This window comes from Oryctolagus cuniculus, chromosome 18, assembly GCF_964237555.1.
Source record: "Oryctolagus cuniculus chromosome 18, mOryCun1.1, whole genome shotgun sequence".
Classification (NCBI taxonomy): Eukaryota; Metazoa; Chordata; class Mammalia; order Lagomorpha; family Leporidae; genus Oryctolagus; species Oryctolagus cuniculus.
In genome coordinates, this window is record NC_091449.1 from 13,411,575 (window position 1) to 13,467,494 (window position 55,920).

The 55,920-nt window shown below is 57.4% G+C and overlaps 1 protein-coding gene across 2 annotated transcripts; it reads right to left on the reverse strand.

The window, feature by feature from the left end:
- Positions 1 to 2,303: 2,303 nt before the first annotated feature.
- On the reverse strand, positions 2,304 to 42,896 carry LOC100328948 (cytochrome P-450). 2 transcript variants are annotated; one of them, XM_070061848.1, is made up of 9 exons: positions 15,076 to 15,319; positions 10,750 to 10,912; positions 10,501 to 10,650; positions 9,156 to 9,316; positions 8,636 to 8,812; positions 7,883 to 8,024; positions 6,490 to 6,677; positions 6,176 to 6,317; positions 2,304 to 3,580 (listed from the first exon to the last, which is right to left on the reverse strand). In XM_070061848.1, exons 1-9 carry the CDS (start codon positions 15,244 to 15,246, stop codon positions 3,399 to 3,401), a joined length of 1,476 nt encoding a protein of 491 aa, XP_069917949.1. In that variant the 5' UTR covers positions 15,247 to 15,319; the 3' UTR covers positions 2,304 to 3,398.
- Positions 42,897 to 55,920: the final 13,024 nt, after the last annotated feature.

Consider the following 55,920-nt stretch of genomic DNA (forward strand, 5'->3'; position numbering starts at 1 on the left):
CAACACAGGAGTCTGCGAGTTATCTTGTTTGTTTGAAAGGGGGTAAGGAGCTAGTGTGCATCTCTCCCCTGGGCTGGCTCTTTCTCCAGATGCCCACAGCAGGAGCAGGAGTGCACCCAGCTCTCCCTCGTGGGCGGTGGAACCGCATCCCTCCAGCCCTCAGCACTGCCTCCCAGGTCTGTGTTGGCCGGAAACCGCAGTCAGGAGCTGGAGCTGGGACTGTTACCCAGTGCACTGATGTGGCAGGCAGGTGTCTTGACAGGCACCTGTAGCTAGGCTAAGCCCCGCCCCCGCCCCGCCCCTGGATTGGGACACGCCCACACGCGACCGTGCAGAGCCAAGTCCTGTCTGCCTCTAGGAAGTGGGGAGTGCTGTGCCTGTTAAGCCAGAGAAGTGGAATCCCTTGGTATCCGCAGTGCGCATTCCTTTTCTAAATTTCACCATCTTTTCAATATCCTTTGTCGTTGTCTGCCTCCTCTGTCTTTTTCCTGTGGATGGGCCCCCACCCCACCACATGGGCACTCCTGGCTCCTGGCTTATGTCTGGCTCTGACCCTGCCCATTGTGGGCATTGGAGACTGGAACCCGGCATACGCGTGGAGAAGGAGCAGTTCAGGCATTCTTCCGCCAGATGGCGCTGCCGCCCCGCTTCCCCAGCGCTGGCATTCCCCATGCTGAATACTGCCCCTAGCTTGGGCCGGCTGTGCGCCTCAGGTTATCCGTTCCTACAATGGGCGAAGGCGCAGCAGCCACTTCTGAGCCTTCAGGAAGATTCTGAGACGGCGATGGGTGGGGCCAGACCTGGGTTTATTTATTTATCTGAGGGACAGAGCTCCTGTGCACTGCTTTACTCTCCAGATAACTGCAGCATCCAGGGACCAAAGCTGGAGGCCAAGAACAGCCCAGGTCTCCCATTGGCTGGCAGGACCCGACCACGTGAGCCATCACCGCCAGCTCCAGTCTGCATCAGCAGGGCACTGGAGCACAGCAGGAGCTGAGTGTTGGACCAAGGGACTCTGGTGCGGGATGCAGGTATCTTAACCACCAGGCTTGATGTCCACCTTGCTCTGTGTTTTAGTGTATCTCTCGGTGTGTTATTTATTTATTTATTTTTGATAGGCAGAGTTAGAGAGAGAGAGAGAGAGAGAGAGAGAGAGAGAGAAAGGTCTTCCTTCCGTTGGTTCACCACCCAAAATGCTGCTATGGGTGGCAGGCTGTGCCGATCTGAAGCCAGGAGCCAGGTGCTTCCTCCTGGTCTCCCATGCGGGTGCAGGGCCCAAGCACTTGGGCCATCCTACACTGCCTTCCAAGGCCACAGCAGAGAGCTGGACTGGGAGAGGAGCAACCGGGACAGAATCCGGTGGCCTGACCGGGACTAGAACCTGGGGTGCCGGCGCCACAGGCGGAGGATTAGCCTAGTGAGCCATGGCACCGGCCATCTCTCTCTTGTTTTAAAAGATGTATTTACTTATTTGAAAGGGAGAGTTACAGAGAGAGGTAGAGAGAGAAAGAGAGAGAGAGATCGATCTTCCATCCGCTGGTTCACTCTCACAGGGCTACAATGGCCGGAGCTGAGCCAGGAGCTTCTTCCTGGTCTTCCACAGAGGTGCAAATGCCCAAGGACTTGGCCAACTTCTACTGCTTTCACAGGCCATAGCAGAGAGCTGGATCAGAAGTGGAACAGCCAGGACTTGAACCGTCACCCATATGGGATGCTGACGCTGCAGGCGGAGTCTTAGCCCACAATGCCTCAGCGCCAGCCCAGAGTGTATGTCTTTCTTGGTGTTGCTGGGTCTCTTCGCTGTCTTCCCTGTCTTATTCTCTCCCCTCTGCCGCCCTCTGCATCCATCCTGTCGGTGCCTCTTCTGGTCTCCACTTCTCTCTGGTTTTCAGCATCTCTGCCTCTCTGCCTTCTCTTTCTGTCTGTCTCTACTCCCAGCTGTGTCCCTGCCTCTGGGTTTTTGCAGGTTCCTGGTTGGAAAATCTCTGCTGTCCCCCTTGTCCTGGCCGTCGCTACCGGTGCCCAGGGGGAGGGGGCAGGGTCCACTCTTCCTGGCTCACCCTGGGCACAGCCTGGAGAAAGGATCTTCCCGCTGGTCCAGGGGTATTGCCTGCTTGGTATTGGCCATGCGCTGGTGTGGCGGTGTCGTCACAGGCAGGGCCCTGGACTGCCTAGCTTGTCCCATTGGAAAGGGTAGAATGTGTGCAGGCTGTGTGGATGTGGCTCCGCCCCAAGGAGGGCGCTCAGCCAGTTTTGTCACAGGTGGCATTGCAGTACGAGAGGTAAGACTAGGGCTGTCACGGGTCCTTTAGGGTCAGGAATTTATTCTGGTATCAGAAGAAAGCGAGATATGGAGATGGTACCACAGTCTGATGGAGGAGGCCTGGTTTCCATCTTGTGGTGGTCTAGGAGGTGGCTCATTTGGCCATGCATCCATCCATTCATGCATCCATCCATTCATGCATCCATGCATCCCTGAGCAGTCCTTCTGCACAGCTGTCACATGCCACACACTGCCCCAGCTGTGGGAAGTGGGTCCATGAACAGCACAGCAGAGTGGGCGCTGATGGAGGGGACAGGGTCTCACCAGAAGGCCTTCCCCAGGGACCTGACGGTAAACAGGTCACACGCAAAACAGCAGGGGTCACCCCCGGCCCGAGGAGGGCAGGCTGTGTGTGTGTCTGCTTGAGTCTCAGGGACCATCTCAGGGAGCCCAGGGCCTTCCACAAATGGAAGATATAGCTGAGGTCACCAAGAGTTGGGGGGGGCATCCCTGGGCCTCAAGATGCCATGTGAGGTGCAAGGAACCTGGCACAGCCGACCTCAGAGGTGTGACCCCCGTTTATTTGGGACATCAACAGCTTGGTAGGTTTGGGGTTTCCCCTGGGGCAATGGCACGGTTTGCTACTAGATCCTTGGTTGTGAGGACCTTGTGGAGGAGAGAAAATCACAAAACCATCCCTTTAAATTGACGGCTTCGTGCGTGCTGTGTGGGCTGCATCTTAACCTAACTACGTGACTGCAAAGAGTGGGCTGTGGCGACATCGTGGCTCTCTCTCCTCCACTCAGGGGCACAGTGATCTCAGACTGCTGGCACCTTGCCTGGCCTCTGTCCCTCAACTGCAAACTGGGTATAATCCTTGACCTAGCAGCTGGGGCCGGTGCCGCACGCAGGGAGGAGAGGAAGAGAACAGTTTCCTGAGTCTTTGGAAAAGCCGCAGCCCATTGGAAGGAGATGGGACCACAAAGAGGACTCCTCACACCGTGGAGACCAAGGAGAGGGTCCTGGCTGGCCCCAGGTCTGAGAGGCAGGAAGATGCGGGAGGAGTCTGGGGCCATTCTCTACAGAGGCGGGGACACCTAATGACTGGGGCAGGGGGAGTGTCCCTGTGGCCCCTTCAGCGGGCCAGGAAGCGGATCTGGTAGCTCGGGGGCACGTTGCCCACGCCACTCTCCCGGGGAGTGAGGTCGATGTCCTCGGGAGGCACGGGGCTGGCGATGGAGAAGTTCTGCAGGATGGTGGTGAAGAAGAGGAACAGCTCGGTCCGCGCGATGCCTTCGCCCAGACAAATGCGCTTCCCTGTGGACACAGAGTGGCCCACATCACTCACCTGTGTCCATAGCAACAGACCTGCATGGGCTCCACCTTTAACCTGCAACTCAGGGAGGGCTCCCAACCCCCTGAAACCGGGGGCCAGCCTTCGGACGTGTGTGGCACGTTATCTCCGAGACTGGAGTTACTGTCGGATTCCCAAATGGTTCAGCAGCCTACAGGGTGAAGGAGCCACTTCCGGCTGGATGTGTGTGTGTGTGTGTGTGTGTGTGTGTATTACCTAGTCAGGATTTCTCATGGTGGAGAATGGTACCTCTCTCACAGGGCTACTGTGAGCTCAAAAGAAGTTATCATGGTAAGAACTCTTGGCAAATCACCCAGCTCCTGTGAGGAATCCTGCAGGTGTGTCTATTTTTGTTTGTCCCTGGGAGCATGCGTGGCGGGGGAGGCAGGCAGGCGTCTTTGGCACCACGTGTCTGCCTTGTGTTCAGCTCTCAGCCTAAGATGCACAGCCTTCAGGAACTTAAAAAAATACAACCCCTAGGCCAGTGCCATGCCTCACTAGGCTAATCCTCTGCCTGCGGTGCCGGCACCCTGGGTTCTAGTCCCAGTTGGGGTGTCGGATTCTATCCTGGTTGCTCCTCTTCCAGTCCAGCTCTCTGCTGTGGCCAGGAGTGCAGTGGAGGATGGCTCAGGTCCTTGGGCCTTGCACCCGCTTGGGTGACCAGGATGAAGCACCTGGCTCCTGGCTTCGGATTGGTGCAGTGCACCGGCCGCAATGCGCTGGCCGTAGCGGCCTTTTAGGGGATGAACCAACGGAAAAAGGAAGACCTTGAAGACCTTTCTCTCTGTCTCTCTCTGACACTGCCTGACTCTGCCTGTCAAAAAAAAAAAAAAAAAAAAAAAAAAAAAACACAACCCCCAGATTGACTGAAATTGTGAATAGGCTTGCCACAGTGAAGAGGGTCCGGGGGTGTAGGACACCCAGGAGGTTGTAGACCCCAGGCTGGGCGAGCACCTGGGACTTCAAGCACAGACACAGAGCCTCACCCCTCACTTTTGGGTCTCTCAAAGGACCAGTGTGTATGTGGGTCTCCTGGCATCCCCTCCACCCTCTCTAGTGGTTGGAAGATTGAGTCCGGGTGGTCGGACAGGTGACCGTGCAAGGGTCTGTGTCATTTCGGCCCAGCCAGAAAGCAGCAGAAAGGAGTCATCAGTGCTTAGGGCAGTCTCTGGCCTGCTTCTCCTTCCAGAACAGGTTTTGTGGCCCAGATTTTGCAGGCCAGCCCAAGTGTGTATCTCTCCCCCAACCCCCCCTCGGCCAGCAGCTGCCCATTGGGGCACCATTTGGCATCTCTGACTCTCACGCCTGTGGGAGTCTGCCTCTTTGTCTATGCCCATCTCATCTTTACCTTTCTGTCTTTTGGATATGGATCTGATTCTCTCTCTCTCAATCTCCATTTTCATCTCTGTCCGAAGCACACTATTTCTTGTTCATTTGTTTCTCCCTCTCTACTCCTATCACTCCCTTTTTTCTACCTCTCCCTCTCCTTCCTCCTTCCTCCTTAGCCTTCTCTCTCCCTGCCACTGTGTCCTGTTCACCGCTCACTCTCAGCCATCGGCCCCATCTCTTTCCTTGTCTCTGTCTATCTCTGTTCATCCTCCTCTCCACCCCTGTCTGTACTCCTCTCCGCCCCCACCCCACCTCTCTCTGGACCTGGGATAGGACTGTGAAGGGAGGAACTGACCTCCACTCCACCTCTCACACCTTCCTGACCCTGCTGACCCAGAAGTGGCCATCTGCTGGGCATCGCCCAAGCACTGCCCGGCTGTGTCTAAGGTGCCTGCTGTGAGCTGTTCTTTGGGTCCCAATAGGGCAGTGAGCTCTGAGTAGGGCTCTGCAGGCTTTCTCTGTGAAGAAAGTCATCTCACTCAGTGTGGTGAGGTTAAAGTCCTCGCCCCAGGTCCTCCTTGCCCAGAGTTTGCCTTGGGGACCTAATCTCTTTTCTGCAGCCCCCTAGAGGGGTTGTTGTGATGACAGATGGTGTTTAAATCATGTTTAAGGAGTTGATGATGCTAACCAACCTGATTTGATCATTGCTAATTGACTACATGTATCAGGTTACCACAGGGTATCCCAAAAGATCTACAATTTAAATAATTTTAGGGGCCAGTGCTGTGGTGTGGCAGGTAAAGCCTTATGGGTGCTGGTTCTAGTACTATCTGCTCCACTTATGATCCAGCTCCCTGCTGATGTGCCTGGGAAAGCAGTGGAGGACGGCCAGTGCCTGGGGCCCTGCACCCGTATAGGAGACCTGGAAGAAGCTCCATGCATTGGTCTGGCACAGCCTTGGCCATTTGTGGAGTGAACCAGAGGATGGATGATCTCTCTCCTCTCTCTCTCTCTCTCTCTGCATCTCTGTCCCTCTGTCTCTCCCTCTCTAATTCTCTCAAATAAATAAATACATATTGAAGAATAATAATTTTTTAAAAGAGGGAGGACAAGTGGGCTGGGCTCCTGCAGGCAGCTGGGATCCCACAGGGAACATACCCAGAAGGGGCTGGGCAGGGCCCTGGATTCTGGGGTCTGGGGTCTGGGGGCGGGCCACAGGTTGAGCTTACCCAGGGAGAAGGGCATAAAGCCTTCATTCCTCTTCAGGGCCCCGTCAGCATCCAGAAAGTGGCCGGGGTTGAAGGTGTTCGGCGTTTCAAAGTAGTGCGGGTCGTGGAGAGCCGAGCTCAGGACGGGGAACACTTCTGTGTTCTGAGGGAGGTCCAAAGGTTAGAGAGGGGGCCGGCCCCTGGCCCCATGCAGGTTCCTGCACCCCCCCAACCCCCCAAAAAAACAGACACAACGGGAACCAACGAGAGGCTGCATTTTGGAGTTAGGAAGACAAGGAAGGCCACAGGAAGTGGCAGGTGAGCGCTGGCCTCACCTTGGGGATGACATAGCCTCGGAACTGTGTGTCTTTTGTGACCGTGTGGGGCGCACCGAGGGGGATGAGGTCCCCGAGCCGCTGGATCTCGTGGATGACCGCGTCCGTGTAGGGCATTTTGGCTCGGTCATCGAGGGCCGGAGGGCGGTGGGAGCCGATCACCTGCTCGATCTCCTTCTGGACTCTCTCTGCAAGGAAAAGCGGGGCCAGGGAACCCCAAGCAGGAGGCATCTCAGCAGAGACCCTGCTTTCCAGGGCGCCGTGGGCCAGGAGACACGTGCGTCAAAGCTGAGGCCACTGGTGCCCCTCAGAGTCCCAGCCTGGAGCAAAGGGAGGAGGGAGGAACAAGAATTCTCAGCCTGGAAATCTGATGAGTGATGTGGGTTCTCTCCCACATGCACAGGTGCACACACAAGTTCACACGCACAGGTGCACACATAGACATGCACACAGAAGTGTACAGGTGCACAGAGATGCACACACGTGCACATATACATGCAAGGTGACATACAAATGCACACACAAGTTCACACACAGGTACAACAGAGATATGCACACACACATAAACACACCCCACAGTTCCTCAGGAATTTCAGATTTAGAACTCCTGTCAGAACTCCTCTCTAAGGTGAGGAGAAAATGAACTAGTACTTAGTGTGTGTAGGTAATGAGGGATCATGCCAGACTTTCAGGGGTGTAACAAAGAAATAGATCAATAGATTAATCCATGGACAACAAGATAAATAATGGGAATATGTAAATGAACCAATCAATGTTCAGATCAGTCATAAATAGACTGATGATGAATGACGAGCCAGAGAGTGTTTGGATGTATTCACTTATGAATTAACTGGATGGACCCGTTCATGAACAGCCCATTGGAACATAAGGCAATGAGCCCAGTGAACCAGTGACGTGAAGGATGATGGCTGGAATATGGAAGAATGAAGAGTGAACACATTGGCGAGGACTGAGGATGTAAAGGAAGGAATGGGTGGGGGCGTGATGGTGAGGACTCAGGGGTGACACAACGGGGGGATTATTGTCCTGGAACATGAAGGCTGCGTGGGTGGTGAGGCCTGAGAGGCAGCTGGGGAAGGGGCAGGGGAGGAAGCCCGCTGCAGACAAGGGTGAGCACACGAGGGCGCTGCTGAGTCAAGGCCGTCCCGCTGTCACCGCCCAGAGGGTCAGGGCGCGCCTCCCTGAACACACACCTGTGTCCCTGGATGACTCGAAGAGTGGACCCAGGAGTGTGCAGGGGGACTGAGGGTGTGGGCCCAGTGGGTCCAGCTCGGATCCGCAGGCTCTTCCCTCACCCACCCGCAGGACTGGCTCGGTGGGGGCCATCCCTGAGCCTAACGTCTCCCCCACACAGCAGCCCGTCCACAGCCACCTGTGACTTGTGGGTACTTGAGCATGAGCAGGAAGCCGTAGCGGAGGGTGGTGCTGGTGGTCTCGGTGCCGGCGAAGAAGAGCGAGAGCATGGTGAGGATGAGGTTCTGGTGGTGGAACTCGCTGCTCGGGTCGGACTTGTCCTGCATTCCCAGGGTGGGGGTGGGGGGGTTAGCAAGGCTGGAGCCCAGCCGCCTGTCTCTCACCATCCATTTCTGGGTCTCTCACTCTGTCTCATCCACTGCTATTCCCTGTCCTCCACCTGTGCACTCCTGTGCTTCTTCTCTCTGTTTTAATAAGATTTAGTTATTTGAAAGGCAGAGTTACAGAGAGAGAGATCTTCCATCTTCCATGGTTCATTCCCCTAATGGCTGCAACAGCTGGGGCTGGGCCAGGCTGAAGCCAGGAGCCTGGAGCTCCATCCCCAAGCACTTGGGCCATCTCATTCTGCCTTCCCAGGCCATCAGCAGGGAGCTGGATGAGAAGCGCAGCCGGGACTTGAACAGCTCAGCCCAGTGCCCCAGTGCCAGCCTCTCTTCCTGCCCTCTGCTTCTCCACCTTTTTGCTGTTTCCCTCGTCACCCTTGCTCTGTGGGTTTCTGCCCCTGCTGCTTTGTTTTTGTCACTTGCCTCAGTCTCTCTCTCTCTCTTTCTCTCTCTCTCTCCCTCTCCATTTTCTCCTCTCTTTCTCATCCTCCTCCTTCCCTTCTACTCTCTTCCCCTCACCCATGCCCCTCCCCCCTCCCGGGCCCCACTTTTTCCATGCGGAGCAGGTAGACGTCGATGAAATCCCTGGGGTTGCTGGGGTCCAGGGTTGCGCGGTGCTTCTCTACGCTCTGGGTGATGAAAGTGTTGATCTCCTGCAGGTTCCTGTAGATCTGCCTGTGCGTGCCAGGAAAGTGCTTTAGGAAGCCCGAGAAGAGCTCGAACACCTGCAGGGGAGAAGAGAGTGGGGTGGGGTCATGTGGGGCGGGGCCGGGAGGATGGGGCTCCTGGGCACCTGTGCCTCCTCGAGGACCACCCCCACCCTTCACCTGCTTTTTGTCTCTGGCAGTCAGCTCTCCTCTGCTCCTTCCTCTCTCCTGTGTCCCTCTGTGGTAGCTGCCCCTACCTGCCCCTCTCCTCTGCTCTCTGTCTAACTCTCTTCTCTCATTCTGTGTCTTCCTCCCACGTTTGCTCTCTCCTGCGTGTCTGCCCTGGCTGTGTTTCCTCCTGCTCCTCCTCCTCCTTTCATTCTTGCCTGCTCCACCTCACCCCACCACCACCCAGGCAGACCTGGCTGGAGAAGGAGCTGATGAGGGAGAAGGACTGGAAGAACAGGTCCAGCAGGCGCAGGAACACGGGGTCCTTGTAGTCAAAGCGTTTTCCAAAGACAATGGAGCAGATGATGTTGGAGGTGACCGAGTGGAACAGCAAGGTGTTGTCCAGGAGGGCTCCTAGGAGGAGGCAGCAGCAGAAGGAGAGACACAGAGTCACGGGCTTGGGGAACGTGCGGCTGTGTGACCACCCCAGCACTCAGTCATGATCGGCTGGAACGGCCGTAGCTGGCAGCCTCCCGTGCACATTCATGTCGGGTCCTCTCTTAGGCCCTTCCCCTGCTGCTCTGTCTCCTTCTCCCCACAGCAGCGGAGGAAGGCACAGCCTGTGATCTCCCCGGTTCCCAAGTGGGCAAACTGAGAGGCTGAGGAGAGCCCAGCTGCACAGCGCATGTGCAGTGAGTGGGTCTCCCAGGACCCAGGCTGGAGCACCAGTCCCAGGGCCGCAGGCATCCAATCAAACACTGACCACTCCCCCTGTCTGTGGCTCCCCCTTGGTCTCTTCTGCCCACCCCTAGGGCTCTGCTCTGCAGATGTGAGTTGATGACTATGCACCCGCCTGACACACCCGCCCCGGCCATGGCTGGAGGTGGTGTGGGGGGTAGGGAGGAGGGCGTGGGGGGCTGGTGCTGGGCCTCCTCCATCCCCCACAGGGGCACCTGGGGTCCATGCCCAGCCCAGCTCCTGACTGCAGCTCCTGCCAGTGCAGACCCCGGAAGGCAGCAGTGATGGGCCCTGCCCAGCTGAGACCCCAGTTCGTGGCTTCCACTCTGCCTCATCCTGCCCATTGCAGGCATTGGCTCTGCCTCTGTCTCTCGATCTCTCTCGCTCTCGCTTCTCTCTCTCTCCATCCTTCTCAGCCTCTCAGAAACTCTTGAGAAACTCGGGTAAGAAAGAGGGCAAAGACCACATCCAGGAGATGGAGGCGCTAACACTGTCACCTCCAAGCCCCTTATGGAGACTCCAGAAATCCCGACGAGAGTTCCTCTAGCGCCCCCTCTGGCCGCCGAGCGCACAGCACCCGACCTGGTCCTTGGCTCTCAGCTCAGCAAGCCTCACTGGGGAGGGGACAGGGCTGGCTGTTTGCAGAACACCCGGTGCTTTCCCTGCCCCCCTCTGCTGCCTTTAATGTGAGTCCCGGTGTCGCCAGGAGCTGGTTTTCCGAGGTTGCGAGTTAAGCAGCAACGCGCGACCCCCAGTTGTCCTGGGACACCACAGCTCGCACCCCTCCCGGTCCCTGTCTGCCCCTCTCTCGGGTTTCCGGTTGCCGGGCGCTGCCCCGTCTCCTTGGCTCGCGGCCTCACCCTTGGATTTCCGCAGCTCCTCCACCAGACACCGGGCCTCCTCCTGAATGCGCTCCTCCACGCTCCGCTTCCCCATGCCGAAGTCCCGCATGGTGGCCAGGGAGAATCTCCGAAGGGCCCGCCAGCGCTCCCCGTTGGCAAAGATCACTCCTGGGGGGTGGAAGGAGACTCGGTGCCTCCCCAGCCCTCGCCCCACACCTCAGGCCCACCTTCCCTGAGCTCCACCACACCCCCAGCGCCCGCTCTCACCATATCCCTGGAAGATCGGATCCAGTACAGCGATCTTCCCCCTGCCAGAAAAGGCCTCCGCTTGGTCCACGAGGGCCTCGCGGATGGCATCCGTCCCACACAGCACGACCACGGGTCTGGATCCCAGGTACACCGTGAACACGTCCCCGTATTTCTCTCGGAGCTGCCAAGCACACCCCGCCCAAGGCCGGCGGCAGTCAGTTGCTGAACCTGAGACAGTGGGCTACAGAGTGGTCACAGCCATCTCCCCGACCCCCTCCTCCCCGTTCCCCTTGCCCTGACCCCGCAGCCCAAGGCCCTGCCCCACTGGTTGGTGCCCTGAGCAGTACAGAAGGCTTGAATTCCGAACAGCCGGCGTTCCAGTGCTCACCACAGCAATCACCTGGATCCGCTCATTCATTCATTCATTGACTCATCGACAACCCGCTGGGATGTGGGGTCTTCTGTGTGCCATGTCCTGCTCTGGTCTCTGGAAGGGCCCTCACTCATCTCCCTGCCTCCCTTCCTGTACCCCCTTCAGTGCCTCGCTGCTCAACCACACCTGAGTTATCCCATTCAACTAGAAGCTCCCAGCCCGCGTCAAGCCCTCGCAGGCTCCGCAGGGCCGCCATGGTGTGGACACGTCTCTGACTACTTCTCCCTCAACTCGCCCTTTGGTTCCCGCCGGCTTCAATAAATCCATCCCCAAGTTGAGGTGCTTAAGTCTAGGGGACTTTGGGACAAAGAGGCCTCTTGTTTCAGGGTCCCGGCCGCCCTCTCACCAGCTGTGCACCTGAGCCAGGTGCCTTCTGCATCTCACCACCCGTCATGGCCCATGTCGCACAGGTCGTCCACGAGCAAAGGCAGCCGCACGCAGGGAAATGGATTTCGAAGTCAGGGCGGCTGTTGGGCAGCCGCTGGGTCATTGCTGGGGCACCTGCCTCTCTTGCTGGAGGGCCTGGTCCTGGCCTGGCTCCTCGGCTTCTGAGCCAGCACCTGGACGGCGGCAGAGGACGGCCCACATCCCTGGGCCCTGCCCCCCAGGTGGAAGGCTTGGGTGGAATTCCAGGCTCCTGGGTTCTACCCGGCCAGCTCTGGCCTCTGTGGCTGTTTGGGGAGTGAACCAGAGCCAGGAGGAGCTCTTGCTCTGTGTCTCTGTCTCTCTGCCTTCTCGCTAAGACACTGAAAATGAACGAATAACAGATTTCTCTGAAGTGTTAGCATGTTTTAAAACTCACCATCTCCATCCTCAAAAGAAGACTACATATGGAGACCACTGAACCAACAAGTGTTTTCTGTTCAAAATATTTTTTGTTATACTGAAATCATTTTGAACAAAGACAGCATCTTAATACAAGATCATTTGCCTAGAAAGTTTAAAGTGTTATTACAAAGCTGTAACTGAAATTAAAAAGCTCATTATCAAATGCAAATGTTGGGGCTGGTGCTGTGGCGTAGTGGGTATTCCCACGGCCTGCCGTGCCGGCATCCCAAACACTTGGGCCACTTCTGCTGCTTTCCCCGGCCATTAGCAGGGAGCTGGATCAGAAGTGGAGCAGCGGGGACTTGAACCAGTGCTCATATGGGATGCCAACATCACAGGCAGCAGCTTAACCCACTGTACCACAATGCTGGCCTTTCTAATCAATTTTAACATTTGCATTTGTTTATTTGAAAGGCAGAGTTACAAAGAGGATGAGGCAAGGGAGGGAGAGAGAGAGAGAGAGAGAGAGAGAGAGAGAGAGAGAGAGGTCTTCCATCTACTGGTTCTCTCGCCAGATGGCTGAAACAGCTGAAGTTGCACCAATCCGAATCCAGGAGCCAGGAGCTTCTTCCAGTACTCCTACACGGGTGCAGGGGCCCAAACACTTGGGCCATCTTCTACTGCTATCCCAGGCCACAGCAGAGAACTGGATTGGAAGAGGAGCAGCCGGGACTAGAACTGGAATGTCTCATTCCTAGTTTTTTCCCAGTGCCTGCCAGGGACGCCCTCCTCTCCCCTCTCCCCCTCTCCGATCCACCCTTGAGTGAGCTTAAAATGCCCAGGTCTTCAGTGTGTCCCTTGCCACCCAGCGGAGCGCTCACTGTCACCGCGTGGATTCTGTGTCATTTGTCTGTCTCTGCAGTCCGACTGCCAGCTCCTGAGGGGCAGGGGCTGTTCGGCCTCCTGTCCCTGAATGCGCCCCTGTGCCCCACAGACGGTGGGACCAGGGGCTGACCGAATGCTGCTGGCAGCAGCCATCGCCCTGGCCACACCCCATGCTGTCCAACCCCTGGTGACCTTTGTGGGTTCTCTCTGGGCCATTGTCACGGCAGGGACAAAGGTGACACAACATTCCTGCACTGCTGTGACAGGATGTTAACTTGCCCTTTCCAACAAATGAGAAGCGCATGTGTCAAACACTCGTGGACATCCTGTGCCGTTTGATGAAATGTTTTGGACACCCGAGTCTTAGACTGCTCCATGCAGAAAGGGTCTCCAGAGACCAGCGCCAGCCCATCCCCACCCGAAACTGAAACCCCTTCATTGGCGGTGCTGACAGGTCCCGGCGTCCTGTGAGCTAGGAGACAGCCGCCAAGACCCCTACAAATGCACACGTATCTTAAGGCGAATGTGGCTCTCACGGTGAGCAGGGACTGTGTGGGGATTGATGGCCAGCCCTGGCAGAGAAGAGGAGCAGTGAGACAGCAGGTTCTGTCTGCGGAGGCACGGTCGTCCCCACTGAGCTGCCGCTGGCAAAAATGCCCTTACAGAGGGGGATCAGGTGCCAGCCTTGTGACCCGGGGCTAAGCCGCCCCCCTGCCATGCCGGCATCCATAGCATCGCTGGTTCGAGTCTCAGCTGCTCCACTTCCCATCCAGCTCCCTTCTGATGCATCTGGGAAAGCAGCAGAGGATGGCCCAAGTGCTCAGGACCCTACCACTCACAGGAGAGACCCGGATGGAGATCCTGGCTCCTGCCTTCTGTCTGGCCCAGCCCAGCTATTGTAGCCATGTCGGGAGTGAACCAGTGGATGGAAGATCTCTCTCCTCTCTCTAATTATGCCTTTCAAATGAATATATGAATTTGAAGGGCTGGCACTGTTGCATAGCAGGTAAAGCTGCTGCCTGCAGTGCTGGCATCCCATGTGGACCCCAGTTCAAGTCGCAGCTGCCCCACTTCGAATCCAGCTCCCTGCTACTGCACTCGGGAAAGCTCAGAAGACGGCCTAAGTGCTTGGGCCCCTGCACCCATGGGGGAGATCCAGCTGGAGTTCTAGAGTCCTGGCTTAGCCCTGAACTGCAACTCTGCCTTTCAAATCAATAAGATGACAAGATTCAGGAATGTGGTTGGTCTGGCAGGGGGAGGAGGCAGAGGAACTAGAAGTTACTGTCTCATTCCCATTATCCCGCTGGGAATGGGTTAGCAGATGCTGGCTAATTGTTAATAAACCAGCATGCAAAGCAGCGGATGTAGCCGGCAGTCACTGCTGGAGACTCAGCTGCTGCTACAGTGCATTCTCCTTTTGATGTTTAATCTTTTTTAAAAATGTTATATTTATTTATTTATTTATTTATTTGAGAGGTAGAGTTACAGTGAGAGAGAGAGAGACAGGAGAAAGGACTTCCTTCCTTTGGTTCACTCCCCAAATGGCCGGAATGGCCGGAGCCGCGGAGAGAGAGACATCCTACATCTGCTAGGTCATTCCCCAAATGCCCCCACACTAGGTCTGGCCCGGCTGAAGTCAGGAGCCCAGACCCCCTCTGGGTCTCCCATGTGGGTGCAGGCCCCAGCACCGGCGCCATCATCTGCTGCCTCCTGGATGCATCAGCAGGAAGCTGGATGGGAGCAGAGAAGCAGTGCGTGTGCATGCCGAGGCCCAGGCTCAGCCTAGCCCGCTGCAGCACAGCACCCATCACAGGCTTCACTGACCAGCGCGCCCGCCAGCTCCTCCAGCTCTCCCTCCCCCCTCCCCTTGCTCCTGGCATTGGCTTGGCTGGTCTTTGCTCTCTCTTGATGGCAGACGCAACAATCTATTTGATGATTTACTGTCACCACCCTTTCTCATTCTCTTCCAGGCACAGGCGGGCACCCAAGGAGGTGACAATAATGGCAGGGAGAGTGAAACTCAGCACCTGTGGCTCACACCCATATGCCCCGTGCTGTCCACCTGCAGCTCCAGATGAGCAGAGTCACCCGTGACAATCTCACCACCACCACCACACTCTGGCTCTGCGCCCCTTGCTCGCCAGCGCCCCCACTCCCTCCAGGAGCCTGGAAGCAGGCCCGGCTCTCTCTGGCATGTGAGCCCCAGGCACCCAAGCAGGGAGGGCTCACCAGGACCGACCCATCCATCTGTGTCTCACCTGCAGGAAGGAGTGGAGCAGGCCCTTCCTGTCCATCTGCAGAAGGTTCCCCAGGACGGGCAGAGGGTGGGGTCCCGGGGGGAGGCGGCCGTGGGCCTTGGGGTGGCCCCTGAGCAGAAGCAGCAGGAGGCCTGCGAGGAAAGCCAGGAGGAGGAGCAGGCTGAACTCCATGGTCCCGGCCGTCGGCTGTCCACCTGCTGCAGCCTCCTCGCGCTGGGCCTTTTAACCTGAGCCTGGATCCCCACCCAGTAATCAACCTCACCCACTCCCCGCCTCTCCTCTCCTCATTACCACAGTGTGAACTTGGGAGCCAGAGGATACACACTTCCTGCCCGGGCAGCCCAGTGACAGCTCACTGCCTGTCACTCTGCCCCCTCCCCTTCCTGGATGTTGGCAGGGACCTGCAGGGGGAGATGGAGGGGGTGTTGAGTGCACATGAGCGTCTGTTTATTTCCACTGAGGCAGTGAGCACTTGTCTGTCTGCAGCTCTGTTTGGCACGTAGGTTTTCCAGGTCTGCCGGCGTCTGTCCCACCCTCTTGCGTCTCTGCGGGTGCCCATGATGGGAAAGGGGTTCCCATGTGTGGGTTGTATGGGTGCTGGTATGTTGGGCATTTCCCAGCCCCAGACTCTTTAGGGGCTCCAGAAGCTCAGGGCGATCACTCCTGCATCTAGGCTCCCAGCGTCCCTTGTGTGACAGCCACAGCGGCAATAATGGCAGGAACAGAAGGGGCGGGGCAGGAGACAGAGTTGGCAGGGTGCCCCGTCGGGTCCCCAGGGTCTCTGATCACCACGACTACAGCTGGGCGGGTCCCCTGCCTCTTCTGTTTCTGTGAGCACCTGGGGTTTCCCTGGGTCCCTCTCGCTCTCTGTCTCTGACTCAATGTCTGTTCCTGCAGTCGGGCGCTGAGCTCCAGGGGTGCAGAGGCTGTGTCCGTCCGTGTCTGGCTGTTAGAGGAGAAAGCAGGGACTGAGCCATTCACAGGCAGCACCCGTGCATCTGGCTGTCAGTCCCGGAGGCGGAAGCCCACCTGTGGGTGCCGGTGCGCAGTGAGGGCTTCCAGTGGTAGCTTGGCGGGGCGGGCCGACACATGAGATGGAGGACAACGGGGCCAACTCCCCGGAGTCCAGCCCACTCTCGGGGTAACAGGTGCTCCCCTGTCATAACAACAGTAATCCCTTCATGAAGGCAGACCTCTGGAGCCTGACTGCCTCCTGCGGGCCCCACTACATTTTATTAGAGAGAGAGAGAGAGAGAGAGAGAGAGAATGAGCATGAGAGAGAGTGTGAGAGAGAGAGAGCGCACTCCTGCTTGCTGGCTCACTCCTCACTTGCCCACAATGGCTGGGACTGCACTAGGGTGGATACAAGAGTTGGGAAGGCTATGCAGGTCTCCCAGGAAGGTGGCACCATGAAGCCCAGTTGCATAGGCAGGAAGCCAGAGTCAGGAGCAGGGGCCTGGAGTCAACCCCGGGCACTCCACACACGGTATGAGATGTGGGTGTCTTGACCACTGGGCTGAGCGCCCACTCCAGCCTCCCTCTCCATACTGCCGCCATGGCCGTTATTCTTCCACCTGTATGCAGGGGAGGACTTGTTCGAACCTCAGCATTGTGCCCTGGAAACCCCCAAACTCCAGCCTTATCACATGTAAAACACATCCATCCCATCCCAATCATCCTCAAGCCCCAACTCGCATCTACACCAATTGTAAGCCCAGAGTCTCACCTACATCAGGTATGGGTGCCGCTCCAGACTTGATTTGTCCTGAAGCAAACTCCCTCCAGCTCTGGGCCTGTGAAATCCAAAGGAGCCACCCACCTCCAACGTGGAGAAGACCCCTCCCCACCCACAATGTCCCACACTGCCCCTGTCTGAGGCTTCAGCTCCCTGTGATCAACCACAGTGGAACAAGTCCAGGGATGAACAACTTACAGAATTTTAAGTCTGCACACCTTTCTGAGTTGTTTGATTCAATTTCATCCCACCCAGGACGAGAATCAGTCCCTTGTCCAGCGTATCCGCTGTGTGTACGTTACCTCCCTGTAGTCCCCATCACAGTGTCACAATGCTAACATTCAAGGACCCCTTACTCTGTTTAGAATGGCCCCTAAGCTCAAGCGGTCTGCTGCTGGCAATGCAGATACGCCAACGAGAAGTTGCGGTGTAATGAGAAGGTCGGAGTTCCCCACCTAAGAAGACAACCCCTACACTGAGATTGCTAAGACTCATTGAGCACCAACCTTCTCTCCGTGAAGCCGGCAGGAAGAAACACACTCATGCTCAAAAGTTATGGCCACGGTGTGGTCAGTGCTCGGCTGAGACGACGAAGGCATTAGTCTGTGGGCTGAAGACCTGAGCCGAGAGCGAGCTCCGTCTGATGGCGCTGTGTCGGGCCGGGCAGCACTGAGCCCCCAGGAAGGTAAATGAGTGCCATCAAGCCTTTCCCTCCCACAGAGGGATGACCACACAAGTTCAGAGGTGGATTTGGATGGGAAAATATGAAAATCCCTAGACAAGGCTGCGAGACAACGGGTGGAGAAGGATTTGTGAACACGCCTACGGGAGAGTGGCAGATGGCCTGTCATGTGGGAGACGGACTCGAGCCCCTAGCTGGGAGCCCAAGGATGATGGCACCTTGGGGGTCTTCCCAGGGTCAAGGCTCTGGAACGTCTCTGCTTGGGGTCAGCATTGTGGTGCAGCCAGTTAAGCTGCCAATTGCAACACCAGTGCCCAATATTGGAGTGATGATTGAGCTTCAACCCACTGCGCCACAGCGCTGGCCCTTAAACTTATCTTTTGATTGCATTTTCCGTGAACTTTTGAAGCCCCCTCGTTTCATTAGTGCCTAACTTGGAAGCTGAGCTTGACCGTGGGTGTGCCAAGGAGGGAAAAGCTAGAGGCACACATAGAGGGTTCAGTGCTGCCCACGGCCTCAGGCACGCTCATGAACGCTGTGCACCGCAGACTTCGCACCCAGTGAACGCCTCCAAGGCTTGTCGCTTGTGCCCTCTTGTCTGTGCTTAGTTCCCTTTTCCTCTGTTTCTTCCTTCCTCAGTGTTCAGTAGCTTCTGCAATTCTGTTTTGGCTCCTAGCTCAGTAGCTGTGACTCCTAGCTTTGGCTTTCAAGTGCATGATATACATGTATAACTTATCACACCATTTTATGATGTCATTGTGTCACTCGCTGGTCATAACTGTGAGCTTTGTGTTTTTATGGCTGCTTTACGAAACACAGAATCAATGTTCAGTGTCTCACAGCCTGTGTTCCACATTCAGCTCATTCACACGGGGACAAGAACCTGGCTGTGTGTGTCCTGACCTTCGGGCTGTGCTCATGGTAAGTTGAATCTACATTTGCTGTAACTTCGTGTTACATTGTTACTATGTTTTGCTTAAATGGTCGGTTATCCATTTCAGCATTGTACTAATAGAGGGAAATCCCACGTTTATCACACTGCGCCCGTCCCAGGGCTGCTCACCTCCTCTGCAGGTCTCTGTTTCCTTCTGCCTGAGGATCTCCTTCACTTTTTATAAGATTTATTTATGTATTTCAAAAGCAGAGTTACAGAGGCAGAGAGAGAGAGACAGACACAGAGAGAGAAAGGTCTTTCATCTGCTGGTTTACTCCCCAAATAGCCACATGGACAGAGCTGTGCCGATCTGCAGCCAGGAGCCAAGAGCTTCTTCAGGTCTCCCATATGGGTGCAGGGGCCCAAGCAAATGGGCCACTTTCCACTGCTTTCCCAGGCCATAGCAGAGAGCTGGATCGGAAGTGGAACAGCCGGGACTGGAACTGGCACCCACATGGGATGCTGGCACTGCAGGCAGTGGCTTTACCCGCAACACCACAGCACCGGCCCCACATTTATCCTTTTGGGTCTTGTTTTTGAGATTCGTTCAGCGAGATTTGAGACGTGTTCAGTCTGGGACTCATTCCCCATGTGAGGCAAAGTCTGTCCCGAGTCCCAGGGCCCGTGAGTTGCGGCCTTTCGCTGGTCTGGATTGTGGGAGCAGGTGCGGCTGCCGGCCCTGTGGCAGCCGCTGAGGGCGGCATCTCTAACCCTTTCAGATGACCCCTTCCCCAGCCACAGGCCCCACAGTCACCCTGATCAGCGTCCTGTCCCTCTAGGGATGCTCTGACAGCTCCACACGCCCTGTGAGTTTCCACCGCCCTGGTGCCCTCTCATTCCACCTTGACCCCTGCATCAGGGAGAACACGGGGCTCCCCCTAGAAACTCTCCCCCAGCCATGCAGAGGTCCCAGAGACCCCTGTGCGGTCCCCATCTTTCAGGGTTCCCTCCCCTGCCCGCCGCGTGTCCTGCTCCTCCTGTGTTCTCCACTCTGGGGTGCTGGCATGGAGAGAAGGTTTGCCGGCCCCTGTTCTTCACCTTGGCCGTAGGACCTGTGTGGTTGCATCCATGCGGTGCTCCCGTGGACTGGCCGGTGTGTGCCGGTGCGTTTCCCTCTGGGAGCTCACCCTGGTGCGCACACCCCGGCGTGCACACCCCGGCCCCTGTCTGTGTGACGCCTGCAGATGCAGTCACCTCCCTCTTCTGTGAGGGCCACAGAGCGATGACGAGAGAGGTAGAGCGAGGGAATCAGTACGACCGAGTGGTCAGACCCAGAGGCAGGGGTGGAGCAGCTAGAAAAGGCAGCACAGCTGATCCGCCTCGCTGGAGCCCTGGGTCTCTCTGACAAGCTACCCCGTTCCCTCCTTGTCTGCTCCTGTGTCTGGCACCGTCCACACGGTGCCTCTTCCTGCGCCGTGGGGATCTCTCTGACTGATTAACTGTGTCTGCCTAGTCACTGAGCTGCAGGGGCACAGACGTGACGTCCAGTCTGACGGGTGTCCACAAGGCTTAGGTCGTCTGTCTCCAGCATTGCTGTGAGCCTGCCCGGCCCTCCCCCTGCAAGGGGTCGGTCCACAATTACCCGCCATGTGGATGGAGGTGTCTGCCTGTGTCGGCTTCTCCCTGGCTCTTACTTTCTGTCTCGTTTAAAATGGGTAGGGACTGGTGCAGAGGTGTAGCGGGTGAAGCCACCGCCTGCAGTGCCGGCATATCATATGAGCGCCGGTTCGAGTCCCGGCTGCTCTACTTCTGATCCAGTTTCTGCTGTGGCCTGGGAAAGCAGTAGAAGATGGCCCAAATGGCAGACCTAGAAGAAGATCTTGATCCTGGCTTCGGATCGGTGCAGCTCTGACCTTTGCAGCAAACCGGGGAGTGAACCAGCCAATGGAAGACCTGCCTGTCTCTCAGTCTCTCTCTCTCTCTGTCTCTATTTATCTGTCTTTCAAATAAATAAATCAATCAATAAGTCTTAAATAAAATAAAATAAAATAAAATAGGTAAAGCCAGCCTCCAGCTTACCAAGCTAAAGAAACCACCGGCACCAGCCCAGCTCCTGCTCTTGGGGGTGGGGGAGGAGCAGCTGAGCGGACCCAGGGGAGGGGGGTGGGGCAAAAGCAACACCTTATCTGATTCTGAAAGTCAGAGCTTGGCCCGGACTCTGCTGGGTGTGTGGTGTACTCCCTTGATCCAGGAGGCCAAAGAGCGCTGTGACCTGGCCTTGAACTTGAGTCTTGAACTTGAGTCCGCATTCCAGCCCTGGGAGACACAGATGGGGTGTGGGGTGTAGTTTACATGGAGAAACTCTTGTGATCCCCTGCAGTTCTCCAGTGGAGAGGGACGCCCAGAGAGGCTGTGACACTGCCCAGCGACACACAGCAGGGTAATGTGGAAATGGGCGTCAAACCCAGGTCGTCTAGTGCAGAGCTTGCTCCCTTAGCTCCTCCACCGTCTGCCTCTCAGAGAGATGGGGAGCAGGGGACAGAGAGAGAGAGAGAGAGAGAAAGAGAGAGAGGTGGGGGAGAGAGCTCCACAGGCTACAGGAAGGTAACAGGTTTCTAATCTGCACTGCTGGTGACTCACGGTGGGGCAGGGGCTGAGGACAGCTCCCAGCCCTTGGCGCCTTGCCCTTTCTCCCCACTGGGGCACAGCCCCAGGTCTAGGGCTCCTCCAGGCACCCCTGCCCCGCCCTGTCGTGCTCACAAGTTAAGGAAGCGCTAATGTTTATGGGCAGACTCGTGTTCCAGCCCAGCTTGGTGCTTCGTTCGCTGTGCTGAAGGACCCTCAGGCGAGCGAGCCTGCTGCGCTGTGGGCCCCGCCAGACTTCATCGCGGAAGGAGCCGAGGCCCCACATACGGCGTCCGTAGTTCCACGGCCGGGCGATCACCACGGCCCCACACAGACCCAGAAAGACAGAGGGTGGCGGCACCACAAGCAAACCAAACAGTGACGGCCACAGACAGCGACACTCATTCCACGGACACGATCTACAGCAGCGGCTGCTCCGGGCCCTGAGCACGCAAGGACTTTGGACTTCATGCAGCCGGCGCTCGGGTGGGGGACTGGATGTGCACAGACAGAGGTGCAGGCAGTGCCGCACGAGGGGGCGAGACGGCACCCACACGGCCTGGCGCGGCTTCCTCGGGGGTCTGCTGCCACCATCTGTCTCCACCTGGCTGCACCTGCGCACCCTGGCACCAGGCGCGGGGACCATCGCCCCCGAGTGGGGCAAGGGGTTCCTCAGGGGACAAGGCCCAAGACAGAAGCTGTGGTCCCTGGGGCTGAGGGGGGAGTACAGGGGGGAGATGGTGAGAGCTGGGGGTGGGAGGGGACATAGCAGCCCCGGGCCTGCAGGACAGCATGTGGGCGCAGGGAGACGGTAGAAAGTGCAGGAGGGGGTGCAGATTGAGCAGGGGAGGGGCTTAGGTTTCAATGGGTGGGGCCATGAGGAGCCCCTTGAGCCAGACACAGGGTCAGCAGCTGAGGGACCAAACCTGAGAGCTCCAGGGCCTCCCAGCACCCCCTCCCCACACTAGCGGGAGCCTGCACCCACCACCTGGGCTTCCTGCTTGTGGGGGCTGGGCCAGGCTCACAGGGCCCAGGCCTCATGGTGTCTTCCCTTCCTCCTCCTTCTCCTCCTCCTGGGGGCCTCGTCCTCTGGAGCCTGGCTCCGGTCGCCGAAGCAGGCCATATCCCATCCCGCCATGCGTGGCTGGGCCCCCCTCGCCCCAGGCACCGGCAGGGATGGCCAGGACCAGGGTGCAGCAGAGATTTTTCCAACCTGGAATCCTCAGAAACCCAGAGGCAGGGAGACAGCTGGGAGTAGAGACAGACACGGAGTAGGAAAGAGAAGGCAGAGAGGCAGAGATGCTGAGAATCAGAGAGAGGTGGACACAGGAAGAGGCACCAACAGGATGGGTGCAGAGGGCGGCAGAGGGGAGAGAATAAGGCAGGGAAGAGACCCCGCATCACAGAAAGAGATACACTCTGGGCTGGCATGGAAGCTTTGTGGGCTAAGACTCCATCTGTGGTGTCAACATCCCATATGTGCGCCAGTTTGAGTCCCGGCTACTCCACTTCCGATCCAGCTCTCTGCTATGGCCTGGGAGAGAAGTGGAAGAAATCCAAGTCCTTGGGCCCCTGCACCCACGTGGGAGACTTGGAAGAAGCTCCTGGCTCCTGGCTCTTGGTTTCAGATCCGGCCAGCTCTGGCCGTTGCAGGCATCTGGGGAGTGAACCAGGGGATGGAAGACCTCTCTCTGTCTCTACTTCTCCTGGTCTTTCAATAACTCTGCCTCTGCCTCTCTGTAGCTCTATCTTTCAAATAAATATTTAGAAGAAGAAGGAGAAGGAGAAGAGGAAGAGGAAGAGGAAGAGGAGGAGGAGGAGAAGGAGAAGAAGGTGGAGGAGGAGGAGGAGGAAGAAAGAAAGCATGAAGCTGTCTGGGCTTCCACGCGGTAAGAGCTACGGGAAGATGCAGCCAGAGCAAGGTGAGGGCGCAGGCGCGTGGGGTGGGGTCACTGGTCACTCCCAGCGGTGTGGGCAGAGAAGACCTCGCTGAGAACAGAACACGTGAGCAGCAACTTGAAGATGAGAAAGCGCTGGCACGGGCGTCAGGAGACCTCGAGGCAGCGGGGACAGCAAAGCCTGCACGGCAGGAATGCGCCTGGGGTTTGGAGAAGCAGCCAGGAGGCCAGTGTGGCTGGCACGGGATGCGGGAGGCGATGGAGACGGCACCTGTGGAGGATTTGAGGAGAAAGGGGGCCTGGTCTGACTGATGCAAGGATCCGCCCTCGCTGAGCCCAGGCACAGTCTCCTCTCAGGCAGGAGCTGGTGGAGGCAAGGTCCCCCGAGGTCACTTCCTCCACCCCCCGGCCACCCGCACTCCTGGCAGAAGCAGGGTGCCAGGCCTGAGCCCCCACCCACGCTCTTGCCTCTCAGCCACGCATGGAATGTCTGGGACAGAAGGGTTAGGTGCTGCTGCCCTCCTTTTGTGTGACGCTCAGCCCTTGGGCCAAGTGGATTATGCAAAGGTGGCCGGCACATGGGGTGATGCAGCACTGGGCATTCTGGGCAAGTTAGCAGAAGGGCTTGCTCTCTCCTGCCCCCTGTGGACTGGTGTGTTTATAGCAAGGATCTGTAAGATTCAGTCCTGTTTCATTGTTACTATTTTTCGGGGGCGGGGCGGTTACAGTCTATTTGCATGAGCGTGCCCGTGTGTGTGTGTGTGTGTGTGTGTGTGTGTGTTCATGCTCTCATCTGCAGGCTCACTTTTTTTTCCCCCCACAGGCAGAGTGTGGACAGTGAGAGAGAGTGACAGAGAGAAAGGTCTTCCTTTGCTGTTGGTTCACCCTCCAACGGCTGCCGGGGCCAGCACACTGATCCGAAGCTGGGAGCCAGGTGCTTCTCCTGGTCTCCCATGCGGGTGCAGGGTCCAAGCACTTGGGCCATCCTCCACTGCACTCCTGGGCCACAGCAGAGAACTGGCCCGGAAGCGGGGCAACCGGGACAGAATCTGGCGCTCCGACCGGGACTAGAACCCGGTGTGCCGATGACACAGGCAGAGGATCAGCCTATTGAACTGGGGCGCTGGCCATCAGTCTCACTTTCCAAATGCCTGCAATAACCCGGGCCGGGCACCTAAGCTGGGCTCTGGAAACTTGATCCAAGACTCCCATGCAGGCGGCAGGAACCTAACCCGTTGAGCCATCACCACTCCCTCCCAGGGTCCACATGAGCAGGAAGCCGGGGTCAGGAGCTGCAGCCGTTACCCTGATGTGCGACACGGTGTCCTGACCCACATCCTAGCCGCTAGGTCAAACACTGACTCCTGGCTTAATCATTAATAACACCTCTGCTGCCTGCAACACAGAAGCAGGGTGGCCCCAGCTTTAACCTCCTGTGATTTTACAGCCTGGATTTATGACCTCACAGAGCAGCTGGTTCACCTCATAGACAGACTGAACAGTCGACCTCTAGGGACTCCGTAGCTGATGCCCAGAGAGTGAGTGTCCCCTCTGAGCCTGCACAGGCGACTCCCAGGTAATCGTAACAGCTCTTCCAAGAGACGAGGACTCAGCTGCCTGGGCCCTGGGCCTGGCCGCACAGCACCTGCTGTTTCGCGTGCGGGGGAATCTTCTCCTTGTGTAGTTTCACTTGAGAGGCAGAGACAGGCAGACAGACAGCGATCTCTCATCTTCTGGATCACCCCCAAAAGGCTGGACCAGGCCAGAGACCCAGGTTCCGGAACGCCATCCAAGGCTCCCACATGGGCGGCAGGAGCCACACACTTGGTCCACTTTCCACTACGTTTCCGGCACATCGGCAGGGAGCTGGGTCTCTGCGCCACAGCACAGGCCCAGAGAAGTCACTTTCCTTCCTAAGTACACAAAGGAGCACAAGGCTGAGGACTTCAGCAGAGAGCACTGCCTGAGAGCCTTCTGTTTACACACTCGGGATTCTGCCTGGGAGGCTGCCGGATTTCCATAGGGTTGCTGGTTCTAATCTTGGGAGCTCCACTTCCGATCCAGCTCTCTGCTATGGCCTGGGAAAGCAGTGGAAGAAGGCCCAAGTCCTTGGTACCCCACACCTGCGTGGGAGACCTGGAGGAAGCTCCTGGCTCCTGGCCCAGCTCCAGCAATTGCAGCCAATTGGGGAGTGAGCCCGTGGTTGTAAGATCTCTATCTCTCTCTCATTTGCTCTCTCTCTCTCTGCCTCTCCTTCTCTCTGTGTAACTCTGACTTTCAAATAAATAAATAAATAAATAAGTAAATATTTAAAAAAAAAAAAAGCAGGTCTCCCAGGTCTCCCTTCCGGATGGCAGGGGCCCAGCCCTTGAGTCTCTTCCACTGCTTTCCCAGGCGCACTAACAGGAAGTTGCATTGGAAGTGGAGCAGCCAGGACCCCAACCAGTGTGCATGCGGGATGCGGACAACACGAGCCCTGGATAGGGACTGTTGAAGCCCACAGGACTGGGGCCGCTCTGGTCTTACCGATCACCCAGGGCAAGCTTGGGGGCTGAGCATCCTCACTGGCCGGTGTGGGCCCCAAACAGCGTCGGCCCTGGGGCCGTGTCACCTGCGGGGGCACCCCTCTCAGAGCGCACTCTGGGGACCATGGGATGGATGTTTCGAATCTGAACAATTAGAAATTCTTGGCCAGCACCGCTGCTCAATAGGCTAATCCTCCACCTAGCGGCGCCGGCACAACGGGTTCTAGTCCCGGTCAGGTCGCCGGATTCTGTCCCGGTTACCCCTCTTCCCGGCCAGCTCTCTGCTGTGGCCCGGGAAGACAGTGGAGGATGGCCCAAGTGCTTGCACCCTGCACCCCATGGGAGACCAGGAGAAGCACCTGATTCCTGCCTTTGGATCAGCGCGGTGCACCGGCCGCAGCGCGCCAGCCATGGTGGCCATTGTAGGGTGAACCAATGGCAAAAGGAAGACCTTTCTCTCTGTCTCTCTCTCTCACTATCCACTCTGCCTGTCAAAAAAAAAAAAAAAAGAAATTCTTAGAACCGTGGGATCATAAAACAATAACGGCTAACCATCCACAGCGCCCTTCCAAGGCTTGGCGCTGCGCTTGAGTAGCTCACCATTACGCCTGTATTGAAGCCTCGCTTTGTCATCCAAGTCGGACACCCCGTACCCTAGATGAGGTTCCGCTTGGAATCGAGTAGTCTTGGGCTGGTGACCGAAGGCGTTGACCCCAGGCCTCCCTGAGCCCTTGTGCCACCAGCCTGCCTCACACCCACACCACTGCTGCCACTCAACACCAGCCCTGCCACAGCAAGAATGCTCTGCTCACAGCCGGTCGGCACTGGCTTGAGGCTGCACAGGCATTGTGCAACCCAACTCCAGCCCACGGACAAGACACCCAGGCTCAGAGTCTCCAAGCCACTTGTCCCAGCTCACAGGTGGAGGTGTGGCTGGAACCCCAGCCTGCCGTCTGCCTGCCAAGTGTGGCTTGGGACGGTCGCGGGGTCTCAGCTCCCCTCGGAGGGGCTGTGGGCCACAGCCAGAACCCACTGGCAAGCCGGGCCACTGTGGGGAGAGGCCGCTTGGGGCTCCGTCCCTGGACATTCCTCCTGGCTTCCTGTATTTCTCTCAAACCCCAGGGACAGGCTGTAAACACTGCGCACAGAGCAAGCAGTGGCCCTTATCTCTGCAGGAATTCTGACTGCGGGTTCTCATACCTCCCCTGCCCTGCCGGCGCCCAGCTAGCCCCCCAGAAAACTCCAGGCACTCCTCCCACCTCGCGTGGTGGGTCCCCGCCTTGCCTGCAGGATCCTGTCCAGGTCTTCCCCTGCGTGTGCCCAGTCTCCCTTGTGCATGGAGCAGGTGGGTGTCAGAATGGGGAGCAACCACGGTTAAGTTCCAAACCCGACCAGTCCTGCCCCAGCCGTTTGAACCTGTGCAGGCGCCTTGGCCTCCCTGTGCCCGTCTCCCAGCCTGTGGATAGGGGTGTGTGTGTTTGCCTGTGTCCTGTTGCCACAACAAAATACCTGAGTCCCAGTGCTTTACCAAGAACACAGGTCCACCTGTGCGTCCCGGGGTAGCCTGCTCTTTGCTGCTGCCTGGGATAAACACTGGTGTTTTCCAGAGGCTGAAATTCAAGATCAGTGCTCATCTCTGCCCAGCCTATGGAGAGGGTCCCCACGGCCACGCCCCGTCCTCTCAGGGAGAGATCTCAAGGAGAGGGGAAGCCAGGGAGAGGGAGCCACCTAGTGGTCAGGCTCTTTTTTAATAAAAGGATTTTACTTATTTATTTACTTGAGAGGTAGAGGTACAGACAGAGAGACAGGTCTTCCATCTGCTGGTCCACTCCCCAAATGGCCTCAATGGCTGGAGCTGGGCCGATCCCAAGACAGGTACCAGGAGCTTCTTCTGGGTCTCCCACGCGTGTGCAGGGGCCCAAGCGCTTGGGCCATCTTCCACTGCTTTCCCAGGCCATCAGCAGGGAGCTAGGTTGGAAGTGGAGCAGCTGAGTCTCAGACTGGTGGCCTTATGTGATACTGGTGCCAGAGGCGGTGGCTTTACCTGCTACGCCACAGCCCCAGCCTCTAAATCTCTCTCTCTCTCCTTTAAAGATTTATTTATTGATTTGTTAGGCAGAAATATAGAGAGAAAAAGAGAGAAAGAGAGAGATCGTCCATCCACTGCTTCACTCCCCAAATGACCAGAGTCACTGGAGCTGGGCCAGGCCAAAGCCAGGAGCCAGGAGCCTCATCTGAAGTGGAGCAGCCGAGACTTGAACTGCCACAAACCCGGCTCCCTAAATAAATAATTCATTTAAAAAAGGAGGGGGGCCCGCACTGTGACTCACTTGGTTAATCCTCCGCCTGCGGCACCGACATCCCATATGGGTGCTGGGTTCTAGTCCCGGTTGCTCCTCTTCCAGTCCAGCTCTCTGCTGTGGCCCGGGAGTGAAGTGGAGGATAGCCTGAGTGCTTGGGCCCTGCACCCGCATGGGAGACCAGGAGGAAGCACCTGGCTCCTGGCTTCGGATTGGCACAGTGCCGGCCATAGCGGCCATTTAGGGAATGAACCAACAGAAGGAAGACCTTTCTCTCTGTCTCTTTCTTTCACTGTCTATAACTCTACCTGTCAAATAAATAAATAACAAATAAAAAAAATAAAAAGGAGGAACAACTTGATGAATTTCAGCTGAGAAATCATTACACTGTCTTCTGGGACTGGAGCGCAGTGGATTTTTGGCTTCCAGCGTAAAAGAAGCCCAGAGACGGAGGGGCTCTGCTGTCCTGATGTTCCCTGGATCCAGCTGTGGAAGGTGTGAACACAGTCTCTCCATGCTCGCGGCACGAGAGAAAAGGGAGAATGGTTGTTAAGTGAACATCAATTTAAGGAAAAATACCAACAACTTCATGTCAAAAAGTGTAAAGTTAAGTGGACAGATTCCTTAAAATACGACTTGCTGTCGAGGAACGGGACAGCCTGGCCAGCTGTGCCCCTCCCGACATGCACAAGCACAAGAAGTTTAGTGCTGGGCTTTTTCCACCCTGCCCGTTGCTAATTGCAAGATCCTGTTTTGACTTTAAGCGTCCTGTTATTGCATGTTTCCCACACTTACTCTTGCTGAGTTGGTAACATGTTTTCCATGAATCATATATAAATAGGTGGACGGTGGGCGGGAGTTGAATGAACGCTGGTAAAAGGCGGAGTTGTGAATGAACGCCAGTAATAAGTGGGAGTGGTGAATGAAGGAGTTGTGAATGAATGCCGGTTACAGGGCGGGATAGATGAGAGGGTTGGAGGAGGAAAAGACGGCAGGCGTTCGCGACATGTAACGCGAGTCTGCTGAAAAATAAAGTGGAAGCTGAAAAGCCGATGAATGCGTCTGGTGTCTCCGAGGTCTCGCCGGCATTAACCTATCTGGAAGGTGTACGCCTGCAACTTGCCAACATCGACACAAAAGAAATAACAGGCATGAATAATTCCAAAATGACGGCAGCAATGGATCCCCTAGCAGATGCTGTCCCCTCCTGGGTGCACAGTGACGTCACTGAGAACACTGAAGGAAGAAACAAAGCTAATCCTATACAGACGCGGTCAAGGTGAAGAGATCACAATATGGCTCACCCCACATACTACTTGGCGTATGTAATTTTTAAGAGATTTCTATTTATTTGAAAGAGAGAGAGAGAAAGAGACAAGGTGAGAACGAGATCTTCAGTCCCCTGGTTCACTCCCCAAATGGCCCCAACAGCCCAGGGCAGGTCCAGGAGCCAGGACCCTGGGAGAGGGGGTGGCCTGTCGCTCCCCCTCGTCGCGGAGGAACGACACAGGACCCTGCGCTGTTCTTTCGTCTGCTCGGCCCTCCCCGGGTTTGCTGCTGGTTCTTCCCGGGTTGGCTACTGTCCCTTCCACCTCCGTGGAAGGGCGGTTCCCCCTGGCCACATTCCCCACTTTCACAGGGGAGCGGCACACCACCGGCCGGCTCTCTCGGGGGCTGCACAGGTGTTCCCTTAGATGTTCCCCTTAGATGTTCCTGGTGCATGCCGTCTCTCTCCTCCTTTATAGTCCTCCTCCGCCAATCCTAACTCGGCTGCCCACACGCCGAGTACGCTGCTCTCCTCCAATCAGGAGCAAGTCCTACAGTTTATTGGCTGAACTGGAGGCAGCTGTGTAGAAACTGTTTTCTCCTCTCCCAGCGCCATATTGTGGGAGAGCAGATGCATAGAATAAGTCTTAATTCCAGTAACAGTCTAGTCCGGGTTGCTCCCCACAGTGGCCCCAGGCCCAGAGGAGCTGAGGCCAGTGAGGCCCAGGAGGAGCGAGAAGGCAGACAGCACATGGTGCCCTCTCTGCCTGCCATGAGCTCTGCCGTCTCTTAAAAGGCAGCTGCTCCGATGTTTGATTTCTGTGATTGGGGGCTGGGCTGCCAGGACTCCACCCTCGCAGAGCTCCTGGTGATTCTCCAGAGGCTACAGGAAGCCCAAAGGGGGCGGGGCCACAGGAGCCAGGAGCTCAGCATCTCAGGCTTAAGTCCCAGAGCCGCCTTCCCATTGGCCGCCCACTGGTGTGGCGGTGTCATCACGGGCAGGGCCCTGGACCACACAGCTTGTCCCACTGGAAAGGGTAGAATGTGTGCAGGCTGTGTAGATGGTGGCTCCGCCCCAAGGAGGGCGCTCGGCCAGTTTTGTCACAGGTGGCATTGCAGCATGAGAGGTAAGACTAGGGCTGTCACGGGTCCTTTAGGGCCAGGAATTTATTCTGGTATCAGAAGAAAGCGAGATATGGAGATGGTACCACAGTCTGATGGAGGAGGCCTGGCGCCCGTCTTGTGGTGGTCTTGGAGGTGGCTCATTCGGCCATGCATCGATCCATTCATGCATCCATCCTTTCATGCATGCATCCATGCATCCCTGAGCAGTCCTTCTGCACAGGTATCACATGTCACACACTGCCCCAGCTGTGGGAAGTGGACCCATGAAGAGCACAGCAGAGTGGGCGCTGACAGAGGGGACAGGGTCTCACCAGAAGGCCTTCCCCAGGGACCTGAAGGTAAATGGGTCACACAAAAAAGTGTCAGGGGTCACCCCCAGCCTGAGGAGGGCAGGCTGTGTGTGTGTCTGCTTGAGTCTCAGGGACCATCTCAGGGAGCCCAGGGCCTTTCACAAATGGAAGACGTCGGGTGAGGCCACCAAGGGGGGGGGGCGTCCCTGGGCCTCAAGACACCGCGTGAGGTGCAAGGAATCAGGCGCAGCTGACCTCAGAGGTGTGACCCCCGTTTATCTGGGACATCCACAGCGTGGTGGGTTCGGGGTTTCCCCTGGGGCAATGGCACAGTTTGCAACTAAATCCTTGGTTGTAAGGACCTTGTGGAGGAGCGAAAAGTCATGAAACCGTCCCATTCAATGCATGGCTTAGTGCGTGCTGTGCGGGCTGCATCTTAACCTAACTACGTGACTGCAAAGAGTGGGCTGTGGCGACATCGTGGCTCTCTCTCCTCCACTCAGGGGCACAGTGATCTCAGACTGCTGGCACCTTGCCTGGCCTCTGTCGCTCAACTGCAAACTGGGTATAATCCTTGACCTAGCGGCTGGGGCCGGTGCCGCATGCAGGCAGGACAGGAAGAGAAGAGTTCCCTGAGTCTTTGGAAAGCCGCAGCCTGGTGGAAGGAGATGGGACCACAAAGAGGACTCACCACACTGTGGAGACCAAGGGGAGGGTCCTGGCTGGCCCCAGGTCTGAGAGGCAGGAAGATGTGAGAGGAGTCTGGGGCCATTCTCTACAGAGGTGGGGACACCTGACGACCGGGGGTCCCCGTGACCCCTTCAGCGGGCCAGGAAGCGGATCTGGTAGCTCGGGGGCAGGTTGCCCACGCCACTCTCCCAGGGAGTGAGGTCGATGTCCTCGGGAGGCACGGGGCTGGCGATGGAGAAGTTCTGCAGGATGGTGGTGAAGAAGAGGAACAGCTCGGTCCGCGCGATGCCTTCGCCCAGACAAATGCGCTTCCCTGTGGACACAGAGCGACCCACATCACTCACCTGTGTCCATAGCCACAGATCTGCATGGGCGCCACCTTTGACCTGCTACTCAGGGAGGGCTCCCAAACCCCCTGAAACCGGGGGCCAGCCTTCACACGTGTGTGCCGCGTTCACCTCCAAGACTGGAGTTTTTGTCGGATTCCCAAACAGTTCAGCAGCCTACAGGGTGAAGGAGGCACTTCCGGCTGGATGTGTGTGTGTGTGTGTGTGTGTGTGTATTCCCTAGTCAGGATTTCTCATGGTGGAGAATGGTACCTCTCTCACAGGGCTACTGTGAGCTCAAAAGAAGTTACCACGGGTAAGAACTCTTGGCAAAGCACCCAGCTCATGTGAGGAATCCTGCAGGTGTGTCTACTTGAGTTTGTCCTTGAGAGCATGGCGGGGGAGGGGGGAGCAGGGCGGGCATCTCTGGCACCACGTGTCTGCCTTGTGTTCAGCTCTCAGCCCAAGATCCATGGCCTTCAGGAACTCAAAAATATACAACCGCCAGGCCGGTGCCATGGCTCACTAGGCGAATCCTCTGCCTTCAGCGCCCCACTCTGGGTTCTAGTCCCAGTTGGGGTGTCAGATTCTGTCCTGGTTGCTCCTCTTCCAGTTCAGCTCTCTGCTGTGGCCCGGGAGTGCAGTGGAGGATGGCCCAGGTGCTTGGGCCCTGCACCCACATGGGAGACCAGGAGAAGCACCTGGCTTCTGGCTTCAGATCGGTGCAGTGCACCGGCTTCAATGCGCCGACCGTAGCGGCAACTTGGGAGGATTAGCCTAATGAGCTGCGGCGCCGGCCAAGATGACAGAATGGTTTTTAACACATGTTTAAGGAGCTGATGACGCCAACCAACCTGATTTGACTACATGTATGGATTACCACAGGTTATCCCAAAAGATCTACAATTCAAATAATTTTAGGGGCCAGTGCTGTGGTGTGGCAGGTAAAGCCGCCTTTTCAGCGCCAGCATCCTTATGGGTGCTGGTTCCAGTCCTGGCTGCTCCACTTCTGATGCAACTCCCTGCTGATGTGCCTGGGAAAGCAGTGGAGGACGGCCAAGTGCCTGGACCCCTGCACCCGCGAAGGAGACCTGGAAGAAGCTCCATGCATTGGTCTGGGACAGCCTTGGCCATTTGGGGAGTGAACCAGAGGGTGAAAGATCTCTCTCTCTCTCTCTTTCTCCCCCCTCTAATTCTCTCAAATAAATAAATACATATTGAAGAATAATAATTTTTTTTTAAAAAAGGAGGACAAGTGGGCTGGGCTCCTGCAGGCAGCTGAGATCCCACAGGGAACATAACTGGAAGGGGCTGGGCAGAGCCCTGACTCTCTGGTATGGGGTCTGGGGGCGGGGCCACAGGCAGGCTTACCCAGGGAGAAGGGCATAAAGCCTTCATTCCTCTTCAGGGCTCCATCGGCATCCAGAAAGTGGCCGGGGTTGAAGGTGTTCAGTGTTTCAAAGTAGCGCGGGTCATTGAGAGCCGAGCTCAGGACGGGGAACACTTCCGTGTTCTGAGGGAGGTCCGAAGGTTAGAGAGGGGGCCGGTCCCTGGCCCCATGCACAACCTCCACCCCTCAAAAAAAAAAAAAAAAAAAAAACCAAAACGGGAACCAACGAGAGGCTGCGTTTGGGAGTTAGGAAGACCAAGAATGCCCGCAGGGAGTGGCAGGTGCCCACTGGCCTCACCTTGGGGATGACATAGCCTCGGAACTGCGTGTCTTTTGTGACCGTCTGGGGCACCCCGAAGGGGATGAGGTCCCCGAACTGCTGGATCTCGTGGATGACCGCGTCTGTGTAGGGCATTTTGGCTCGGTCATCGAGGGCCGGAGGGCGGTGGGAGCCGATCACCTGCTCGATCTCCTTCTGGACTCTCTCTGCAAGGAAAAGCGGGGCCAGGGAACCCCAAGCAGGAGGCATCTCAGCAGAGACCCTGCTTTCCAGGGCGCCGTGCGCCAGGAGACACCTGCGTCAAAGCTGAGGCCACTGGTGCCCCTCAGAGTCCCAGCCTGGGGCAAAGGGAGGAGGGAGGAACAAGAATTCGCAGCCTGGAAATCTGATGAGTGATGTGGGTTCTCTCCCACATGCACAGGTGCACACACAAGTTCACACGCATAGGTGCACAGACACATATGCACAATGATGCACAGACTAATGCATACTCATGCTCACACGCACAAATGCACACATAGAAATGCACACAGAAGTGTACAGGTGCACAGAGATGCACACACGTTCACACATACATGCAAGGTGACACATACTAATGCACACGCAAGTTCACACACAGGTACAACAGAGATATGCACACACACATACACACACCCCACAGTTCCTTCCTCAGGAATGTCAGATTGAGAACTCCTGTCAGAACTCCTCTCTAAGGTGAGGAGAAAATGAACTAGTACTTAGTGTGTGTAGGTAATGAGGGATCCTGCCAGACTTTCAGGGGTGTAACAAAGGAATCGATCAATAGATTAATCCATGGACAACTAGATAAATAATGGGAATGTGTAATCAACCAATCAATGGACTGATCAGTCATAAATAGACTGATGATGAATGACGAGCCAGAGAGTGTATGGATGTATTCACTTATGAATTAACTGGATGGACCCGTTCATGAACAGCCCATTGGAACATAAGGCAATGAGCCCAGTGAACCAGTGACGTGAATGGATGATGGCTGGAATATGGAAGAATGAAGAGTGAACACATTGGCGAGGACTGAGGATGTAAAGGAAGGAATGGGTGGGGGGCGTGATGGTGAGGACTCAGGGGAGATTCAGCGGGGGGATTATTGTCCTGGAACATGAAGGCTGCGTGGGTGGTGAGGCCTGAGAGGCAGCTGGGGAAGGGGCAGGGGAGGAAGCCCGCTGCAGACAAGGGTGAGCACACGAGGGCGCTGCTGAGTCAAGGCGGTCCCGCTGTCACCGCCCAGAGGGTCAGGGCGCGCCTCCCTGAACACACACCTGTGTCCCTGGATGACTCGAGGAGCAGACCCGGGAGTGCGCAGGGGGACTGAGGGTGAGGGCCCAGTGGGTCCAGCTCGGATCCACAGGATCTTCTCTCACCCACCCGCAGGACTGGCTGGTGGGGGCCATCCCCGAGCCTGCTGTGGCCTTGGAATCAGAGGCTGGCCTGTCACCCACACAGGAGCCAGTCCACAGCCCACCTGTGACGTGTGGGTACTTGAGCATGAGCAGGAAGCCATAGTGGAGGGTGGTGCTGGTGGTCTCGGTGCCGGCGAAGAAGAGCGAGAGCACGGTGAGGATGAGGTTCCGGTGGTGGAACTCGCTGCTCGGGTCGGACTTGTCCTGCATCTCCGGGGTGGGGGTGGGGGTCAGCAAGGCTGGAGCCCAGCCCGCCTGTCTCTCTCCATCTGTTTCTGGTTCTCCCAGTCTGTCTCATCCACTGCTATTCCTTGTCCTCCACCTGTCCACTCCTGTGCTTCTTCTCTCTGTTTTAATAAGATTTAGTTATTTGAAAGGCAAAGTTACAGAGACAGAGAGAGATCTTCCATCTGCTGGTTCACTCCCCTAATGGCTGCAACAGCTGGGGCTGGGCCAGGCTGAAGCCAGGAGCCTGGAGCTCCATCCCCAAGCACTTGGGTCATCTCATTCTGCCTTCCCAGGCGCATCAGCAGGGAGCTGGATGAGAAGCCCAGCCGAGACTTGAACTGTTGCTTGTGTGGGATGCCAGCATGGTGTGCAGCAGCTCAGCCCAGTGCCCCAGTGCCAGCCTCTCTTCCCGCCCCTCTGCTTCTCCACCTTTCTTGCTATTTCCCTCATCACCCTGGCTCTGTGGGTTTCTGCCCCTGCTGCTTTGTTTTTGTCACTTGCCTCAGTCTCTCTCTCCTCTCTCTCTTTCTCTCTCCCTCTCCCTCTCCATTTTCTCCTCCCTTTCCCATCCTCTTCCTTCCCCTCTTTTCTCTTCCCCTCCTCCATACCCCTCCCCGTCCCGGGCCCCACTTTTTCCATGTGGAGCAGGTAGACGTCAATGAAGTCCCTGGGGTTGCTGGGGTCCAGGGTTGCGCGGTGCCTCTCTACGCTCTGGGTGATGAAAGCGTTGATCTCCTGCAGGTTCCTGTAGATCTGCCTGTGCGTGCCGGGAAAGTGCTTTAGGAAGCCTGAGAAGAGCTCGAACACCTGCAGGGGAGAAGAGAGTGCGGTGGGGTCATGTGGGGCGGGGCCGGGAGGATGGGGCTCCTGGGCACCTGCGCCTCCTGGGGGACCTCCCTCCCTTCACCCACTTTTTGTCTCTGGCAGTCACTGCTCTCTGCTCCTTCCTCTCAGCTCTGTGGCCCTCTGTGGCTAGCTGCCCCTCCCTATCTGTCTCTCTCTGCCTCTCACTCTCTTCTCTCGCTCTGCAGCTTCCTCCCCGTGTCTCTGCTGCTCTCCTGTGTCTCTGCCCCAGCCGTGTGGGGCACGGATGAAAGTCCGCTGACCCGGCAGGAGCCCCACCACGCTGTGGTCCACTTCTTCACCTGGGAGCAAATTTCGATTGCTCCGTGTGAGGATAAACAGCACCTAACTTCTGGCACATACTTTCGAAAAGTACAGAGCCCTAGACAGGGAGATGGAGAATGCCTCCTTCTAGGGGTGACCCTTGGTCACTGGCTGATGTCCTTCCAGGCTCTCCTCTCTCTGCTGGGCTGGCCACGCCCCTTCATGCTGGGCCCCACCCTCTTCTGGAAGGAGGGCGAGGCATCCATGCTTGTGACCTTGTCCACGTGAGTCTAATAAGAACCACAGTGATGCTTACTGCGCTGCTATCTAATTCTCCAACCCAGTACACAACAAGCACGTTTCCAGGTGAAGCAGAGAAGAAACTTACTATTTTCTGTTTATCATCCTAAGTTTTATTTATTTTAGTGGAAAGTTAGAGAGACAGAGACAGAGAACTCTCATCCACTGGGTCATTCCCTACAAGAGCTGGGCAGCTGGGTCAGGCTGCACCAGGAGCCTGAAACTCCATCCAGGTCTCCTGTGTGGGTGGTAGGGACCCAAGGACCTGAGCTGTCACCTGCTGCCTCCCTGAAGTCAAGCTAGAGGGCCGGCTCGTGGCATAGCCGGTAAAGCCGCCTGCATTGCTGGACCCCATATTGGCGCCAGTTGAATCCCTGGCTGCTCCACTTCCAATCCCACTCTCTGCTGTGGCCTGGGAAAGCAGCAATGGATGGCCCAACTGCTTGGGCCGCTGCACCTGCATGGGAGATCTGGAAGAAGCTCCTGGCTCCTTCCTTTGGATCGGCTCAGCTCCTGCTGTTGCAGCCATTTGGGGAGTGAACCAGCAGGTGGAAGACCTTTCTCTCTGTCTCTGCCTCTCTGTAACTCTGCCTTTCACCTTTTTTTAAAAGAGTGAAGTTGGGACTCGAGCCCATGTTGATATAGGATGTAGGTGTTCCAAGTGGTTTCTCAGCCACTGCACCAAACGCCCACCCTATCTTCTTTTTAAAAAGTAACACATCATTTTAGGCAGACTTTTCTTTTTATTTAGTTATTTATTTGACAGATAGAGTTAGACAGTGAGAGAGCGAGCCAGAGAGAGAGGTCTTCCCTCCATTGGTTCACACCCCAAATGGCCGCTACGGCTGGAGCTACACCGACCAGAAGCCAGGGGCCAGGAGCTTCCTCCTGGTTTCCCATGAAGGTGCAGGGGCCAATCACCTGGGCCATCCTCCACTGCCTTCCCGGGCCACAGCAGAGAGCTGGACTGGAAGAGGGGCAGGCAGGCGAGACTAGAACCCAGCACCACAGGCAGAGGATTAACCTAGTGAGCCATGCCTCCAGCCCCTAGGCAGACATTTCTTTTTTTTTTTTTTAATTTTTTTTTTTGACAGGCAGAGTGGACAGTGAGAGAGAGAGAGACAGAGAGAAAGGTCTTCCTTTGCCGTTGGTTCACCCTCCAATGGCCGCCGCTGCCAGCGCGCTGCAACTGGCGTACCGCGCTGATCTGATGGCAGGAGCCAGGTACTTATCCTGGTCTCCCATGGGGTGCAGTGCCCAAGCACTTGGGCCATCCTCCACTGCACTCCCGGGCCACAGCAGAGAGCTGGCCTGGAAGGGGGGCAACCGGGACAGAATCCGGCGCCCCGACCGGGACTAGAACCCGGTGTGCTGGCGCTGCAAGGCAGAGGATTAGCCTAGTGAGCCGTGGCGCCGGCCGGCAGACATTTCTTTAAAAACAGAGAGAGAGAGAGAGAGAGAGAGAGAGAGAGAGAGAGAGAGAGAGAAAAGGATGGTAAATGAAGGAGCATGGTCCTTACTTTCCCGCATCTCTGAATTTTTCAGGAGAGAGGTTTTAGCAAAGACAGGAAGGTGACGGCACAGAAGAATGAAGCAGAAGAGGAGGTGGTTGCAAGTGCAGTGAGCTCCCTGGTCTCTCTTTCTCCCTGCATCGCTGTCCCGCACCCCACGCCTCTCTCTCTGCCCTTGTCTGGTCTTCTCTCTTTCCTCCCCCATATCCCTCCCAAGCCCTCATGTTCAGAGTCTCTCTCCACTCTATTCTATTCCCGTCTCCCCTCACTCTCTCCTGAGCCCCGGTCCTCGGGTCACCGTCTCTGCTGCCCTCCAGATCCTGGCATCCCTGTCCCTCTGGCTGTCTCTGTCCTCCCTCCTGCACTAAGCTGCCTTTCTGAGTCCCCAGAGCAGGTCCTCCCCAACCTCCTCCTCCTCCTCCTCACCTGCTCCAAGAATCCCCACCACTCCACCCCACGCCCACCCCCACCAGGCAGACCTGGCTGGAGAAGGAGCTGATGAGGGAGAAGGACTGGAAGAACAGGTCCAGCAGCCTCAGGAACACGGGGTCCTTGTAGTCAAAGCGTTTTCCAAAGACAATGGAGCAGATGATGTTGGAGGTGACCGAGTGGAACAGCAAGGTGTTGTCCAGGAGGGCTCCTAGGAGGAGGCAGTGACAGAAGGTGAGACACAGAGTCACGGGCTTGGGGAACGTGCGGCTGTGTGACCGCCCCAGCACTCAGTCATGATCGGCTGGAACGGACGTAGCTGGCAGCCTCCTGTGCACATTCATGTCGGGTCCTCTCTTAGCCCTTCCCCTGCTGCTCTGTCTCATTCTCCCCACAGCAGCGGAGGAAGGCACAGCCTGTGATCTCCCCGGTTCCCAAGTGGGCAAACTGAGAGGCTGAGGAGAGCCCAGCTGCACAGCGCATGTGCAGTGAGTGGGTCTCCCAGGACCCAGGCTGGAGCACCAGTCCCAGGGCCGCAGGCATCCAATCAAACACTGACCACTCCCCCTGTCTGTGGCTCCCCCTTGGTCTCTTCTGCCCACCCCTAGGGCTCTGCTCTGCAGATGTGAGTTGATGACTATGCACCCGCCTGACACACCCGCCCCGGCCATGGCTGGAGGTGGTGTGGGGGGTAGGGAGGAGGGCGTGGGGGGCTGGTGCTGGGCCTCCTCCATCCCCCACAGGGGCACCTGGGGTCCATGCCCAGCCCAGCTCCTGACTGCAGCTCCTGCCAGTGCAGACCCCGGAAGGCAGCAGTGATGGGTCCTGCCCAGCTGAGACCCCAGTTCCTGGCTTCCACTCTGCCTCATCCTGCCCATTGCAGGCATTGGCTCTGCCTCTCTCTCGCGCTCTCTCTCTCTCTTGCTCCCTCGCTCTCTCTTCTCCAGCCTCTCTCAACTCTGCAGAAACTCAGGTAAGAAAGATGGCAAAGACGACATCCAGGCGCTAACACTGTCACCTCCAAGTCCCCTTATGGAGACTCCAGAAATCCCGACGAGAGGTCCTCTAGCGCCCCCTCTGGCCGCCGAGCGCACAGCACCCGACCTGGTCCTTGGCTCTCAGCTCAGCAAGCCTCACCGGGGAGGGGACAGGGCTGGCTGTTTGCAGAACACCCGGCGCTTTCCCTGCCCCCCTCTGCTGTCTTTAATGTGAGTCCCGGTGTCGCCAGGAGCTGGTTTTCCGAGGTTGCGAGTTAAGCAGCAACGCTCGACGCCCAGTTGTCCTGGGACACCACAGCTCGCACCCCTCCCGGTCCCTGTCTGCCCCTCTCTCGGGTTTCTGGTTGCTGGGCGCTGCCCCGTCTCCTTGGCTCGCGGCCTCACCCTTGGATTTCCGCAGCTCCTCCACCAGACACCGGGCCTCCTCCTGAATGCGCTCCTCCACGCTCCGCTTCCCCATGCCGAAGTCCCGCATGGTGGCCAGGGAGAATCTCCGAAGGGCCCGCCAGCGCTCCCCGTTGGCAAAGGTCACTCCTGGGGGGTGGAAGGAGACTCTGTGCCTCCCCAGCCCTCGCCCCCACCCAGGCCCACCTTCCCTGAGCTCCACCCCTCCCAGCGCCCGCTCTCACCGTATCCCTGGAAGATCGGATCCACCACGGCGATCTTCCCCCTGCCAGAAAAGGCCTCTGCTTGGTCCACGAGGGCCTCGCGGATGGCATCCGTCCCACACAGGATGACCACGGGTCTGGATCCAGGTACACCGTGAACACGTCCCCGTGTTTCTCTCGGAGCTGCCAAGCACACCCCGCCCAGGGCCGGCGGCAGAGAGTTGCTGAACCTCTGACAGTCGGCTACAGAGTGGTCACAGCCATCTCCCCGACCCCCTCCTCCCCGTTCCCCTTGCCCTGACCCCACAGACAAAGGCTCTGCCTCACTGGTTGGTGCCCTGAGCAGCACAGATGGCTGCGAATTTCTAACTCCCCCAGGACAGCACCCTGAACTCCGGCCGAGTCTCTGGCATCACAGCCCGAGAGTCCTCTCGTGTCCCTGCTTAAAATCTGCTGTCTATGGCCTGGCTCTGGCTACTCCTCCCCCAGCTCACCCTTTGGTTCACACCGGCCTCAATAAATCGCTTAAAAAAAAAAAAAGCTGAGTCTGGAATGTGAACTCACACCTCAGTCCCAGCCCTTCCTGTGTGACACACAGTCCCTTCCCTTTCTGTCCCCCCGCCCTGGGAGAGCCGCCATCATAATGCAAGTTCCTTGGAGGGCTTCAGGGGCGCTGTGGACCTCGGAACCCTGTGCAAAGCGTGCGTGCATGCACAAAAGGGAGGCCCCACTGCTCTGATCACATTCTCGGAGGGTTTAGAGTCCCCACATTTTTTATAGATGTACTTGTCTATTGAGAGGCAGAGTTACAGAGTGAGAAGGAAAACTCAGATCTATCCACTGGTTCACTCCCCAAATAGCTGCAACCTCCAGGCTGGGCTGGTCCCCACTCAGGAGCCTGGAGCCTCATCCGGGGGTCCCACGTCGGTGCAGGGGCCCACGTACTTGGGCCATCTTCTGCTGCCTTCCCAGGTGCATTAGCAGGGACTTGGATCGGAAGTGGAGCTGCTGACACTTGAACCAATGCCCATATGGGATACCAGCATCGTCATAGACGCAACCTGCTATGAAGCAAGGCCAGCTCTGTCCCCAGGTTGAGTGGCCTCGGTCTAGGGGACTTTGGGACAAAAGAGAGCTCTTCTTGCTGCGTCCCGGCCACCCTCTCACCAGCTGTGCACCTGGGCCAGGTGCCTTCTGCATCTCACCACCTGTCGTGGCCCATGTCGCACTGCTGCAGCCGAGTCCCTGAGCCTGGCTGATTGCTTGAGAACAAGATTGATTTCTTACAGCTCTCACAGTCCAGAGTCCACGCCCCCACATCTGGAGAGGGCCCTCCTGCTGAGTCAGCCCGCAGCCACGGGCAGAAGGGCCTACGTACACACACAGGTGCGAGAGGAGCACACCAAGCCCACAGCAACCCCAAAGCTAAGTTTTAGAAGCTGCCCTTCCACCCACAGCGGACACGTGCTGGGGGACCATCCGCCCACCGCCCTCAGGCGCCCTCCTATGCTCTGCCTCAAGCCCTTCCCATGAGAAAAGCGAAATTTGCCACCAGAAAACACAGGCTCAAAGGTGCCTAAGCCTGGGTTCTCCGAGTGGAGGGGGAGGAGTGGACGGAGGAGTGGGAGACACAGGTCGTCCGCGAGCAAAGGCAGCTGGATGCAGGGAAATGGATCACGAAGTCAGGGCGGCTGGGGTGCAGCAGCTGGGTCATCGCTGGGGCACCTGCCTCTCTGGCTGGAGGGCCTGGTCCTGGCCTGTCTCCTCGTCTTCTGAGCCAGCACTGGACAGCGGCAGAGACGGCCCATGTCCCTGGGCCCTGCCCCCTACGTGGGAGGCTCGGCTGGAGTTCCAGGCTCCTGGGTTCTACAATGTCCAGTGGTCGTTTGGGGAGCGAACCAGAGCCAGGAAGAGCTCTTGTTCTGTGCCTCTGCCTTCTCACTAAAAAACGGAAAATGAAGAAATAACAGATTTCTCTGAAGTGTTAGCATGTTTTAAAACTCACCATCTCCATCCTCAAAAGAAGAATACATATTGAGACCACTTAACCAACACATGTTTTTTGTGTCAAAAATATTTTTTGCTATACTGAAATAATTTTTAAAAAGACAGCATCTTAATACAAGATAATTTGCCAAGACATTTTTAACCATCATTATAAAGCTGTAACTGAAGCTAAAAAACTCATTATCAAATGCAAATGTTGGGGCTGGTGCTGAGGCGTAGTGGGTAAACCCATTGCCTGCAGTTACGGCATCCCATAAGGGCGCCGGTTCGAGTCCTGGCAGCTCCACTTCCCATCCAGCTCTCTGCTATGGCCTAGGATAGCAGTGGAAGATGGCCCAAGTCTTTGAGCCCCTGCACCAACATGGGAGACCCAGGAAAAGCTCCTGGCTCCTGGCTTCAGATCGAAGCAGCACTGGCCATTGCACCATTTGGGGAGTGAACCAGCAGATGGAAGACCTCTCCCTCAATCTCTCTGCTTCTCCTCTCTCTGGGTAACTCTGACTTTCAAATGATAAATACATCTTAAAAAAAAAAAAAGACAAGCATGCGCACCAGCTTCCCTTCCTCCTCTCCCTCCCTCATCCCCTTTGTCCTGGAATTGGCTTGGCTGGCCTTTGCTCTCACTTGATGGCAGACGCAACAATCTATTTGATGATTTACCTTCACCGCCCTTTCTCATACTCTTCCAGGCACAGGCGGGCACCCAAGGAGGTGACAATCATGGCAGGGAGAGTGAAACTCAGCACCCGTGGCTCACACCCATATGCCCCGTGCTGTCCATCTGCAGCTCCAGTTGAGCAGGGTCACCCGTGACAATCTCACCTTCACCACCACACTCTGGCTCTGCGCCCCTTGCTCGCCAGCGCCCCCACTCCCTCCAGGAGCCTGGAAGGAGGCCTGGCTCTCTCTGGCATGTGAGCCCCAGGCACCCAAGCAGGGAGGGCTCACCAGGACCGACCCGTCCATCTGTGTCTCACCTGCAGGAAGGAGCGGAGCAGGCCCTTCCTGTCCATCTGCAGAAGGTTCCCCAGGACGGGCAGAGGGTGGGGTCCCGGGGGGAGGCGGCCGTGGGCCTTGGGGTGGCCCCTGAACAGAAGCAGCAGGAGGCCTGCGAGGAAAGCCAGGAGGAGGAGCAGGCTGAACTCCATGGTCTCGGCTGTCGGCTGTCCACCTGCTGCAGCCTCCTCGCGCTGGGCCTTTTATTCTGAGCCTGGATCCCCACCCAGTAATCAACCTCACCCAGTCCCCGCCTCTCCTCTCCTCATTACCACAGTGTGAACATGGGAGCCAGAGGATGCACACTTCCTGCCCAGGCAGCCCAGTGACAGCTCACTGGCCGTCACTCTGCCCCCTCCCCTTCCTGGATGTTGGCAGGGACCTGCAGGGGGAGGTGGAGGGGGTGTAGAGTGCACATGAGAGTTTGTTTATTTCCACTGAGGCAGTGAGCACTTGTCTGTCTGCAGCTCTGTTTGGCCTGTGGGTTTTCCAGGCCTGCCGGTGTCTGTCCCGCATGCCTGCGTCTCTGTGGGTGCCTGTGATGGGAAGGGGGTTCCCATGTGCGGGTTGTGTGGGTGCTGGTATGTTGGGCACCTCCAGGCCCCAGACTCTTTAGGGGCTCCAGAAGCTCAGGGCGATCCCTCCTGTGTCTAGGCTCCCAGCATCCCTTGTGTGACAGCCACAGCGGCAATAATGGCAGGAACAGAAGGGGCGGGGGCAGGAGACAGAGCTGGCAGGGTGCCCCGTCGGGTCCCCAGGGTCTCTGATCACCACGACTACAGCTGGGCAGGTCCCCTGCCTCTTCTGTGTCTGGGAGCAGCTGGGGTTTCCCTGGTCCCTCTGGCTCTCTGTCTCTGACTCAGTGTCTGTTCCTGCAGTCAGGCGCTGAGCTCCAGGGGTGCAGAGGCTGTGTCCGTCCGTGTCTGGCTGTTAGAGGAGAAAGCAGAGACTGAGCCATTCACAGCCAGCACCCGTGCATCTGGCTGTCAGTTCCGGAGGTGGAAGCCCACCTGTGGGTGCCAGTGTGCAGGGAGGGCTTCCGATGGTGGCCTGGTGGGCTGGGCGACACAGGAGACGGAGGACAACGGGCCCAACTCCCCGGAGCCCAGCCCACTCCCGGGGTAATGGGTGCTCCCCTGTCATAACGGTAATCCCTCCATGAAGGCAGAGCTCTGGAGCCTGACCGCCTCTTGCGGGCCCCACTACATTTTTTTAGAGAGAGAGAGAGAGAGACAGTGCATGAGAGAGAGAGTGTGAGAGAGAGAGAGAGCATGCGCTCCCACTTGCTGGCTCACTCCCCACATGCCCACAATGGCTGGGACTGGACTAGGGTGGATACAAGAGTTGGGAAGACTATGCAGGTCTCCCAGGAAGCTGTTAGAAGCCAAATTGCATGGGCAGGGAGCTGGAGTCAGGAGCAGGATCCTGGAGTCGACCCCGGGCACTCCGGTGTGGGATGTGGGTGTCTTGACCATTGGGCTGAACGCCCACTCCAGCCTCCCTCTCCATACTGCCGCCATGGCCGTTATTCTTCCACCTGCGTGCAGGGGAGGACTTGTTCAAACCTCAGCATTGTGCCCTGGAAACCCCAAAACTCCAGCCTTATCACATGTAAAACACATCCATCCCATCCCAATCATCCTCAAGCCCCAACTCGCATCAACACCAATTGTAAGCCCAGAGTCTCACCTACATCAGACACAGGTGCGACTCCAGACATGATTTGTCCTGAAGCAAACTCCCTCCAGCTCTGGACCTGAGAAATCCAAAGGAGCCACCCACCTCCAATGTGGAGAAGACCCCTCCCCACCCACAATGTCCCACACTGCCCCTGTCTGAGGCTTCAGCTCCCTGTGATCAACCACAGTGGAACTAGTCCAGGGATGAACAACTTACAGAATTTTAAGTCTGCACACCTTTCTGAGTCGTGGGATTCAATTTCATCCCACCCAGGACGTGAATCAGCCCCTTGTCCAGCGTATCCGCTGTGTGTATGTTACCCCCCAGTAGTCACTCAGTTACCAGATCAACCAGCACAGCGTCACGGTGCCTACATTCAAGCAACCCTTACTCTACTTAGAATGGCCCCAAAGCTCAAGCGGTCTGGGGCTGGCAATCCTGACACGCCAACGAGAAGCTGCGGTGTAATGAGAAGGTCGGAGTTCCCCACCTAAGAAGACAACCCCTACACTGAGGTTGCTAAGACTCAGTGAGCACCAACCGTCTCTCCGTGAAGCCGGCAGGAAGAAACACACTCACGCTCAAGAGTTATGGCCACAGTGTGGTCAGTGCTTGGCTGAGACGACGAAGGCATTAGTCTGTGGGCTGAAGACCTGAGCCGAGAGCGAGCTCCGTCTGACGGCGCTGTGTCGGGCCAGGCAGCACTGAGCCCCCAGGAAGGCAAATGAGTGCCATCAAGCCCTTCCCTCCCACAGAGGGATGACCACAAAGTTCAGGAGTGGATTTGGATGGGAAAGTATGAAAATCCCTGGACAAGGCTGCGAGACAAGTGGGTGGAGAAGGATTTGTGAACACGCTCACGGGAGAGTGGCAGGTGGCCTGTCACGTGGGAGACGGACTCGAGCCCCTAGCTGGGAGCCCAGGGATGATGGCACCTTGGGGGTCTTCCCAGGGTCACGGCTCTGGAACGTCTCTGCTTGGGGTCAGCATTGTGGTGCAGCCAGTTAAGCTGCCAATTGCAACACCAGTGCCCAATATTGGAGTGATGATTTGAGCTTCAACCCACTGCGCCACAGCGCTGGCCCTTAAACTTATCTTTTGTTTGCATTTTCCGTGAACTTTTTGAAGACCCCTCGTTTCATTAGTGCCTAACTTGGAAGCTGAGCTTGACCGTGGGTGTGCCAAGGAGGGAAAAGCTAGAGGCATAGATAGAGGGTTCAGTGCTGCCCATGGCCTCAGGCACGCTCCTGAACACTGTGCACCACAGACTTCGCACCCAGTGGACACCCCCAAGGCCTGCCGCTTGTGCCCTCTTGTCTGTGCTTAGTTCCCTTTTCCTCTGTTTCTTCCTTCCTCAGTGTTCAGTAGCTTCTGCAATTCTGTTTTGGCTCCTGGCTCAGTAGCTGTGACTCCTAGCTTTGGCTTTCAAGTGCATGATATACATGTATAACTTATCACACCATTTTATGATGTCATTGTGTCACTCGCTGGTCATAACTGTGAGCTTTGTGTTTTTATGGCTGCTTTACGAAACACAGAATCAATGTTCAGTGTCTCACAGCCTGTGTTCCATATTCAGCTCATTCACGTGGGGACAAGAACCTGGCTGTGTGTGTCCTGACCTTTGGGCTGTGCTCATGGTAAGTTGAATCTACATTTGCTGTAACTTCGTGTTACATTGTTACTATGTTTTTCTTAAATGTTTGGTTATCCATTTAAGCATTGAACTAATAGAGGGAAATCCCACGTTTATCACACCGCGCCCATCCCAGGGCTGCTCACCTCCTCTGCAGGTCTCTGTTTCCTTCTGCCTGAGGATCTCCTTTACTCTTTATAAGATTTATTTATGTATTTGAAAGGCAGAGTTACAGAGAGGGAGAGAGAGAGAGAGAGAGAGAGAGAGAGAGAGAGGTCTTTCATCTGCTTGTTCACTCCCCAAATGGCCACAACGGCCAGAGCTGCACTGATCCGAAGCTGGGAGCCAGGAGCTTCTTCCAGGTCTCCCACATGTGTCCAGGTGCCCCAGGACTTGGGCCACTTTCCACTGCTTTCCCAGGCCATAGCAGAGAGCTAAATCGGAAGTGGAGCAGCCGGGACTGGAACTGGCACCCACATGGGATGCTGACACTGCAGGCAGTGGCTTTACCGGCAGCACCACAGCACCGGCCCCACATTTATCCTTTTGGGTCTTGTTTCTGAGATTTGTTCAGCAAGAATTGAGACGTGTTCAGTCTGGGACTCATTCGCCACGTGAGGCAAAGACTGTCCCCAGTCCCAGGGCCCGTGAGTCATGGCCTTTCGCTGGTCTGGATCCTGGGAGCAGGTGCCGCCACCGGCCCTGTGGCAGCCACTGAGGGCGGCATCTCTAACCCTTTCAGACGACCCCTTCCCCAGCCACAGGCCGCACACTCGCCCTGATCAGCCTCCCCTGTCCCTCTAGGGATGCTCTGACAGCTCCACATGCCCTGTGAGTTTCCACCGCCCTGGTGCCCTCTCATTCCACCTTGACCCCCGCATCAGGGAGAACACGGCGCTCTCCCTGGAAACCCTCCCCCGGCCGTGCAGAATTCCAGAGAGACACGGAGAGACAAAGATCTCCCATCTGCTGGTTCCCTCCACAAATGGCTGCAACAGCTGGGGCTGGGCCGGGCTGAAGCCGGGGGCCTTGAGCTGCATCTGGGTCTCCCACGTGACCAAGCACTGGGGCCGCCCTCTGCTGCTTTCCCAGGCGCAGTAGCAGGGAGCTGTATGGGAAGTGGAGCACTGGGGCCCAGAGCGGAGCTCACTGGACAGCGGTGTCATCATCTCACAAGGAGAAAGCAAGAGTGCCCACCCCTGGTCAGGCTGGAGCAGCCGGAGCCGCAGGAAGCCGCATTCGCCCGGGAGCCCGCTGCAGGGTGGAGGCCACGATGCCACTCTCTGGGCCATGACGTCTTCTTTATGCGGAGGCCTGGGGCGCTGGGCCGTGTGCAGCAGCCCCTTCTTCCTGTGGGGCCGAGTACCAGACTCACAGCTGCCGCCTTGATGGCCAACACAGGAGTTTGCGAGTTATCTTGTTTGTTTGAAAGGTAGAGTAATGGGGGTGGGGGGTGAGCGAGCAAGCAGCGCTCCCCTGGGCTGGCTCTTTCTCCAGATGCCCACAGCAGGAGCAGGAGTGCACCCAGCTCTCCCTCGTGGCCGGTGGGAACCCCATCCCTCCAGCCCTCAGCACTGCCTCCCAGGTCTGTGTTGGCCGGAAGCCGGTCAGGAGCTGGAGCTGGGACTGTTACCCAGCGCTCTGATGTGGCAGGCAGGTGTCTTGACTGGCACCTGTAGCTAGGCTAAGCCCCGCCCCCGCCCCGCCTCTGGGTCGGGACACGCCCACACGCGGCGGGCGCAGAGCCACGCCCCCTTCTGCCTCTAGGAAGTGGGGAGTGTTGTGCCTGTTGTTAAGCCAGACAAGAGGAATCCCTTGGTTTCCGCAGTGCGCATTCCTTTCTAAATTTCACCATCTTTTCAATATCCTTTGTTGTCTTCCTCGGTCTTTTTCGTGTGGATGGGCCCCCGCCCCACCACGTGGGCGTTCCTGGCTCCTGGCTTCAGTCTGGGCCCGACCTGGCCTTTGTGGGCATTGGAGACGGGAACCTCCGGGTACACGGAGCGAAGGAGCAGTTCAGGCATTCCTCCGCCGGGGGGCGCTGCCGCCCCGCTTCCCCAGCGCTGGCTGCCCTGAGGCTGATTCTTCCTCTGCCTGTCCCGGACCGGACCCTGGGCCGGCTGCGCGCCTCCAGTTATCCGTTCCTACAATGGGCGAAAGCACAGCAGCCTTCGGGAGGATTCCGAGACGGCGATGGGAGGGGCCTGGCCTGGGGCAGGTGCACACCTTGCCGCCGCGGGGCTCTCCTATGGGGATGCTCTTCCTGCTCCAGGCGTGGCCCTGAGCAGGACGGGCTCGCTGGGCAGCGCAGGCGGCGACAGGCGCCGTCCCCATGCGCGGCCGCTAGAGGGCGCCGCCTCCCTTGGACCGATTGAGAGACGGGGATGGACATCTAGGCTGTCGCTCAGACCCCTGGCCCCCAGACTGCCCTGGAATTTTTAGAGGAAGGACAAGGCAGGGCGCATCTGAGAGCAGCTGGGAGCTCCCAGGCCCAGGACACACGACCTCAGCAGGTCTTTTATTTATTTATTTATTTTGACAGGCAGAGTTAGACAGTGAGAGAGAGACAGAGAGAAAGGTCTTCCTTTTCCATTGGTTCAATCCCCGAATACCGTCACAGCTGGTGCGCTGCGCTGATCCGAAGGCAGGAGCCAGGTGCTTCTCCTGGTCTCCCATGGGGTGCAGGGCCCAAGCACTTGGCCCCTCCTCCACTGCCCTCCTGGGCCACAGCAGAGAGCTGGCCTGGAAGAGGGAAACCGGGACAGAATCCGGCGCCCCGACCGGGACTAGAACCCGGAGTGCCGGCGCCGCAGGTGGAGGATTAGCCTAGTGAGCTGCGACGCCAGTCAGTCAGCGGGTCTTTGAAACAATCCTTGTCCACCAGGGAAGGGGCCACACACTGGGGTTTGTCCTCAGTGCAAGGGTGTGGAGGTGGTGGCCCCTTAAGAAGTGGGGCCTTGTGGGCACTAGGTTTGGGGATGAAAGTAGCTCTAGGGGGTCCCTGGGTAGCCCCTGAGAGAGCAAACTGTGATAAGAGAAAGAGCCTGGGGGCCGGTGCTGTGGCGGAGTGGGCTAAAGCCTCTGCCTGCAGTGCTGGCGTCCCATATGGACAGCGTTCTACTCTTGGCTGCTCCTCTTCAGATCCAGCCTCTGCTCTGCCCTGGAAAGCAGTGGAAGATGGCCCAAGTCCTGGGGCTCCTGCACCTGCATGGGAGACTCAGAAGAAGCTCCTCATACCTGTCTTGGGGTCGGCCCAGCTCCAGCCATTGAGGCCATTTGGGGAGTGGACCAGCAGATGGAAGACCTCTCTCTCTGTCTGTACCTCTACCTCCCAAGTAAATAAATAAGTAAAATCTTTTTTATTACAAAAGAGCCTGACCACTAGGTGGCTCCCTCTCCCTGGCTTCCCCTCTCCTTGAGATCTCTCTCCCTGAAAGGACGGGGCGTGGCCGTGGGGACCCTCTCCATAGGCTGAGCAGAGATGAGCACTGATCTTGAATTTCAGCCTCTGGAAAACACCAGTGTTTATCCCAGGCAGCAGCAAAGAGCAGGCTACCCCTGGACGCACGGGTGGACCTGTGTTCTTGGTAAAGTACTGGGACTCAGGTATTTTGTTGTGGCAACGGAACACAGGCAAACACACACACCCCTATCCACAGGCTGGGAGATGGGCACAGGGCGGCCAAGGTGCCTGCCCAGGTTCTCACGGCTGGGGCAGGACTGGTCGGGTTTGAACTTAACCGTGGTTGCTACCCATTCTGACACCCACCTGTCCCATGCACAGGGGAGACATGGGCACACGCAGGGGAAGGCCTGGACGGGATCCTGCAGGCAAGGCGGGGATCCACCACGCGAGGTGGGAGGAGTGCCTGGAGTTTTCTGGGGGGCTGGCTGGGCGCCAGCAGGGCAGGGGAGGTATGAGAACCCGCAGTCAGAATTCCTGCTGAGATAAGGGCCACTGCCTGCTCTGTGCGCAGTGTTTACAGCCTGTCCCCGGGGTTTGAGAGAAACACTGGAAGCCAGGAGGAATGTCCAGGGATGGAGTCCCAAGTGGCCTCTCCCTGCAGCGGCCCGGCTTGCCAGTGGGTTCTGGCTGTGGCCCACAGCCCCTCCAAGGGGAGCTGAGACCCCGCGACCGTCCCTAGCCACACTTGGCAGGCAGACAGCAGGCTGGGGTTCCAGCCAAAGCTGGGACAAGTGGCTTGGAGACTCTGAGCCTGTTTGTCTTGTCCGTGGGCTGGAGTTGGGTTGCACAATGCCTGTGCAGCCTCAAGCCGGTGCCGACCGGCTGTGAGCAGAGCATTCTTGCTGTGGCAGGGCTGGTGTTGGGTGGCAGCAGTGGTCTGGGTGTGAGGCAGGCTGGTGGCATAAGGGCTCAGGGAGGGCTGGGGTCAATGCCTTCGGTCACCAGCCCAAGACACTCACTTCCAAGCTGCGCCACCTCTCTGGAATGGGGTGTCCGACTTGGATGACAAAGCAGGGCTTAAATACAGGCGTGTGCGTGAGCTACTCAGCACAGCGCCAAGCCTTGGAAGGGCGCTGTGGATGGTTTAGCCATTACTGTTTGATGATCCCGTGGTTCTAAGAATCTCTAATTGTTCAGATTCGAAACATCCATCCCATGGTCCCCAGAGTGCGCTGTGGGGCGGGAGGGTGCCCCGCAGCTGCCATGGACCCAGGGCCGATGCTGTTTGGGGCCCACACCGGACGGTGAGGATGCTCAGCCCCCGAGCTTGCCCTGGGTGATCGGTAAGACCAGAGCGGCCCCGGACCTGTGGGCTTCAACAGTCCCTATCCAGGGCTCGTGTTGTCCGCATCCCGCATGCACACTGGTTGGGGTCCTGGCTGCTCCACTTCCAATGCAACTTCCTGTTAGTGGGCCTGGGAAAGCAGTGGAAGAGACTCAAGGGCTGGGCCCCTGCCATCTGGAAGGGAGACCTGGGAGAGCTTTTTTTTTTTTTAATATGTATTTATTTAATCATTGGAAAGTAAGAGTAACACAGAGAGTAGGAGAGGTAGAGAGAGAGAGAGAGAGAGAGAGAGAGAGAGAGAGAGAGAGAGGTCTTACAACCACGGGCTCACTCCCCAATTGGTTGCAATTGCTGGAGCTGGGCCAGGAGCCAGGAGCCTCTTCTGGGTTTCCCACAAATGCACGGACCCAAGGACGTGGGTCATCTTCTACTGCTTTCCCAGGCCAAGGCAGAGAGCTGGATTGGAAGTGGACCTGCCGGGACTAGAACCAGCACCCCTATGGAAATCCGGAAGCCTCCCAGGCAGAATCCTGAGTGGGTAAACAGAAGGCGCTCACGCAGTGCTCTCTGCTGCAGTCCTCAGCCTTGTGCTCCTTTGCGTACTTAGGAAGGAAAGTGACTTCTCAGGCCGGCGCCGCAGCTCACTAGGCTAATCCTCCACCTTGCGGCGCCGGCACACCGGGTTCTAGTCCTGGTCAGGACGCCGGATTCCGTCCCGGTTGCCCCTCTTCCAGGCCAGCTCTCTGCTGTGGCCCAGGAAGACAGTGGAGGAGGAGAGACTGCATGGGAGACCAGGAGAAGCACCTGGCTCCTGCCTTCAGATTAGCGTGGTGCACCAGCTGCAGCGTGCCAGCCATTGGACGGTGAACCAACGGCAAAGGAAGATCTTTCTCTCTGTCTCTCTCTCTCTCACTGTCCACTCTGCCTGTCAAAAAGAAAAGAAAAGAAAAGAAAAGAAAAGAAAAGAAAAGAAAAGAAAAGAAAAGAAAGAAGAAAGAAAGTGACTTCTCTGGGCCTGTGCTGTGGCGCAGAGACCCAGCTCCCTGCTGATGTGCAAGGAATGTAGTGGGACATAGACCAAGTGTGTGGCTCCTGCCGCCCGTGTGGGAGCCCTGAATGGAGTTCCTTACCCTGGGGCTCTGGCCTGGCCCAGCCATTTAGGGTGAACCAGCAGATGGGAGATCGCTGTCTGTCTGCCTGTCTTTGCCTCTCAAATAAACCCACACAAGGAGAAGAGTCCCCCGCACGCAAAGCAGCAGGTGCTGTGTGGCCAGGCCCAGGGCCCCGGCGGCTGAGTCCTCGTCTCTTGGAAGAGCTGTTAGGATTACCTGGGAGTCGCCTGCACAGGCGCAGAGGGGACACTCACTCTCTGGGCATCAGCTACGGAGTCCCTAGAGGTCGACTGTTAAGTCTGTCTATGAGGTGAACCAGCTGCTCTGTGAGGTCATAAATCCAGGCTGTAAAATCACAGGGGTTAAAGCTGGGGCCACCCTGCTACTGTGTTGCAGGCAGCAGAGGCGTTATTAATGATTAAGCCAGGAGTCAGTGTTTGACCTAGCGGCTAGGATGTGGGTCAGGACACCGTGTCACACATCAGGGTAACGGCTGCAGCTCCTGACCCCGGCTTCCTGCTCATGTGGACCCTGGGAGGCAGTGGTGATGGCTAAACGGGTTAGGTTCCTGCTGCCTGCGTGGGAGACTTGGATGGAGTTTCCAGAGCCCAGCTTCAGTGCCCGGCCTGGGTTATTGCAGGCATTTGGGAAGTGAGCCTGCCCGCACGCAAACACGCTCACACTCACACACACACTCTCCCCCCACTCTCCCCGCCCTGCCCTCGGAAAATAGTAACAATGAAACAGGACTGAATCTTACAGATGCTTGCTATAAACACGCCAGTACACAGGGGGCAGCAGAGAGCAAGCCCTTCTGCTAACTTGCCCAAAATGTCCAGGCTGCATCACCCCATGTTCCGGCCACCTTTGCATAATCCACTTGGCCCAAGGGCTGAGCGTCACACAAGAGGTCAGCAGCACCTGACCCTTCTGGCCCAGACATTCCATGCGTGGCTCAGAGGCAAGAGCGTGGGTGGCGGCTCAGGCCTGGCACCCTGCTTCTGCCGGGAGTGCGGGTGGCCGGGGGGTGGAGGAAGTGACCTCGGGGGGCCTTGCCTCCACCAGCTCCTGCCTGAGAGGAGACTGTGCCTGGGCTCAGCGAGGGGGGATGCTTGCATCAGTCAGACCAGGCCCCCTTCCTGCTCAAATCCTCCACAGGTGCAATCTTCATCACCTCCCGCGTCCCGTGCCAGCCACACTGGCCTCCTGGCTGCTTCTCCAAACCCCAGGCGCATTCCTGCCATGCAGGCTTTGCTGTCCCCGCTGCCTCGAGGTCTCCTGACGCCCGTGCCAGCGCTTTCTCATCTTCAAATTGCTGCTCACGTGTTCTGTTCTCAACGAGGTCTTCTCTGCCCCCACCGCTGGGAGTGACCAGTGACCCCACCCTACACGCCCATGCCCTCACCTTGCTTTGGCTGCTTCTTCCCGTAGCTCTTACCGCGTGGAAGCCCAGACAGCTTCATGCTTTCTTTCTTCCTCCTCCTCCTCTTCCTCCTTCTCCTCCTCCTCTTCCTCTTCTCCTTCTTCTTCTGAATATTTATTTATTTGAAAGATAGAGCTACAGAGAGGCAGAGGCAGAGTTATTTGAAAGACCAGGAGAAGCCAGAGACAGAGAGAGGTCTTCCATCCCCTGGTTCACTCCCCAGATGACTGCAACGGCCAGAGCTGGGCTGATCTGAAACCAAGAGCCAGGAGCCAGGAGCTTCTTCCAGGTCTCCCACGTGGGTGCAGGGGCCCAAGGACCTGGATTTCTTCCACTTCTCTCCCAGGCCATAGCAGAGAGCTGGATTGGAAGTGGAGTAGCCGGGACTCAAACTGGCACCCATATGGGATGCTGACACCGCAGGCGGAGTCTTAGCCCACAAAGCTTCCATGCCAGCCCAGAGTGTATCTCTTTCTGTGATGCGGGTCTCTTCCCTGCCTTATTCTCTCCCCTCCGCCGCCCTCCACATCCGTCCTGTAGGTGCCTCTTCCTGTGTCCACCTCTCTCTGATTCTCAGCATCTCTGCCTCTCTGCCTTCTCTTTCCTACTCCGTGTCTCTCTACTCCCAGCTTTCTCCCTGCCTCTGGGTTTCTGAGGATTCCAGGTTGGAAAATCTCTGCTGTGCCCCTGGTCCTGGCCGTCACTGCTGGCGCCAGGGTGCAGGGGGCAGAGTCCACTCTTCCTGGCTCACCCGGGGCACAGCCTGGAGAAAGGACGCTTCCTTAGGTTCAACATGTCCCCCAGCCCAGCCACGCATGGTGGGCCGGGGGTATGGCCTGCATGGGTTGCCGGTGCCCAGCTCCAAAGGGCGAGGTCCCAGGAGGAGAAGAAAGAGGAAGGGAAGAGGTCCACAAGGCCTGGGCACCACGATCCTGGCCCAGCCACCACAAGCAGGAAGCCCAGGTGGTGGGTGCAGGCTCCCGCTAGTGTGGGGAGGGGGTGCTGGGAGGGCCAGATGCATTCAGGCTTTGGTCCCTCAGCTGCTGACCCTGTGTCTGGCTCCCATGGCTCTCCGTGGCCACACCCATGGCAACCTCAGTCCCCACCCCGGCTACCTCCACACCCCATCCTGTTCTTTCTACTGTTTCCCTGCGCCCACCCTGCTGTCCCCCTCCCACCCCCAGCTCTCACCGTCTCTCCCCTGCACTCCCCCCTCAGCCCCAGGTACTGCAGCTTCTGCCTTTAGGCCTCGTCCCCTGAGGAACCCCTTGCCCCACTCGGGGGCGGTGGTCCCCACGCCTGGTTCCCAGGGTGCGCAGGTGCAGCCAGGTGGAGACAGATGGTGGCAGGAGACCCCCGAGGAGGCCGCGCCAGGCCATGTGGGTGTGGCCTCGCCCCCTCGTGCGGCACTGCCTGCACCTCTGTCTGTGCACATCCAGTCCCCTACCCGAGCGCCGGCTGCATGAAGTCCAAAGTCCTTGCGTGCTCAGGGCCCGGAGCAGCCGCTGCTGTAGATCGGTGTCCGTGGAATGAGTGTCGCTGTCTGTGGCCGTCACTGTTTGGTTTGCTTGTGGTCCCACCACCCTCTGTCTTTCTGGGTCTGTGTGGGGCCGTGGTGATCGCCCGGCCGTGGAACTATGGACGCCGTATGTGGGGCCTCGGCTCCTTCCGCTATGAGGTCCCACGGGGCCCACAGCGCAGCAGGCTCGCTCGCCCGAGGGCCCTTCAGCACAGCGAAGGAAGGACCAAGCTGGGCTGGAACGCGAGTCTTCCCATAAACATTAGCGCTTCCTTAACTTGTGAGCATGACATGGCGGGGCGGGGGTGCCTCTCGGAGCCCTAGACCTGGGGCTGTGCCCCAGTGGAGAGAAAGGGCAAGGCGCCAAGGGCTGGGAGCCGTCCTTAGCCCCTGCCCCACCATGAGTCACCAGCAGTGCAGATTAGAAACCTGTTACCTTCCTGTAGCCTGTGGAGCTCTCTCCCCCACCTCTCTCTCTCTCTCTCCCTCTGCCCCCCCCCCCATCTCTCTGAGAGGCAGACGGTGGAGGAGCTAAGGGAGCAAGCTCTGCACTAGACAACCTGGGTTTGACGCCCACTTCAACATTACCCTGCTGTGTGTCACTAGGCAGTGTCACAGCCTCTCTGGGCATCCCCCTCTCCACCGGAGAATTGGGGGGGACAGGAATACCCCCCTCTTGGGGTGATGATCACAAGAGATCCTGGGTGTAAACCATCACCCCTACCCCTCTCAGTGTCTCCCAGGGCTGGAATGCGGACTCAAGTTCAAGGCCACGTCACCGAGCAAGCGAAGCGGGAACCAGGTGCTGGGGTCAGCATGGTTCGTGTTAGCACCTCTCCTGGGTCAGGAAGGTGCACGGCGCTCTTTGGCCCCCTGGGTCAAGGGAGTACACAGCACACCCTGTGGAGTCAGGGCCAGGCTCTGACTTTCAGATAAGGCATGGCTTTTGCCCCACCCCCATCACTGGGGTCGGCTCAGCTACTCCTCCCCCATCTCCAAGAGTAGGAGCTCGGCTGGTGCAGGTGGTTTCTTTAGCTTGGTAAGCTGGAGGCTGGCTTTACCCATTTTATTTTATTTAAGATTTATTTATTT

Bases quoted from the DNA above. Each gene is read 5' to 3' on its own strand.
- LOC100328948 (XM_070061848.1), bottom strand. From the start codon at position 15,246: ATGGAGTTCAGCCTGCTCCTCCTCCTGGCTTTCCTCGCAGGCCTCCTG. The intron at 10,651-10,749 runs GTGAGAGCGGGC...TCCACCCCCCAG, and splicing joins TCCGATCTTCCAGGGATATG to GAGTGATCTTTGCCAACGGG. The intron at 8,025-8,635 runs GTGGGGCCCGGG...CTGGGAATGCAG, and splicing joins ACCTGCTCCGCATGGAAAAA to GACAAGTCCGACCCGAGCAG.